At 43.2% G+C, this 54,313-nt stretch overlaps 3 protein-coding genes across 5 annotated transcripts; 2 read left to right on the top strand and 1 right to left on the bottom strand.

The window, feature by feature from the left end:
• Positions 1–553: 553 nt before the first annotated feature.
• Positions 554–12,804, bottom strand: C8H17orf67 (chromosome 8 C17orf67 homolog). Of its 2 annotated transcripts, none has more exons than XM_090061082.1 (4): positions 12,710–12,804; positions 9,534–9,634; positions 2,992–3,133; positions 554–1,092 (listed from the first exon to the last, which is right to left on the bottom strand). In XM_090061082.1, exons 1-3 carry the CDS (start codon positions 12,741–12,743, stop codon positions 3,017–3,019), a joined length of 252 nt encoding a protein of 83 aa, XP_089917208.1. In that variant the 5' UTR covers positions 12,744–12,804; the 3' UTR covers positions 554–1,092; positions 2,992–3,016. The 2 variants fall into 2 exon arrangements, with proteins under 2 accessions (XP_089917208.1, XP_089917207.1); XM_090061081.1 differs by lacking the exon at positions 12,710–12,804 and adding an exon at positions 10,367–11,733.
• A 1,585-nt stretch (positions 12,805–14,389) lies between these two features.
• DGKE (diacylglycerol kinase epsilon) lies at positions 14,390–40,485 on the top strand. 2 transcript variants are annotated; one of them, XR_016443836.1, is made up of 11 exons: positions 14,390–15,372; positions 20,813–20,972; positions 23,207–23,326; positions 25,654–25,797; positions 26,891–27,048; positions 27,368–27,419; positions 28,543–28,656; positions 30,396–30,467; positions 31,099–31,222; positions 31,526–31,637; positions 31,826–31,848. XR_016443836.1 is itself a non-coding variant. In XM_090060222.1 (11 exons), the coding sequence occupies exons 1-11, from the start codon at positions 14,912–14,914 to the stop codon at positions 32,015–32,017; spliced, it is 1,713 nt and encodes a 570-aa protein (XP_089916348.1). In that variant the 5' UTR covers positions 14,390–14,911; the 3' UTR covers positions 32,018–40,485. The 2 variants fall into 2 exon arrangements, 1 of the variants encoding a protein (XP_089916348.1); XM_090060222.1 differs by having other exon boundaries at positions 31,095–31,222; positions 31,826–40,485.
• A 3,640-nt stretch (positions 40,486–44,125) lies between these two features.
• On the top strand, positions 44,126–51,248 carry LOC149859027 (meteorin-like protein). Its single transcript, XM_090061597.1, has 4 exons — positions 44,126–44,214; positions 46,589–46,998; positions 48,410–48,469; positions 50,667–51,248. Exons 1-4 carry the CDS (start codon positions 44,126–44,128, stop codon positions 50,981–50,983), a joined length of 876 nt encoding a protein of 291 aa, XP_089917723.1. The 3' UTR covers positions 50,984–51,248.
• The last annotated feature ends 3,065 nt before the right edge of the window (positions 51,249–54,313 follow it).

A 54,313-nucleotide genomic window follows, 5' to 3' on the forward strand; every position in this document is an offset into this window, starting at 1 on the left:
GAGTAACACAAGTGCAAGGAGAGGAAGTAGTAGATCAATGCCAGTGACTTTGGGGAAGCACTTCCAAGTGGAGACAACTCCTAACTGGTTCACATTATTGTGCCTGAAAGGTTAGTAGCAGGGGTTCCCGTGTTCATTATATATGATCCCCAGCTCAACAGGCGGTAGTGCATTCTGTCCATTCAACACTAATGCTGACTCATTTATTGCAACTGGTCTTACCCTTCCCATTCACACAAGAGACCTATCCTTTTATTCTCCCTTTGAATTGCCAAATCCTACCTTCAGATATGTTTGAGATGCCCTACTGAAATCAGTGTAGCTGTATTTATAGAACTGAGGCCCCAGATGAATTCTTGTGGAACAAAAGTCCCAGAAGATGTCACTATACCTAGTCAACAACATCTACCGCTCTGCTCTTTTTTTCTACTGTGCTTTGCCTTCAGTGAATCATATGTACATTTTACACTATCAAAATATTGAGCCACATTTGAGTGATTGTCATCAACACACATCCTCTGATTTCAGTGCAACAAAATCAGGTGTAAGTGGATTTGATTCAAGCCTTTATTATGAAATGAGAGGTGAAATAGCTCAGAAGGCAATTAACATAAAAGATTAATGCTGCATACATGTTGAGCTTAAGTATAGCATTATTATTATTAAAACTGCAGAGATGCTATAATTATGGTTTCCTCCAAAGACCTTAAGAGTGGCAGCTTCGCCTTGCTTTCCCTTAAAGACTCTCTGTGCTTCAATGTAATTTAAAACAGTACCCAAAATACGTATGTTCTAGGACTAGCTGGTGGTTTATTTCAGCCCATTCTTTAAATCTTTGGGGGGAACCGTAGTGTCTTTTACTCATGCATTAGTTTTCCTATTGTTTGAAGATTCATAGTGATTTAGTTAATATAATGAAACAAAGATATTTTTAAAATGTATCATTGAAAAGGAAAGCTTTGCTCCATCCCTAGGATTGTACAATATTCCAGAGATGCTCAGCTCTACAGTTAGTATTTAGCAGATATTGAATGAGGCACTTTCTGTTAGCAGAATCACGCATCTTTTCCTCTCAAATGCATGTGGCGATCTCTGGAAAAAGAGGGGAGAGAGATTGTTAAAACAGAAAGACAGGTCGATAATACTAAATGCTAACATTGTGCTTCACACATTAGCTTTCACAACACTCCAGCAAACAATTCTCAGCTGTGCAATGACTGGCATGTCTTTTACAAACTCCCAACTTCTGTCCCGGTATCTAAACTTCTGTTGGGGTTTTTTCCTCATTTTGCTTTGGGTTATTGATGATTTTGGTGTTTGTTTTTAAGAGCTGAACATGAAGCTCCTTTAACTTGGTGTTGTTCTATCAAGTCTGGCTTAAAAGGCCAGATTTTCAATGGTGTTAGGCATCTAATGCAGATAGACACCTGCTGGGATTTTCAAAAGCTAGTTAGGTGTCTCACTCCCACTGCCATCATTGAGAGGTGCCTACACTGCCTAGGCTTTTTTGAAAATCCCACTAAGTACTTAACTGTATCTTTAGGCATCCAGATACCTCTATGGTCATGAAGTAAACCACAAGATTGGTTCCCACTTTGTTTACGACGTTATATCTTCCTGAGTCTGCTGACAGCCTGAATCAATAGCTCTGAAAGGCCTGAAGTGCTTCATTTAATCTCAATGGGGCATTCTATCAGGTGTCTAATGATGATGTTAAAAATGTCATTGCTGCTAATACTTCCATGTCTTTTTAAACTACATAAGAAAAAAGAAGGATGTTCATATTATAACATTTTGCACAATATGTGGGGAGTTGTTTCTCTCTTTGGTATCACAAGCAGGTGAGTTTCTGAAGAGTTTCAAAGACACTAGTGCTTATATTTTCCAAATTCTCCTCCTCCTGTCTGTAGGGACATAATGGTTTCAGTGTTCAACAATCAACAGATGTTGCTGCATGCAGGACACACCAAGAATCAGAAGGACAATATATAATAAGGAGTTGAACAACCTAATGTGACACATCGTTGTGGAGTTTCATGTTGGTAGAGAATGGTTTCTGGGGAGTGCCTGATTTCTGGGGCGAGCTTTGGAGAGTCTCTCTAATGGTATTTTCCTGTTCAAGCCTTCTACATGCAGCAGACTGAGATAGTGGGCCAAATTAGTTTCACTGATCTGGGAAGTCATACACTGAACACATGACTTATGCAAACAGTATGGAGATGCCCATGGTTAACAGCTATTCAGTATATCAGCTCTATTATGATTACTTTAACAAAAATCAGCTGCTACCATCTGCTACCAAAATATGGTTGCTGAGATAATATAGAATGAGCCCAGCTTTTTTCAAGACCTTGATGAAGTATCTCTGAGCCCATTGTTTAATCATTGTGGTTACAGACAACTGTAAGTTCAATATTGCTGCCTTTTCACAGACAACTATAAGCCAAGGTGCAGTGCACTGTGCAAATAAAGGCCAGCTGTAAACAGAAGGGCAGGGCAACCAATCAAGGGGGAAGAGCTGAAGCAACAGCAGTCATTTTGCTCCTGTGTCACCAAGTATTTTAATAGCCGAAGAGAATTGGGCAGGATCCCCACACTGTCTGCCTACCTTTGTTCCTTTTCTATTCTGTGTGCTTGCAAGTGAGGGAGCAGGTCCATGGTATGTGATGAGTGAGTAACCTCACGTAAACCCACATGCAGCCTTCACTGACATACCCCTGTCCAGCCCAGCACAGTCTGCTGCCCACCCCACTACACTAGTCTTGATATGATTAGGACCTGAGTGTAAACCAAAGCATGCCCAATTCTGGGGTGTAAATTAGTGAATGCTTGTGGTGGCCTGACTGTAGCTCACTGGTTTTCTTTTTAAATTGAACCCTGGATGCTATGTGAAATATTATCCACCAATGTGACATGGAACTGCCCCATGAACTTCAGTTACACTTTAATTTGAAAAAAAATAATGGTGCAGGTACAAAGTGCAACACGTACCATTGACAAGGAAAAATCAGAGCCTTTAGACTGGATAAACTAAGTCCCGGTTGCAATGTGGGAAGCAGTATGGATTTAACCAGTGTTCAAGGAATTGTTCTTCTGATCTCTGCTCCAAGCGCTGCAGGTAAAGCATGTGCTCCTGTTTGAAGAAAAGAGAACTGCATTTGAATAGCTGGTCACTGAATCCTGGCATCAGCCCTTTGAATGCAGGGACATTTCACTGCTTACAAAAAGGCTGAATTTAGCCCAGAGGGGGAAACGATGACACCTTGAAAGGGATCTGTAAATCTGCAAAAACCTCATCCCGTTAGCAGCCAGGCTGTTCATCATGGGCCAGGTTTTTATAGGCAGATTAACATTAATTTTCAGAATTAAAGACACCTGCATGAACATGAGTTGATTTGAATACACACACTCAAGTCTTTGCTGGCCCAATGGAGGGACCTGGGGTTTTGTAATTACATTTGTCTCAGTCTTCCTTGAACATTGAGCTCTACAGATTAAAAGCCATGGGACCTATAGCCGTGGACCACATGGCAGTGCTATGAGGAATGCCAGTAAGTATTACTCATTTACAGATCTTTATAAGGGGATTATAAAATGATATGGCTTTCCCAGGGAAGCAGCTAAAACTTAGAATCCATACACGTGACCTCCTTAAAACAGCTTCTGCTTCAGAACTGTAACATCCCAGTCAGGGATGGCAAACCTTATGTTCAGTGTGAACAGTTCTCCCTCCCAGTTTTTAAAACATTTGTAAACATTACCATCAGACCAACATATAATGTTGGGGGGCAGAGGGGGTTCTGACTGGACCTCTTTTACCAGATTCTATTAAAATCTCATCTAGTTGTGAGTCACTTGGCTAACAAGGCTTCTTTGGGTGGGTCCTTTTTGTGGTCTGATGTCTCAGAGCTCAAAAGAACTGCCATAATTCCCAGCTTTCCAGTGCTAACAACAGTAGTTACTATTCCTAATAGTCTGTGAGAATATCTATGAGAATATCATGCTCTGAGGTGTCCCTGGGATGTTTTCATCATCAGTAACAGAGCAATCTATTGTGTGTTGTGTTTTCACAAAGTTATCTGATTCCTCTCCTCCTCCTCCAGTTTAATGCATATAAACTCTACTCACTCTGAGATCCCAGCTTGTTTTCTAAATTACTTTACAGCATAGGTAGATACCGGTGTACTGTAACAATGACATACTTACGTTGTTATTGGGGAAAAAAACACCACGTCATCAATAGGTTAGAGTGTCTCCCCTGTGCTGGTGGGCAAGACGCCTCTAGAGGCATATGCTCCAGATGTTTGACTCAGAATTTGATGTTCCCTTTAAATACATTCTGATATGAGTTTATTATTTCTTCTGATGGGATTAGTCCTCTGCTTGAACTGAACATATACCTTAGATTCAGGGCACTGGATACAGGATAAAGAATAGGCTGGAATTTTTAAAGCTATTTGCAGTGATGCCAAAGCAATTAAACAGCTTGAAAAGCACAGCCATTCATGGTAGAAATGGAAAAGACAGGGTTGTGGATGTAAAAAATGAATGAGGTGTAATACAGGCTCTGAAGTCAATGGAAGTGTTCTTACTTACTTCAGTGGGTGCATGCCTAAATAAGAAAAGGCTCAGGAGAAATGGCTTGCATTTCTTAGTTATTGATTACTATTTTTTTTTGTCTGTTTGGGGAATTTTTTAAGAGAAATCTGTCAGATAAGTCGAATGTTAAGATGTCATTTAAATGGCACATTCAACGCCTGGCTGGAAGAAATGCAGTTTTACTAGAAAAGGCCAATGAGCCTTCCCTGTAGCATCCTAAGTAAAATGCAGTGCCAAAATCAACTCCCTCATAGAATGCAGCCTGCTTTGGGATGCAGAGAATAAGCAGCAGTTTATAAGGTACAAGGTCTTTATCGAAAAGTCTACCTTAAAAGGTAAAATATTTCCTATACAATTTGTATCAGGTCTGATCATCCCTCAGCATTTAAAAGGCATGTTGTGATCATTAATACATACTCTCTGGAAAGGGGTAGATTACATGCTCTTTAAAGTTTAGCATTAACTAAAATGACTATACACTGCTAAGTGAGGATACCCAGAGTCAAACAATCTTAACTCTAGCTTTAAAAATCACATAGTACAAGGCAGTAATGCATCGAGCCAGGTACATTTTATAGCCAGTGGAAAAAAACATATATTCTGCAAGGTTTCTTCTGATCGTACTAAGTGATTTATGTGACAGTTCCTTGACTGGCCAATACTTAGCTGCCTCATTTTGAAAAGAGACATTCTCTGTGTGAATGGATGCTGTCAGTACCAGTGCAATTTTTCAAACAGTCCCCGCCGCTGCTTCCAGCCAGGAGTCCTGACAACAGTCAGAGCTCTAGCATGAGCCCTTGACATCACCAGCATGCTCCAGGCCACGTCCTGTACTTAGTCAGGCCCCTGAAGGAGCATTACTGATTTGGGCTGACATTGCACACTTGGAGCCGCATCCTCAGTTGCTGTTCTTGCTTTTCAGCACTGCTCCCACTGCAAGGCTACCCTGAAAAGGTGCTGGGCATTACCCTGGAGTAAAGAAATTTCCACCAATTGTGTAGTGCTGGAGGTCTTTTTAGGTCTCTGTTTTACTCCTCTCCTTTTACTTCTCTCACTCCCTTAGGGACCCCGTAAAGAGGACTTAATGTCCATCCCTGCAAACTTTCCAGTGCTGTGCTCTCCTTCACTGGGAAGGGCCACAGGACAAGAACAGGAAGCACAGAGCATTCAGACTCTTGCTTCTTAAGGCTTCCCTTGAACATTGGCAGCTCCTCAAGCTCAGATGCCTGAGTGACACTATATGACAAGCACTTAAAGAAGAGCATGTGGTTGCAATGAAACTGTGCAACTGGCAAGCCAGATTCGTGTCACAATAAGATTAGAATATGTCAAGAGTGTTGCTGGCATTTTTATAAGATTGACTCACTTGCTGCCTTTAAATTAATAAGCTTTTAGATATAATCATAATTTTGTGGAGCAGTGCTATGAAGAACTGTAATTTAAAATAATTCCCTGGTTGAGAGTGCTCTGACCCAATGCTTGTAGCACTTGCTTGAAGCATATTAACAGAGGCAGCTTTAACAGGTGTAATCATCCCAGCATAAATTTCATCCTAGTACATAGGACCCATAAAAGGTTCATTTCCCACATGAGCCCTGAATTGGAGCTATGGAAAGGACCATGAGAGACCTGCAAGAGACTCTCTGCTCCCATTAGAGCAGAGAGAGAAATGCTTCACATAGGAAGGAGTGTAGAGCTGGTCCAAAAGCATTTCCTTTTTCCACAGCGAATCTTGATTATTTTTTTCATCCCAAACCCTCAATTTTTCAAACTTTGGAAGTATTTTTTGACAGAGTTAAATGTTCTGCATGTCAGAAAGCAAACTTTTTCTACAGAAAAAAACCCTGCTTAGTCCAAACCTGTTTTTTCATGCAAAACCAGTTGCAATAGAAAACTTGCAGGCAGTTCAGACTGTGTAGAAGGTAACACTGGACATAGGACAGGAACAGACCAGCAATGGCAAGTGTTCACACCCCAGGCAAATGAAGACAAGAGGCAGGAGACATTATTCTAGCTCAATACTAGGACCTCACATGCAGAATGACTGAATTGTATCTTCTAGTAACACAAGTTGTATGTAGTCTGCTGTCATGTAGAAATTGAACCAATCTATCTGCTTTTGTCTAAACTATTATGGTTTTATAGCCAGGCTAATACTCAGCCATTGGTGTTGGTGGCATTGTATTAGATAGGCCATGTGTGTACCTTGTACTTTCCAGCAAATTCATGAGCCTCACTTGCTTGTAGTTTGAAACCCAACCTAATCCTGGATGTTGTAGTCAGCTGTAGAGCTCCTGGCCAATGTCAGTAGTGCCATCATGTCATACAAGGTTCTTCATAAGTATGTTGGGCACCATGATATCGAAAAGTCATCATGTCAGCATTCATCTGCTCATGTCATCCTAGTGAATGAAGAGGAAAGTATGGAAGTGGAAGTAACTTAGCCATAACTGTTAAGGAATCAGGCTTTTTTAAAGTAGGAAGAAGCTGCCTCCTTGACTGAGGAGGATTTCTCTCCTACATGGCTGGAGTTTGTGTTGCATGATCCCATTCAAAGTGCTCCTTCAGTCAAGGCTGGCCCTAGCCTGGTGAAATGGGAAACTTCTTGTGCGGAGAGTTATCATACAGTCTTTCTGCAGGGTTGGTGAACCTCTCTTCTTGAGGTCAGTTGTTTCTTTATTGGTCCTGATTCTTCTGAGGCAGAGGGATGCTACCTCTGCCAGGGTCATCTCATCCCTTTGCCAGTCTCTCCATACACCAAGTGTGGCCCAGGCTTGGCATTAAATATAAGGAGCTGAGATACACAGAGCAGTCACCCAAGCTGCAAGGGTGTTGAACCTGTCCTCTTGAGGTAGCCGATTCTCTCATCTTGATCTGCATAGATGGCAGTAATTATAAGATCTCTTCCTCCTTGGATTGTCCACCAGTAATGCTATCCTGTAGTGTTGAGCAGAGGATCAGCTGCCCTACTGGGGTAGGCTGATGCCATCCAATCTAGTAGTCAAGATTTCCTGCGGGGTGTCAACTCTGAACCCTCTTGTTGATAACCCTTGAGCTAGTATACCCTGCCTCCCTCACTTGCCATTGCACGTGAATGCTGTGGACCCTCATAAAACAAAAGTGCTGCCAACCTGAATCCCTCTTCACATTTGAATAGATTATGGGTGAGTGCTTCAGGAGGAGCTATGCCAACTCTCTGAATACTCTGAGAAGTCTCAGGACCACTGACAGAGGGTTCAGAGAGCTGCCTGCTTAATATGCTTTAAGAGGCTGGTCCTGTATAAGCAGTGCCTTCCTCAGAGCAGTGCCTTTCACTGTCCCCAGTGAGGCCAGAGAAGTGTGTGGAAGAGGTCAGTCATCTGTGGCTGGAACTGGGAGGCCATAATGAACGTGAAGTGCCTGTCCCAAAGGTCTGACCTAGGGCAGGTTTGACTTGGACCATTTTTGTAGAAGGCTCAACAGATGCCTATTTCTCGAGTGAGTTACCAGAGCTGGATTCAGAAGGGCCAGATGTATCTGGGATTAGATGACAGGAAAGTAGTTCTTTTTCAGTCTTGGAGGCTAGGACACTCTTGAATTTTTGGACACTTTTGAACATCTGCTGAGAAGAGTTCCAGTGAAAAAGGTGTCATAAGCAACCATTATTTTCCACTTCTCTCTATTGGTAAATTTTACATTGAATTTCCCTTTGTGCCTATATCTCTTTCTACCCTTTTCCCATCTAAATGTATTAAAACATCTTACTCCTTTTCAACCCCTCTTTCTAGAGTTCTCAGAGTGATCACAATAATTCTGTACTTGCTTAGATTAACTAATGGCTGAATCAGCCACTGGGGACAAACAGACGCCAAATAACCTGAAAATGGATCTCTGGCGGGGTTAGAAAAATCAGCCTTCCATGATTGTCAGATGGGTAATTCCTCACTACTATACCAAAACATAAGAAAGACAGAACTACCAGTATTTTCTAGCCGCCTGCCCTGTATGCGTGAGGTTCAATCCTGCAAGGCACGTGACATTGCCGTGAGGTGCTGAACATCTCAGGGTTGCATTTATGTCAGAAGTACCCAGAGGGTTGCTGATCTATGCTCTTTACACTCATTAGAAATGCTTCCTCTATTGTCTACTTTCTGGCTTCTGTGGCTTTTAGCCTCTTCAGAACCATATAATTTTAACACAGTTTATTGACTTTGGAGAGAAATATGCAGTGATTTTTTTTTAAATGCTCTAAGTAACTTTTAAGAAGTCTGGCATTATACTGCACTCTGTCAGAAGCAAATAAAACAAATGGCTCCTTTCTTTTTTCCCTTTTGTTATAATGCTGTTAATTGGCAAATAATAGCAAATACTACATGAAAAAAATGTAGTTTGACTCTAACCATCAAAGACATGCATGTATCCCTAGCATTTGTAGAAAAAGTTAATACATGCAACGGATCTGAAAAGCAAGTTCAGAGCTACCTAAATCTCCACGCAGACCGCTGACACCTGCACCCCCTTGCCAACTTTGAGTGCAAAATGTAAAGCAAGCAATTTTCCTTTTCCTGATGTTGTGTTTCATTTTTCAGAACAAACGTAACGAGGTCCACATTCACACAGCGAGAAATCCATCTTTGGATCCGTAATTGAATCTACATATTAGAATAATGATTCCATAGATGATAAATGATTTGTACATTTTGCAAGTACATACATACAGTCCAGAGGTGCATTCGGTATTTTAGAATGCTTCCCTAAAACTAGTTTAAAGAATGCAGATGGCTTTACATACATTTTGCTGCTTTAAAGACTTTAAAAACACTGGCTCAGCTGTTAAAAAGAATGGAGTTTGCAGCTGACTACACTAATCATGTAGAATTCCATCCCACATTAAGCACCGAGTACAGTGAACTATGTTTAGTTTATTTCAATGAAAATTAAAAGTAGTAAATCACCCTCATTGGCTCATCCGGAAAACCAGCTTTTCTTGGTCTGTCTTCACGACGGGTCCTCAAAATCTGTTTGGCTTCTTTTTCAGTGAAAATCGGTGAAGCATCTAAAGTGAGAGCAGGGATTGAGGGTGAAGTTAACAAGTTAATATTTTATCTTTCAGGTCTGTAAGTGAAATGTTTTCAACCCTGATTTTTCTGAGCAGACAAAGTGTTCTTTCATCCCAGCACCTTCCCAAGGGATATTACATTCCAGAAGAGAGGAGTGGAATTTTAAATGCTTTTATAATATATTTGTGCTTCTTATAACCTAGTCCTGCTACTGAAAAGCAAAACCTACACAGAATACTATTTATTAATGTTCCTGTTCAAAATTATTTAAAAAAATTAATAGCATCTTCTTCTTAAGTGCATTTAATAATCCTTCCAGGTTTTTTTGTTAAATGCTGCATTACTTTCAGGATTGTTATTCAGACAAAGTGACTGATCAGACTTTCATTGGACTAAGTATTAAGCTAAAGAAACTGCATTAAATATTAAGTTAGCAGATCCCTGATAAACCAATGACATCAAAATGCCTTTTTAGGTTTTTTATGAATAAATGTAGCAATGCAGAGAGTAAACCGTGTTCTATAGCAGAATAATTGTAACTATCAGTTTTATTAATTTTATTGGTTTTATTGAAAGGCTGCAGTGTATCATGATATTTAAATGTTATTATACTATGAATGATTAACTGAAATATGAACATATTTATATATAAGGTTGAAACACTAATGTTATAATACAACCCTGCACATTTACAGTCCTAAGTAGATTTGTTTTATAAAATCTCTTACCTGCAAAAGTGGTAAGGAGGACCGAAACAAAGATAAACACAAGTAACTTCTTCATTTTGATTCTGCTTTCTCTCAGTCAGTCCCAAAATGAATAACATTGACTGAGGCATTAGCTACTCGAAGCGTGCTACGTCAGTCACAGATGTTTATGCTCGGATTAATTTGATTTATGGTATGATTTTTGAAGACATCTGATCCGAAGTTGTAACTATGGCTATTATCCACTGAAATGTTCTCAGTGTAACTCTGCTCTTGAAGAAAAGAAAAGGGAAAATCCTACTCTTACTCAGGTTTCAGAGTGACCTGGATAGTTTAACTTTGTGAAAATAAGATGTAGTAGAGTCAACATGGGGAGCTATGGTTTTAATGGTGTAAGAGAAATAATATTTTTGTTTGCTTGTTTTTAAAAGGCGCATGTCAGTCCTTGAGCCTTAATTTAGCAAGCAGCTGTTAATGGGACCTTTTCATAGATTTTTAGGGTCGGAAGAGACCTCAGTGGATCATCAAGTCTGACTCCCTGCCCTGGGCAGGGAAGAGCGCTGGGTTCAAATGACCCCGGCCAGGTGCTTGTCCAGCCTCCTTCTAAAGACCTCCAAGGTCAGGGAGAGCACCACCTCCCTTGGAAGCCGGTTCCAGACTCTGGTAACCCTCACCGTAAAGAAGTTCTTCCGGATGTCTAGTCGAAATCTGCTCTTGGTCAATTTGTGGCCATTGTTTCTAGTTACTCCAAGGGGCACCTTGATAAACAGAGTATCTCCTATACCTTGCTGCCCCCTCTGCCCCCTCAGTAAATTTGTAGACAGCCACCAGATCCCCTCTCAGCCTCTCTGGCAGAGGCTGAAGAGATTCAGGTCCCTCCGTCTCTGCTCATAGGGTTGTTCCTGCAGGCCCCTAACCATACAAGTGGCCCTCCTCTGGACCCTCTTGAAGTTATCTGCATCCCTCTTGAAGTGCAGCGCCCAAAACTGGACGCAGTACTCCAGCTCTGTCAAAAACTACTGTGGCTATAACCTTATAAGAGCACAGAATTACATCTTAATGCCTTGGGCTAACTTTTGCAAAGTTGAACTATCAGAGCTGAAAAATAAGATAAATGTTATCAAACGAATATAATAATGAAAATCAATACACATTTGAGGGTGTTGGTCTAAGGACATAGGCAGGCAAGTTTTTTTGGGTAGATGCAATATCTCTGATTAGACCAACTAATCAAAAACCAACTTTGATTAGACCCTGTTCCCCCAAACACCACCAGGAGTGACTAGAAATAATGGTCACAAGCTCACAGAGGGTAAATTCAGATTAGACATCAGGTGGCGCTACTTCATGGTCAGGGCGACTAGGATCTGGAACCAACTTCCAAGTGAAGTGGTGCTGGCTCCTATCTTGGGGGTCTTTAAGACAAAGCTAGACAATCACCTTGCTGGGGTTATTTGACCCCAGTACTCTTTCCTGCCATGGCAGGGGATCGGACTTGATGATCCGCTCAGGTCCCTTCCGACCCTACAAACTATGAAACTATGAAAGCAGTTGGAAAAAAGTTCTTTGCAAGCTTTCGGGCACCGGCACCCTTCTTCTGGCATAGGAAGTCTCTGCTGTTCTGAGATCTCCAAGGAATGAAAGAAGCTAAAAGTGTGACAGGATGTCAGTGAAAATGTAAATAGGTGGAAATTAGGAAAACAAAGGGTAGAGAAGGGAAGGGAGAGGGGAAAGGAAGGCAAAATAATGGCAAAGGTACGTAAGGGAAACTCTACTGTAGCTGAGTTCTAGGTAGAAAAGAGGCAGTCTGTGAAGAAGTAAATAGGTGGATATTAGGAAGGTAAATGGTAGAAAAGGAAGGGAGGAGAAGAAGGGAGGGGGGTAAAGAAAAGTGTAAATGGTAAGGTCAGGCAGATACTTGGTGAATCAGATGTCAGGCAGCTGTAATGTGTCATAAATCCAATGTCCATATCCAAAACATATTTAATTCTTCTATTGTAGGGAAAGCCAGTAGTGGCCAAGATTATAAATGTCCTGGTTAATGAGCATAATGTAAAGTGTCAAGTGAGGTAGTTGGTCATGTTAGTCTGAAGACAGGCAGCCAGGTTGACACCCTTATAAACTAACTCACTCAGAAAGAAATAATGGGAAGTGAAGAGGGTGAGTTCAATGGTTGTATACAGGACTATCCCATTTCCGACCAAATTTGCTTACAAGTTTCTGCGTTTTTAAAAACTGAATTGTATGCACTAGCTTCATATAAAGCAACATGTTTTAAGATGAGAAATGCCTTTTCTCTTCAGGAACAATAAGCAGGCAATCCAAAATCAACAGTTCAGTTCAGTTTACATTAGCATCCCCTACCCAAAGCAGGAGTGCCACTTCCTTGAATCACCATCACCACGCTATCAGTAAACTGGATTTCAGCTGGAAATCACCAAACCAAACCCTGACTGGGCCTTGTAGAGTTTAGCTTATGAAGTCCTATACAATCACCTGCTGAAGTAGTGCAGTTCCAAGTGGTCAAATCTTTACACTATTTTGGTTAGCCTACAAGGTGCAAATCTACTCTGCCTTCTCAGTCAGGGGAAAAAAGCAGCATAATCTAATGAACTAAGCACGGAACCGGAAACAAGGAACGCATATAGTCTTTGATCCAAACTCTTGTCATTGACTTGCTATGCAGCCCTGCTCAAAAACACTTTTAACATTTTCAAAAGTAGCCACCAATTCGTGTGACTTTGTTTTTCCACTGCACAGCAAGGGATGCCAACGTGTAGCTTCCAGTGAACGAAGCGTGTATAACATTGACTTATGAAATTGTTAATATTTTGTTTTCTAGTGTCTGGAAAGCAGCTCTTATTTCATTTTCAGACCTGCTTTAAACTCTACAGGAGGGAATCCTATGCATATTCATTCTCGTTTAGACTTCGCTTTTCTTCCAACCGGTTGCTGTTTTCCCAAGTTTAAATACAAATCATTTGGGTTGAACCTATCTGGAAATACATTTGCTTGGGTATGTATTGATCAAAGAAAATTATTGCAGACTGATATAACGATGTTTAACAGATCCAATCAACCGCTTAGATGACACGACGAAGAGAAAAGCAATTAGCAAACAGGGGTCTGGATTGGAAAACGTTTCTGACACCGAAGCACCTGAAAGAGTCTGTCAGGACTTTTCACATCAGCAGTGTTGCTCTTGAAGATCCCATCCTTTATGGATGAACTGACGTTGATATCTTAAGTTTGGTACTGATAAAAATGCACTCGACTGAATACAAAATGAGCTCAGCAACCAAAATCAAAGGAGTAGGAAACAGAAAGTGATCAAAGAGTGCAGGGTGCCATCGCACTTGCTCCGACAAGTCTCGTTTTGTTCACCCCGCGAGGAACGATGAAGCAAAACGTGCACGTTTCCACACGACGGAAAGCTGGCGGGAAGGCTTTTCCCCCAAAAAGAAGGGCAAGAATCAGATACAGAGGGGCCTGGTGAAAACAGAAACAGAAGGACATGTGCCGCAAGATGGAAACACGGCGGGGAAAGCAAGCATTTTGAATTCCTTCAGCAATGCGGCCCAGCAAGACAAGGACGTCGGGGACAGCCACCTAACACTGTCATAACCATCTCACCGGGCAGCAAGCGGAGCAGCGTTAATGCTGGAGCGCGCAGGCTGGAGGCATGTAAGGAACTGCTGAATTTGGGGGCAGTTTTAGTGAAAAAAAAATGCAAGGAAAATCCTCTGCCCCTGGAAAGGTTGGGCAGCGCCTGCGGGGAACCAGGGGCCGCGTCCAGGCCGCTCCTGCCAGGGGCGGCAGCGAAGGGACACACCGGCTTCGCCTCAGCTCCGCGCTGCGGTTTGTACCCCGGATCATTACCCCCAAAAAGGCGGATGCTGGAAAGAAAGCTCCCCCCGGCCTCCTGCAAACCCGAGCTGCAGGCTGCACAGCCTCCCCGCCGCCGGCCATGTCCTCCCGTCTCCTAGCAACCCGCAGCGCCCCCCCGCCCCCACCCGGCCCCGGCTGTTTCCGCTTCCGCTTTTGCAGCGGGCGGGTAGGGGAGGTAGGTGCAGCAGGGAGGGGGTCGTGGGCAAACCCTCTTGCATCGGGGCCTCCATACATCAGGACCCTCTGCATGAAGGGGAAGGGGTCGTGGGCAAGCCCCCTTGCATTGGGACCCCCTTGGAAGGGGGGAGGCCCTTGCATTGGGACCCCTGCATGAAAGGAAGGGGGTCGTGGTGAAGCCCCCCTGCATTAGGACCCTGTGCACCAAGGGGAGGGGGTTGTGGGCAAGCCCCCCCGCACTGGGGCAGGGGGCTCTAGGCCCAGGGAGGACGGATCGGAGCTTGCCGGCAGGGGTCCCACCGGGCCGACGTGAGGGGCTCGCGGCAGGTTCGTGGGCTTTGGCACTCGGAGCGTGGGACGAGATGTGAGGTCTCTTTGGGCTGGAGGGGGAAAGATGGTTGGTAAACCTGCCCGCAGGACCCCTGAGCTGTGGGGGGCAAGTCCCCACGTCCCCCTGCTCGCAGCTTGTTTGGTGTGAAGGGGGAAAGCGAGCTTGGAGGGATGGAGGGAGTGGGGAGCAGCCGCCCCTCCTCTTCCTCGGGAGCGTTCACAGACTGGAGCTTGGCTTTCTGGACTCTGTGCTCCGTCGTCCTGCCGGTGCTCATCACCTTGTGGTGCAGCTTCCAGCGATCCCGGAGGCAGGTGCTGAGGCAGGACATCTTCCGCAAGAGCAAGCACGACTGGCAGTACACGGACCTCTTTGGCCAGCCTACCTACTGCTGCGTGTGCGGCCAGCATATCCTCCAAGGGGCTTTTTGTGACTGCTGTGGCCTCCGCGTGGACGAAGGATGTCTGAAGAAGGCCGACCGGCGTTTCCTCTGCAAGGAGATCGCGCTGCAGAGCGAGAGCAGGCCAGGCAGCTGCATGCTGCACCACTGGATCCGAGGGAACGTCCCTCTCTGCAGCTATTGTCTCATGTGTAAGCAGCAGTGTGGCACCCAGCCCAAGCTCTGCGACTACAGGTATGGCTGGCCCACAGCAAACGTGCTCTGCCATGTCAGTACTGTGTTTGCTCCAGGGCTCCTTGATCACTTTACTGCTGTGTGAAATGCTAGGATAGTCCACCAGGGATCTCTGCCAGCTCCAAGAGCCTCATAGCAGCAAGTGTACTTGTGATTGAAGGTGGAGAGATGGGTTTATAAATTACAGCATAGCTTCCTGTGTCATTCGCTCCATTATTACTTCCGTTGGGGTAGAAGACGTACAGGCATAAGCAAAAGAGAGCCTCAGCCTCAGAGGGCTTGCTTCCTAGGCAAGGACTTGTACAATTGCTTAGCTTTGCACACCGTGTGACCCCACTCCCCTCCCTGACGCTACTCGCTACACATCACGTGTCAGGCAGGGGTCCAAGCCTTTGCAGAAGGGGGATCTAGATGAGCACCTCCTAGGAATGAAGTAGCTTGTTCATTTTTTAGAAAAACTCTAAGGAAGTTTAACAGAGAGTTCTTAAAAACTGCTGGCACACTGATGCTCCAGTGGTTATGCTATGGGCATTTCATGCTATATCATATTAAACCAGAAGTTGGTGTGGTACCCTTAGATGAGGATACACTGATCCCTGTGGGACTGCTGACAGAGTACAGTCCTAATCATAGTGGCAAATGTGGCAAAACTCGGCTACCAGAAGGGCCCTGAGCCATGTTCAGTTTTCGTTTATGCCACAGCAGCTACTTTTGATTTACATCACTACACAGTGAGATAAGGATTTGGTCTCTAGCTTTTATATCCCTCAAATCCACAGCTTAAATGTCTTTGGTGAACTGGGATCCCCACTGACGCAAGTGGTTTGCTACTAACCACAGCAGACCTAGGATTTTACTTTGGTGTCTTATGTGCAGCGCCTTCATTTTTTTCTTGGGCATGTTGGTAAATACCCCATTGAGGTTGTGGTCCATTTTGACTATTAGTTTTTTGCTGTGTTTATGCTGTTTTGTTTTTCTGTGGGTTTTGGGGGGGGGAGGGTCCCCCCAACAAGCAACAAGGTTATCTAGTGCTGTGTGGGGTAAGGCATCATTTTTCCTGACTCAGGTGCCTTTCAAGAGACAAGCTGAGTAGAATAGCCACCTTAGGGATCTTCCGCCTGGGTCTAAGGCTGAAGCATGAATGAATAGTCAATGAATATTTCCCCACGTTCATTCGACTTTGATTCGTTTAATAATTTTAACTGCTAGGGTTGTGTGATCATCTGTGGCATAGAGTTCTATATTACATCTATTTCCTATCTCTGTAGAGAGAAAGGGAACCCAACCTTGTACTCCAGGGGTTTTACAGGGCCTCTTGCATGTTGCTGTTGTGCAGACAGACAAGAGCAGCCTGGAGGGATTGAAAGGAAAGGTAGGAAGAATATACAGAAGAAGGAGGAAGCTAATTATGTTGCACAGCACACACTATGGTTTGTTTTTATACAGTTCAGCACGGTTGAGGAACAGAACAGAGGGCCATTCTGGAGGGATGATGGCAAAAAGATTATGGCAGTTTTCCTGTTTTCTTAGAGGCAGCAAGAGCCTTAAAATTCTGTTGACTCTCTCCTTTTTCATAGGACAAATGGTGGAGTGCTACTGTTGGGTGAAGTGTGTATACATACAGCTAGCACCCTCTAGTCTAAAATACTTCACTGTAGAACCGTGCAAATATTAAATAGATATCCTTGGAGCAGCTCCATTGTCTGACCAGCCTGTGTGTCCAGGTCGGTAATTCTAGGCCATGGCACCCTGGGGTGCTTGAGATCCTTTCAAGGGTGCTGCAGAGTGCTTCACAAGGCTAGCTGCTAGGTCTGCAAACATGAGTCACAAGATGAACTTGTTTTCACATGGGAATCCATAACATTCAAAACTTTCTGCCCTGCTGTGGTCTTTCTGAGCTCTGTGCAGCAGAAAAATTGCTCTTTCATTTTTCTGTAGTCGAAAAAGAGTGAAAACCTAAGAGCTGGCATCTTATGAAGATGCCTTGACTCTACAAAGGTTGAGACCCACTGATCTAGGCCTTTGAGTTACTTGGCCTGTTGTGGGCAGCTGCGTGAGCTGCATACCATGTCCAAAGGAGTTTGAAGATGCTGTACTCATAAATTAACTCCGCTAGTACAGCTGTTTTGTACTGCTTTTCTAGGAGTCCAATCTTGCAGATCCTAGGTTTACTGAAAAGATCCTCTGAAACCCAAGACTTCTTTCCATGTGTTCAGTTAGAGAACTGGGACATATAGGTATCAATAGCTGCATTTGAGATCAGAAATGGTGGCTAGAACGTTTCAAAGAAATGACTTATTTCCCAGAATATACTTGCTGTCTTTTTTTGCATCTCTCTTGCAGTACACTAGCAAATCGCTTTGTAAACCAGCAGTTCCAGAAAAATAAACAGTCAAAGCATCAGGAAAAGTCTCAAATGTGTGTGTTTTAGAGCAGGATCCTTGGCCAGCAGTTGCGGGTAGCAGGAAGGTCACACATTATGAATGTTAGTGTCTTTGGCCATATGGGATGTGACCTTGGTACTCTCAAGAGCCAGATTAATAGGGGGACTTCAAAAATAGCTTCCACAGCAGCTTAAATCAGGTTGTTGGATGTGGCAAACCAGGATTAGCATTCAGCAGAAGGTGGCAATAGGTATTATAGTATTTCCCTCTCCATGCTCTTGAGAGTGCGTTCTTTCCCAGGACAGCTGTAGGAATAGGTCAGAAACTTGAGCAAATATGTACTGTGGGATTTTGCTCTGCGGCTTTGCATAATGCTGTTACAGTCCGTGGAGTCTAGGACTGAATGGGATCCTGTCTGCTTTAAAACTGATGTTGTTTTCAAATGTCTTAATGTTGTTGCTAACACTTTAAATTTCTAAATCAGGCATTTGAACGTTTGGGTTTGTGTTTACTATTTAAGATGCTTCTTTGTCAGCGTCTGCCAATTCAGTCATTTATGCATTTGTTCATACTCACTTTCAGATTTTCAATACCACGGTGTTTGTTGTAAGCAATTCAGACGAATATTTATTTGCTTTTAGAAGCTGTTTCCCTTGGAATTAAGCAAATAATCATGTTAATGTTCCTTTTGGTCGTAAATTCTGCTAGAACTCATTATAACAGAACTTGAATATTTGGCCAGAGTTGATTTGACAGTTTAATTGTGGACTCAAAGCTAAAATGGTTTCCTGAAATGCGCAGTGATTCTGTTAGTTTTGAGTCATTAATCACTGTGGCATCATTATAGACAAAGTACTTTTTTCAGCAAACAAACCCAAAATATGAATACCTGGTTAAAGATGGTATTTCCATCTACTCCGTTTTTAGCTGGAAGTAAATATTGTTCCGCAGTGCTGTTGTTACTTTTGTCCAGCAGCCTGAAATGTTGCTGCCAGCTGTATTTTGATCTCTGCATATTTGAGCCGGTAGAGGTCCTTGGGGATAAACATTTTGATGTTGTACACACTCCATGCTGTTAGTGCTTATGCCTTCCAGCCAAGAATGGTGTGCTGTGTATAATTTTGCTATTGGCTTTCACTTGCTAAAGAAGTTAGATGCTAAGAAGAAAATGGTAAAGATGTTAATTAGTAGCAAGTTAATATTCTGTCACCTGTGTGTTCAAATTTGTTGACTTCATTACCAATTGTAAATGCTAGGTTGAAAAAAGAAACAACTATGTAAGTGCACTTTGGGCTTCTCATATCTCAACTGTTACAACAGGAAAATATGCAAGAACAGTCCAGATCTAGCTTCCTGTGTGTAAATGGATGCATCTACATGTGTATTTACACGCGCCTAAGCTTAATGTGCCGTTGCTTAAGGCACATTAAGGCAATTTAGGCTTGCGTCTACACATGGTGGATGCACTGATGAGCCTTAAGGTGCACTTAATTTAGGTGTGAATAGCTAAGTTGCATTAGCACATGTGCAGGTGCAGTATTGCTCATTAACATGGCATCTGTCCATTGACACTACTGCATTAATGTGCAGTAGTGTGTCTACATGTGTGCTAATGCAATGTAGCAATGTAATTTATTCACACCTAAATTTGATACCTACTTTATGCAGGTATCAAATTTAGGCTCACGTAGCCTTAAATTGCCATTTTTAAGGTGCATTGAGGGCACGCACATGTTAGACATGCACCCTTAACACGCCTTAAAATGGCAACTTTAGGCTAAGCTCGCTTAAAAGAGGCATGTGTAGCCCTGGTGTAGAGTCTAGAGCCTTTTCCTTTAGAAGCATTCTTCTAAATTGGCTTCTCCCGTTGTTTGAAGATCTGTCAAGGCAGTTGCTTGCCTTACCGAATCTCTTCTGAACCCTTTAATCCCCTACTCTCTTCCAGCTATAAGCCTTTTCAAAGTACAGCATCTTGTGTATTAAAAACAAAGTGCCACAATATGCTACAGACTGTTCGCTATAGCTCAGGTGACATTGGAAGCTTTGTTTAGGACTTTTGGGCTTTCATAAGGGTTTTGCTGGTGTATTTATAGTAGCGATATTAACCTTTTGCTTGGGCTTGATGATATCGGTACTCCTCTGACTGGCAAAGCTATATAGGTATAAATGCAACTACACTAGGTCTTTAAGCCATACCACTCTGACCACCTACCTGTTCAAGCACAAGCTTCTCACATCCTGCTTCATTGCTCAACTCCTCAGCAGTGTCCTGTACTCTACTCCTGGTCTCCATCACTTCTCCATGTGTCCTTTCTGCCTAAATTTGATCCTTGTACAGCTGACCCAGGTAAGGTTGGGAAGCACATGAGGCCTTTGGCTGTTGAATGCATGCTTGTACATGTTCTCTTGGGCAGCTGATTTCTATCCACCATTCCCCTCAGCTCTTCCCTTTGCTCCTTCTTATCAAATTCCTGTAATAGTAGCTGTGTAGGTGAGTGGGGTACAGTGTTAGAGCAGGCATCAAGGTTACTGTGACATGGATCAGAATTGGTTGCTATCAGGTAATGCCTTGTTTAAAATAAAAGCAACTAGATATCCCATTGCAACCTTAATAGTATTTTATGTAAATCTTTGGTAACTTTATCAATAAACACATTTTAAATCTTTTTAACATTTAACATATTTTGTATTGCAGCTCTTATTTTTTGTTACAGTTGTTTCAGTATATTGTTGTGGGGTTTAAAGACCAAAGGGAGAATCTGTCATTTCTTGAGGGCTCCTTCCATGTTCCAGAGCAAGCTGCTGTGCAGCCTCATTGCTCATCTCTTCCCCAGTAAGATCTGATACCCAGTCATTAGTGAGGAGTTTTAGCTCTTTTCTGTTGGTTCCCAGGTATGCATTCCTAGATCTTTCTCTTCACAGATTACTTTGTACTCTGTTTCATAGAGTGTTTTGGCATAGTTGTATGCAAAATTGGCAGACCACCTTTCAATTCACAGGCTGCTTTGAACATAAAATGATGCAACTGCTTGAGGCCTTTGTTTCTTCTTTTTCAGGTGCATTTGGTGCCAGCACACGGTACATGATGAATGCATGCAGAATTCCTTAAAGAGTGAGGAGTGTACATTCGGAGAATTCAGGAACTTAATTATTCCGCCATATTACTTATCCAACATTAGTAAGATACGTAAAGACAAAAAGCCTGATTGTGGGAAGGTAATTGCTTCTTGCTTCTGTTTTTTAGAATGAGTTTCCAAATACACACCAACATTTGAAATATTGACATGTTGGTTATACACAGAATCCTTGTTTGAATACATTATGTACAGAGCCCTCTGTGAAAGAATGAGTCATTATTAACATGACTTTAGCATTTAGTTATCCTAATTAATCCCATGCATTTATTCTAAAGTGATGCTGAGGCTTTAGTATCTTGCTTTTTTAAACATAGTAAATAAATCAATCCTCATTAATTCATAGTTCCAGATATCACTTGTTATCAATTACGTGTTAGAGGAATTGAATCACTAGCAAAATCAATACAAAAGAGACCTTTAAAGGAAAATATTCCCCATGTGCTAAACCAAATAAAAATCCTATAAAGCTTTTTTTTTAAATTAACACCTGTGAAGAGCAAGCCCGCTAAAGAATAAATGTTCATTGTAGCCAAAACTTAAATACAGTGAAAACCAACTGACCCTTCAAAAAGCTACAGCTTTCAAATGAAGTGATTTTTTTGGTTACTGAAATGTAGCATATTACATAAGGTAATGTCACAAGCAAGCGCAGTGTTATGACTGTCACACCTGAAGCATACCAGCTGGAAAAGCAGCGCCTCTGAAAAAGGATTTTAGGGATCATGACAAGCAATGTAGCATGAGTTGCCTAGCATGGGGCTGTGGCAAGAAGGGCCAGTGCAACTGTTGTTTTCAGATTATAAAGGATGGAGTAGTGAAAAGAAGCAGGCAGGTGACTCTCTCTGGGTACAGCATTGTGAGGTTGATGCTCAAATCGTGTCTTTGATTCTGGTATCACAGAAGTAGTGAATGCAGAATAGAACCGTGCAAGTAATTCAAGGACTGGAGGACATGCCTTGCAATGAGAGACTTTAACATCTGTTCAGTTTAGCAAACATAAATTGAATTGCGGCTTGATTGCAGCCAGTAAATACCTTTCCAGAGAGAGAATACATACCTAGTACTAAAGAGTTCTTTCACCCAGTGGAGAAAGGTATAATAACTAAGGGCCAGTGGCTGCCAGCTGAAGCCAGATTAATACAATTAGAAAATAGTGATATTTTCTTTTAATAGTTTTGTGGATGAAAGTGGTGGATTACCCACCATTCAGTAAGGTTCAGATCTAACATAGGTGCACTGTGGAAGAGATGCTGTAGTCAAACAAGTGGTTGCCCTGAACACAGAGGTATCTTGGTGAAATTTAAATGGCTTGTCAAATCTGGTTGTCTGTGTAGTTAGTTTAAGTTTGGACTTTAAATCCATCTGAAATCATTCTGAGATTTTAAGGAGGCTCTTGCTGTAAGAAGTTTTACTGAAGATCCCTGCACTTCTGCTTCTGTCCGGTAGAAGCCATTGGGCTGGTTTTGTTACAGGGAGCTGCTTGCAGTACTGGGGGAGGAGGGGAACAAAGGGCCTGCAGACCCACCTCCAGGCTGGGTAGTAGAAGCATCCAGCTCCCCAGCTTGGTTAAAGGAAAGGGGTATGGAAGATGAGTAAGCCTAGTGAGGATTAAGGTGTGCTGGAGTGCTCCGTGCTGTGGACCCAGGAGGCAGGGTGAGGAGTCAGGGCCTGCGGTTTTCTGGACCCAGATATTGTGCTCTTGGCACGACTGAAGTTATGAAGCTTTCTCCAAAAGGAACTTGCCCATTTGCACAGGTGTGGCATAGGGAAGATATTTATAGAAACCCTTGACTTCCCTGTTAACTTTCTCTCCCTTCCTCCTATTACAGAAAACATTTGTTTGAACAGAAACACTTTGTATCCAAAACCAGCTTTTTGATTCTATCATTGAAATGCAGTCTTGGCTTTGAAACGTCACTCTGTTGCTATGGAGATGATTGAGATATCTTGATATCTCTGCAAGAAAAGCATGCTATTTGAAAGCTCTTTGTTTAAAAAAAAACAACCAAGAACACTTGATTAGCATACAAGATATAATAAAGAAGCTATAAAAACAGAAAAGTAAATAATTTTAAGGTGCAGTGTTAGGAGTTCCAGAAAAACAGCATCGACTTGGAATGAGTTACTGCCTAACTGCAGTGGTAGCCTGTTTCTATCTTTATTTAAAAGAGGCATTTTGCTACTTTTTATTCAGAGTGAATGAGTAACCCTGTTTTCTGTGTGTGTATTAATATGGGATGAGGGTAGGGTTCAGAGCTCTTGTTTCTTCAGGTTTGTCGCATTCATGTACACGTGACCTTTGTCTTCCTGCAGCTAATGTCTTCCTGTGGGAAACACTGGATTCCAGTAATAATCCTGGCTAATACTCGTAGTGGAAACAACCTGGGCGAAAACTTGCTAGGAGAGTTCAAGATTATCCTAAACCCAGTGCAGGTAACTGCGGTGGATAGCCATTGCTGTTTAATAAACTATGGCCTCGGAGTCACCAGAGTGGTGTTTGTATGAGGACCACAAGACTTTAAGGAACTTGGTACAGGAACTTTTCAGGAATCATAGAATCACTGAGTCGGGAGGGACCTGGACAGATCATTGAGTCCGACCCCTGCCATGGGCAGGAAGGAGCACTGGGGGCGGGAGGGGTCATAAGACCCCAGCCAGGTGCCTGTCCAGTCTCCTGTTGAAGATCTCCAGGGAAGGTGAGAGCACCACCTCTCTGGGGAGCCTATTCCAGGCTCTGGCCACCCTTACAGTGAAGTCGTTCTTCCTAATATCCAGCCTAAACCTCTCCTCCCTCAGCTTGTGGCCATTGTTCCTGGTGACTCCAAGGGGGACCCTGGGGAACAGACTTTCCCGAGTCCCTGCTGCTGGCCCCTGATAAGGTTGTAGGCAGCCACAAGATCCCCCCTCAGTCTCCTCTTGCGGAGACTGAAGAGATTCAGGTCCCCCAGCCTCTCCTCATAGGGCTGGCCACGGAGGCCCCCAGCCATACGAGTGGCCTCCTCTGGACCCTCTCCAGGTTCTCCACGTCCCTCTTGAAGTGCGGCGCCCAGGACTGGACACAGGACTCCAGCTGCGGCCTGAGCAGCGCCGCATAGAGGGGCAGCAAGACCTCTCTGGACCTGGTAGTGATGCTCCTGTCGATGCAGGACAGGGTGTGGTTGGCTCTGCCTATTGCTTCGTCGCACTGGCGACTCATATTCATCCTGGAGTCAATCCTGACTCCAAGATCCCTCTCTGTCTCTGTGCTGCTGGGAGGGTCAGCCCCTAACCTATAACCATAATGCTGGTTCCCTCTCCCCAGGTGCAGCACCCCGCACTTGTCCTTGTTGAACCGCATCCTGTTCAGATCCACCCACTTTTCCAACCTATCCAGGGTCTGCCTGGATGCGGTCCCTGCCTGCCAGTGTATTCACTTTACCCCACAGCTTGGTGTCATCAGCAAACTTGAACTGGGTGCTCTCCACACCCTCATCCAGATTGCTGAAGAAGATGTTGAACACCACCAGCCCAAGGACCGAGCCCTGGGGGACTCCACTTCCCACACCCTCCCAGGTCCACATTGACCCGTCCACCACCACCCTCTGGGTGCACCCCTGGAGCCAGTTTGCCACCCGTGTGACTGTGCGTTTGTCAATGCCGCAGCCCCTCAGCTTGCCCGCCATTCTGGTGGGACACTGTGTCGAAGGCCTTCTGGAAGTCCAAGAAGATGACATTGACTTCCTCCTTCCCATCTAAGTTCTTTGTTACCTGGTCATAGAAAAAGACCAGGTTAGTCAGGCAGGATCAGCCTGGCACGAACCCATGCGGGTTACCCCTCAGCATCACTTCCCCTGCAGGGCTCTCACAAATGTGAGGAACTTGATCTTCAGCTAAGGAAAATTTCATGCAGCTCTTGTATGGAGAAAAGAGTCATCACCTTTCAAACATAGGAGCTGTAAATGTGAGAATATAAAGCATATTTTTTTTCATTAGTTTGGTAAGGTGTGATATGTCATTAATGCATATAGTATCTGCAGCAATCAGTACACTGCTTATTTTTGCCACTAGTCTCTCAATCTCATACCTTCTTGAATTAACAAGATGGAGCAGTTAGAATGAAAAAATACTTTTAATCGAACGAGTCATCCTCTAATTATTTTGAAATCTGTGTTATTAAGCCTAACTTCACTTGCGAAAATGACAGTACTTGCAGCTGCCAGTTCCCAAGTTGCTGTTTTCACCTTAAACTCAAATGGGATGGCACAGGATACTCTGACGTAACATCGTTTTTCTTGGATTTCCTGACCGAACCTTAATTCTCTTCCTCTGAAGGCTCAAAACACATTCTCGCAATGAACATAGCTGTCATAATTAAGGTCTCTGAAAAAAATTAACACCCAGACACGTTTCATAGAATACATTTGTTTTCACATCTCTGTTGTAATAAGACCTCACTTTATTTTTATTTTATTAAACTTGGCTTTTATAAATGTGAAAGATTGAAATGAGTGAATATAAGCACGCTTTACTTGGGACAGAGTTCCACTTGATTTTTAACGTGTGCGTTCCCACTGAAGTAACTGGACCTCTCACATGACTGTGACAAGTGGGATTTGGTGTCTGAAAGTCAAGACTGCCAGTGTTGTGCATTGGGCGTTGAGCTATTCCATTTCAATCCTGATAGGTTTCTTAAAGTGACATGATTTGATCTCTGAAGTAAATCCGGAGTCATGCTTCTTGAAATTTGTGGAACTTCCATTCTTATTTTTGTTCATCCATAGGTTTTTGACCTGAAGAAAATTGCACCTGCGAAAGCACTCCAGCTTTGTACCCTGCTGCCTTGCAATTCTGTTAGGGTCCTTGTCTGCGGTGGGGATGGCACAGTGGGCTGGGTCCTGGATGCAATTGATGAAATGAAGATCAAGGTATTTTGTTTAAAATGAACCTGCTATCTGTGGTGAGGATCTAACTTCTGTAGTTGAGCAAGTGTTCAACCCTAATCTCTTATCTAGATACAAGTTGTTCCTGTCTGAGAAAACCGATTGGGAAAGATTCACAGAATTACTTAAATGCCCTGAAAGAAGCTCTTCATCAAACTCATAAACGGCTGCAAATTGTGAACATTAATTCAGAAGCCCTTCTGCTTAGATGGCGTAGCATATTATATCCACTCCTCTTCCCCTTGTTGTCTAAAGAGAGATTTTATTTTGCTTCAAATCTCTTTATTAATATTGGACTGTGATTACTTATTTCTCACCAAACATTTTTGGACTTGAGACATTGTCATTACTTCCATAATCATCAAAAATGATAATGGTGCTAACCTCCATAGTCATCAAAAACAATAATAGTACTAATGCAGCATTGTGACTTCAATAATGCATCTGCTTCTGTTGTCTGGTGTCCCTTTCAAAAGTCTATTTTCACTCTAGTAGTGTTTGCTAATAAGGAATGAGAAAAACTCTGTACTGTGGTGTTTCATATTGTTTCTAAAGAGAGCACACACTCAGTTTAAAAGATTTTAGTAAGAATGTCCAAAAAGCCATCAAGAGAGTCTAATGTAGTTTTTGTATTTATATCTGGGATCCGCTTGCCTTTCTTTCTATTGCCAAAAGAAAATAAGGGCCAAGCTCTTGCAGCAGCTCAGTGGTACAGTGAAGAAAACAAAACAGAAGTTCTAGCTTCTCTGACTCCGCTTTAGCTTCTGGGTCATAACTGGGCTCGTAGGAAGAGGTCTGATTTGTATTTCTGATCCATGCATTACTATAGTGGATTGCTACTCTCAAGGGCAAGAGGAATTTTCCATATATTTCTTTCCTAGTTTAAAAATTCTTGCCTTCATGTTTTTCTATCACAAATGATGTCTGCCATGTTTCGGGTACTAGTTGGTCCACTGTAATAACCATGGAGCAACTTTCCAGTTAACAATACCTGTTTATTATTTAAAGTTTGGAGAATAAAGGAAAGAAGTGGATCCTAAAAAAAACCTCCTAAAATGTGACATTTGTCATCTCCCAGGGACAAGAACGGTATATTCCACAAGTTGCAATTTTACCTCTGGGAACAGGCAACGATCTATCTAATACTCTGGGCTGGGGAGCAGGTTACGCTGGAGAAATCCCAGTGGAACAAATCTTACGAAATGTCATGGAAGCAGATGGAATTAAACTAGACAGGTGAGCAACACCACATAGAGGTGACTCCCACAGCATTGTGATCAGTTTGGCCTTAGAAGGTAAGTGTTTGTATAAAGAAACGGCAAAAGGACAGCAGTGGGGGGCATGCCGATGTAATTGCTAGAACGGCCAGCTAGGGACTGATTGATGGAGGAGTTGCTTTTGAGCTGCCTCTGAATGATCAAGCATCTAGATGTTCTGACATACACCTGCCTTTTTGATTGCTGATTTTGTACACAATTGTTTCTTGACAGTAGTTTGATAGGTGAGAGCAGCTGAGCTTCTAGTTTGGGGCTAAATAAGAGCCTTTCTTTTTCAGGTGGAAGGTTCAGGTGACAAACAAAGGATACTACAATTTAAGAAAACCAAAGGTATGATTTGAAAACTTTAAATGAGGATCCCATAGGATGTCTTTTTAAACTGATTGTTTTATTTCCTAATGTGTATGATGTTTGTTTTTAATGAAAAACTCTCTGTGCTCGGTATCACAAAAGGCACCTTTTATTTTCTTCTGCTATGTTATGTTAGAAAATTGGAGCGAAGCTTTTGAGATAATGGTGCTGAAGCACTGAAAACAACAGGCAGCTGCAATAAACCAAACATAGGACTGAAGTTACTAGGTGATAATCTTAAAATAACAGGGATCATTATCAGAACCGAGGGAGGTTGAAAATGATGTGTTGTCCCTTCAAAACGTTTGAGGTGGGGAAAAACCCAACAATTTTGTGTGTGGAAAAGATGAGCAGAACTGTGTTAAAGTGAATACTTATTTGAGAGAGCAATTTGCTCTCATCTTCCTTAACACATTTGTGATTCACTTAGTAGTGTTCCTCCTGATTCCCACTTACTTTTGCAAGAAAAGAGCAGGGCCACCATCTTCTGAGTGTTAGTATATGATTTGAGTAAGATGAAATGCCTCTCATATAGTGTGCAATAGTGTATGAAACCTCTGAATTGTACATCTCTCAAAGGGTATAGTACCATCAGAAGGAAAGGGGTAGGATCCATTAAAGGTAACGCAGAATTTAGTTTCTTTGCTAGATGTTTGCCAGTCTAAGCAGCTTTGTTTTATTTTTTTAAATGCTAAGGGAGCATCATTAGTGCCAAGGGAAATATTTTCCAAAATAGAAGGCTTTGAAAATGACCTCTGGGATTTCCTGCTCTCTGAGGAAGTCAAAGCTGGAGGTTGCTCAGGAGTGTGTGCAAACTTCCTGGATCCAGCAATAATTTCAGTGGTAACTGTATTAAGTGCACAGAACCAGTGAAAACCTTTGGCTATTTTAATTTCATAGTACTCTGTTCTTTCTGTGGCAGGGATTCGCTTTCACCTGTCAGAGGCTTCCACTGAAGCACCTGTGTATCTGAGAACAGATGTCTCTTAATTATTTCTTAACCAACTGAAAATTATTATCTGCTCCTTCCATTTGCATGCTAGTTACTTCTTGAATTCCATATCACCAGGGTTTTATCTTAACCAGAACTCTTGTCCCACAGGTGTTCACGATGAACAACTATTTTTCTGTAGGACCTGATGCACTCATGGCATTAAACTTCCATGCACATCGTGAGAAGACTCCATCTCTGTTTTCCAGCAGAATTATTAATAAGGTGTGTTTAGTAAAATAACATTTCTGCTTTTCACCATGGATAACGCAAAAATTATTTCCATTTTCTTTGGCATCCTTTAATCCAGAGGCGAGCAAAATGTGGCCCGCCAGGCCATTCTATCTGGCCTGCGGGGCCCCTAAAGAATTTAGAAAATTAATATTTATCTGCCCCTCGTTGCCTATCATGCAGCCCTCAATGGCTTGCCAAAATTCAGTAAGCGGTCCTCTGCCCAAAATAATTGCCTGCCCCTACTTTAATCTCAAGGCTATTAAATCGCTTCCATTAATTTATGCAAGTGTGTAATTATCAACTGATTTATATAACTGTGCCAGATGAAACAGAATTTTAAAAAATACCTGAAAATTTTGTAACGTTGAACCACAAAAAAGATAAACATCTTGTTTCTGGATGGAAGTCTAACCATTTGCTGTAATATAGGGCCTCATATTCTTACAGTGTTGGCATTTTGTTACTAAATACCATGGCTGTGCCATCTAGCATGATGTCAGAACTTACAAGAAAGAGATCAGGCTAATGACTTGTTGTAGTCAATCAGAGACCTGAATCTGAGTTTCGTCTTCATTGTTCCACTGGGGCGTAGGGTCTGTACCTCTTGGGCAGGATGAAGGCAGGGTAAGATGGCACCTTATGCATCCCTGAAAGAGTTGATCTATGAGTTTTTGTAGGCTACAGCCTATTTCATCAGGATGTTCAGTCACTTAAGACAGTATGTGTCTTGAGGTCCTGATCAGTTATGCAGACCCGTTGTCTCCCCAGTTTCCCTCCCCATGCCAACACATTTTAGAAGAAGTCCACCCCATAGCTCTTGAGGAGCTGCTTTCAGGAGCAGCATATACTGGATCAGGCATATACTGAATCAGCCTTTTTAAACTTGCAGTACCCTTGGATAGACCCATTGCACCGCCAGAAGATTCCAGCTGTTCGTTTTCATTCCTCTTTTTTGACTACAGAAAAATACTAAAGCAGTTTTGCTGTCGCCGAGAACTCGGAAAGACTACGATTATGGATTCCTATTTGAAATCTCTGAGCATTTTTACATGCATTTCCAGACATGACACCAGGCACTTCAGTTAGCAAGCTGTGCTTATTAAAAGTGCCCACGTGCAAGAGCATCGCCGTGCATTCCTGAGTTGAATAAATGGCAGCAGGGTCCCTTGAGCTAAAGCTCATTGGACGAGTTTTAGTTCAAAGCGCGCCACCGCCATTTTGTCAATGTGGAGGCGCACGACAATGCTGACGCACGTGATGTGCAAGGCTGCCAGAGTGCATCTCAATTTCCATGCTCCGACGTGCTGGATTTGCAGTACATCGGAGCAGGCTGCCCGCATGTGTGTAGGAGCCCTCTGGGTTTATTTTACGAACTACGTTTGTACACCTAACTAGCATTGTGTGGTACCCCATGGCACCCATGAAAAGGTCTCAAGTCAGCCTGAGTGCTGTGGCACCCTTGTTGAGAATTACTGTTCTAACAGCTTTGGCTGCCAACTGTTTTTGAGTGCAGAGTCGTGACCCTTGTCCAGTTTTGTTTTAGAAGGAAAAAACCTCTTAATTGGTCATGGTGCAGTGTTCGTGTAGACCTCCTGTAAAGAAATCTTCAAAAGTAATATGCAAATATCTTGTGTTACATAATTTCAGAGAAAGCTCTTAACAAGTTTCATTAAACTACTGTCATCTCTCTCCTTGTCTTTAATTTTTTTTTTTCCTCCTCCTTTTTTTAGGCTGTATATTTTTTCTATGGAACCAAAGATTGCTTAGTACAGGAATGCAAAGATCTTAACAAAAGGGTTGAGGTAAGGTAGCTACTTCATCTTTTAATTGCATATCTTCCTCAAGGCAGAAGCACCTCAGATGGAAAAGACCTGGTAGCATTCTTATTTTTAAGAAAAAGTGTAGCCAAACTAGAAGTTTAGAATATGAGCTATAGAGATAGCTCTTCAAGTATACTTATATGTCACTTCTCTTTTGCCCTAATCGCAAAATTAACCTGTCACAGATGACCAAATTGTATCGGCCAAAGTGTTTCCAGTAGAGGTGGGAAGCTTTAATGCCAGTTGATAATGTATTTTGGACACCCAGGTACAAGAAAGTTGAATTAAACCTGGGGCAGAGACAAGATTATTAGTATGAGCAGGAGAATGGGAAAGCTATCTTACAAATAGAGAATGAAAAGAAACTTGGAATTGAAGAGGTAGGAGTCTGTGATGTTTGCCTAGGACGATAGGGTCTGGTTTCCATAACCCAGGATAACCCGCCCAATCTAGTGTACTTTTTGCTATTTAGACCTTACTGCACGTAATTCAGGGATAATAAGCAGCTGACCCCAAGCCTATTGAATATATGAATGATTTCATTGGCCCCTGGATGAGGCTTTTACTGCCCACAGTAATTTACTAACTGTCTGTTGTGTATCTTTAAAGCTAGAGTTGGATGGCGAGAGAATCAGTCTGCCAAATTTGGAAGGTATCATTGTCCTCAATATTGGATATTGGGGAGGAGGCTGCAGGCTCTGGGAAGGAATGGGTGATGAGCCTTACCCCCTAGCAAGGTACTTAATGCATCAATGATTCATGTATACATTCCAATACAATGTAAGGGCCCTGCCCAATTAATCTTATTTATTTTTGCCCCATGTAAATCTATTAATGGATTGCTCATAGACTTTAAGAGGAATAGTAAGTTTTTTATAATGTGTATTGAATTTTGTTCTTCAGGCAGGGAATGCAGAGCTTTAAGCGTATATATATTGCAGCATTCACCTTCTTCATACTTTTATCTCTTAATATGAGGACTACATGCAGTTCAGACAGATTGATTTTTTGAGAAGCATATGTGTCTTTCTGACTTACAGGCATGATGATGGCTTGCTGGAAGTTGTCGGAGTTCATGGTTCTTTCCACTGTGCACAGATCCAAGTGAAGCTGGCAAACCCTGTTCGTCTAGGACAGGCACATACTGTGAGGGTAGGTTGTATTTAAGATGGTCTTTTCCCTTGGTTATAGGTCCTCTATAGATGTGCATAGTCCATTATACACTAAAATAACACGAGACTGCAACCTTGCAGCATCACTACAGAGAAAGTTGTTGTGAATGTGTTTGTGGCTGCAGTGAACTGTTATGATTCTATATGTCCTCTTTTATTTGGCACTAGCTGATTTTGAAGAGTTCAAAGATGCCAATGCAGGTGGATGGAGAGCCGTGGGCTCAGGGGCCCTGCACTGTTACCATAACTCATAAGACACATGCACTGATGTTGTATCACTCAAGCGAACAATCAGATGATGATGCCTCCAGCGTGTCTGAGCAGGAGCACATGAGGGAACAGACGGATGAAGACATATAAGGACTGCAGAATTCAGTGTGTGTTACTAAAATCAATTTTAATGGAAATGCATAATTAGCATTAAATATTAAATATTCTATCTCAATAACAATACCTTTTCGATGCAGTAAGGTATATTCTTGTGACTGGCAAAGGGATAAAAAAAAGCCATGCTTTCACTTTATTCATGAAAACTGTACCTTGCTTTCGTGTATATTTCCCCATGATTTACACTGATGGTTCTTACAGCTAAATGTAGTTTAGTATGTCTCGAGAATATGATTTACCCTTTTTTTAAAATAAGCAGTGTGTGCTACTCCAACTTGAAAAAGACTTATTTGAGGAACACATGAAAGAAATAGCAAGGCAGGGCTTTGAATAATGGAGCTATCATTTTAACAGGATCATTTCTTTGGTGGTGATTGGCAACATTTTAAAAACATATATTTTTGGGGGTAATAGAATTTGCCTCAACGTTATCTGAAAGTAGCCAAGAGGGAAATCATTTTGTTTACCACCTTGGTAATGAATATGGAGGTCTAGGCCAAGGTGAGCAAATCAGGATCTATAACTTGTGTATATGTGAGTAGATTCAGGGAAAATGTAGTGATAGCTAAAACAACTCGAGAATCTTTATAAACCTTTGGCCAGATCCTTGCTCCAACCATTAGGTATCCAAATGACACTTATATACATATCTAAATGAAATCCTGTTCCACTCTGCTCGAGTCCCTGAAAAACCGTTAACACATTTACTTTTGTAACATGCTTATTTCTTAGCTTTTGCATTAACGCTTTTTCAAGAACCTGAGAAAGATTGCTTAGAATTACTCTCAAATGCCTTGGTATCATTTATATGCTTAATAGGTAGAATAAGTTCCAGCCCTTTGTTTCCTGATAATCATAAAAGGCAAAACATGATTTGCGTGATCACATATGGCCATTCCTGATGTACATATTCTGAATGTTTAATGGGACACATGAATGTTTTGTTTAGGTAGCCATCAAAGTTGTCTCAAAGCAAATACAGACATAATGGGAGCTTCTCAGGTTACGTAGTCATCCTGGTCAATAGAAGTCATTATCTGCTGTTTTGTTAGTGAGTACCGAAAGCTGACAAAAGCCAGGAGTTTCATGGTAAAACTATACCTGTGGAAGCCCGTTTATAAAAGACTCTGTCCTAAGAGCAAGTGATTTTATGTTGAATGTGCACTGTATAGTTAAGCACAGTGAGAAAAATTAACAGGTGAGTCTTAGTTTCAGCACTGAATTTTCTTGTTGCTTTTGTCAATTTTGAGCTGTGGTCTTGACACTGAATTTTCTTTCATTATTCGTAAGCCAGAGTCCCCCCAAGTGACTTTCCTTTTATTTCACTGATATTTCATTGAAGGGACACTGCCAAGTACACTAAGCTGTACGCTTAGGTTTTGTAAAATAAAATGGTTAGAAAAATCTAAAAAAACCCACTTTCAATAACATTAAGTAAACTATGAAAACTATTTATTTTTACTTTGCTTTAGCACTTTCCTACAGGTTGGGAAGTGAAGCACCACAACACTGTCTTGGTGCACGAGAACAGGAGGTAAAACTAACCTCTCGGGGTTTATTTTTCCATATTGCATGCAATGGAGAAACAAGTGTGGTATATGTGGTAAAAAATTGCTTTTATATACTCTTCCATTTTTATTCATAAATGGAATGGAGAAAAATATTTTTAACTTGATGGTGTCCCTTCTAAAAAGTTGACTGGATAGAGTCTAACTACTACTGACCTTCAGCAAGTGGATTGTATGTGTGATTAGAATATAATTAATTGTAAAGGTGTAAATGTCACATTCCATAGCTTTGTATGCCTAATTTCATTTGTACGTAAGCGCACTGAGAGTCATGGAAAATGTATAAAAAGTAGAAAAGAATTATAAAAATACCCAAAGCAACAAAACCATATTACAGATAAATCCGTTGTCGTCTTAGTTAAAAATAGGTTTACCTTGTACCTGTTAAATAACTTACAAGCTAAATAACTTCAAAGCAACAAATTTCCATTTTTATTTTTTTTATATTCAAGTAACTTATAATGATCTACACTTTTTTAACCTTTATTTAAGTGTTATGCTCTGAGCCTTTTGTATTTGTGTTTACAAACAGGTTGCGAACCTCTGGAAAAGCTTGGTGTATACTTTGAAAGAAGCTGTCTCAGTAAGACAGTTACGCTGATACTTGATCTAAACTTACATTGGGAAGAGGTGCTTAAAGCTGATCTCGAAATTGCCCCAAAACGTGGATACTCAAAGGTCACAAAATTGCTTACAGGGTCAGAAGCAAGAATCCTCCTCCTCCCCCCGCTTAATACAAAATCTATTACATGTTGCTTTGTGATCTAAAGGAAAGGCCAGATCACCGTCCTGTATTTTCTGGGGAGCCACACAGTCAGCAAGCAGGCTTTCTCTCTGCTTTTTGTTTTATTTCTTGGTTGGAAGAGCAGAAATGTCGCTTCTTTGGTAAAAGGCTGTTGGTCAGGGGTTATTTTACATCTCCTGTGGGCTGGCTCCTTCTTTTAACTTCACCTCCTCAAACAGTGCTCAGATTCTGGTCCTAACTGTGTGCAATGCTCTCTGGGCGGTGCAGATCCATGGATAGTTTTGTGTTTGCATAGAGAATGGGTACTGAAGGAAGATCTGACACCTGCTTGGCACTTCTGCAGAGCTGCTTATTGAGATTATGGAAGTGGCCCTGATCATCCCTTAGCTGAAGGGGAGAGTTGTGCTGCACACAGCAGTTCCTGATGGTGGAGAGTAAATTTTAGCTTTTACAGGCTTTGAAAGTGTTTCCCAAAGCTGTATGCGAGAGCTGGAGAAAGTCTGTTTGCCATTAGAAGAGTTTATCTCCAGTTCAGGCACACTTTGCTCCTTTTAACTTCAGTGGTCTCTCGTTGTCATCTGCCTGTCAGAGGATTTCTGAAAATGTAATTGTTAACACTAGAGTTTAAACAGGCCAAGTGACCACATGGACTTTGCTGACATTTCACCCCGTGGCATTTTAACTTTTCTTGTTCTTCCTTTTTTGTTTTAAATATTTTTTTCCAGGTCATCACAAATCCAGAACTAAATTCTGCTCTCAGTTACTGCCTGACATAGCACTCATTTTGGTCCGACTACAGGGAGTAAATGTCAGTGGTGTATAGCTCCCTGACTCTAATTTTTGTATAAATTATATTAAAACAAAAAGCAGCTGAACGCTTACTGGTAGATGCTCGTGTAGTGTTGTATATTCATTATACCTGAGACCTGCTAAAACGTACTTTTAAAGTAAATTTAGGACGTAGCACCTAAAACAATTATTTCTAGTCTACTGAAATTTCTGATTCTATTAAAAATTGGCATGGAGTTTTGGAAGCATACAAATAATGTAATATATTCGTTATCCAGAAGAGGGTGCCCTGCTGTTGAAATTCATATCTTCCCATAGCCTAAAGGATTCCCCCACCCTGGGACTGATATAACAGGAGAAGCAGCAGGATGTTTCAGGCTAACAAGTCATGACCACTTGTAATTTCTTCTATCTTATTAGTCATAATAGAAATGCATAGATAGACAAATACTAAAGTATCAGTGCAACAAGCATTGAAAAGAAACTCATTCCCAAAAATTCTTCTGCAGCTTTTCCTAGCATAACTAAAGGTTGTGGATAGTGTCTCTGTTACAAATTTGTCTTTTTCAGGGTTCGTAATGCACAAGTAAAAACATTTTTGATGGGCTGAAATTTGCCCACACAGCCCAGCTGAGGGGTGAACTTCTTTCTTTCCACTTTTACCTAATTTTATAAAAGTGACTTTGAGCAGTTCCTAAACCAGGGTGAAAAATTATTGGGCTCCAATGCACTTTTTTGCAGGACTGTTTAAATGTTTTTGAGCCCTTTTAAAGAAACGTTGCAAGTCTGCCGTTCTGGTTTTTTTTCCCCTTTGAAATAAAATAGCTGAGAGAGTGGCTGCCATTCACACTCATCCTCTTGTGCAAGGCTTTGATATTTGTAACCAAACGTGTACTATTGGTAGTGTGCATACGATATTCTTCAGAGGACTCCTGGAAATTGTCACGTGGTCCAGATTCTCCTTTTTAATGCACTGAGACTCCTCCTTAAATAGATCGATACTACTTAAAATCACCATTGGATTTGAATGTTATTGTAATCTGCTGCTCTCCTGGATTAAATTCAAGGTTTTTAATCCCCTTTTTAAATTTTAAGACTGTGCAAAACTAAACCGAAGATAGGCGTTTAGCAACATCTCATGTACAGTTACTTTCGCTGCTGTCCCGGCAAACCCAAGGTCATAGTCGTACTTTTCCCTGGCCTGAGTACCGGGAGCTTCAGTTGGAGCTGTAAGGGTGAATGCTTTGGAAATGCATGGAAAAATCACTAGAGGACTAAAGGATAGTTTACACAATAGTATTGGACCATGTTTGAACACACTGGAGAGAAATTGTTTCTGATGCTGCAATGCTGACAGGTTTGCAGTCAGGGTAAACCAGGACAGTTCTCGTGCAGCATCACATCCGTGTGCCAAGTTTGTCTTAGCCCAGTGAAATTTAATCGCATTTATTTGATGCTGTGCTGAAGAACCTTTGTTCTTTTTTTCATTAACCACAAAATCATGGTGGTCCAGTTGCTGTTATGTAGCTTGATTTTTTTTTTTTTTTTTTTTTTTTTTTTAACCATAGTATTGCTACATGATTAAGTTGTTCGGGGTCATCTCCTCAGAGTTTTCAAACAGCAACAGTGGAAAGAAAAACATGTTTCTTAATAATGAAGTATACTTGTAAAACCTCTACTTTGGCAGGGCTACTGGGAAACTTTTTTTTGAAATTCACTTTGTCTGAATTTGAAGCTTTTGGTGTCCTTCAAAGTCAGAGCCATTCTGAAGCCAACGGGCACTTTTGTGCTCGTACCTAATTTGTTTCAGTTCTGTTTCCTTATGGGCATAGATCTGCGGCCTGTGCTTTTCAGTTGTAGGCTGCCAGGTGGATTAATGGTAGATTAATGCTCCCTCTAGCAATCTAATGCACTTTTCCTAGAAGCTAGCTGTAGAAAGGTAGGGCCCAGAGGTCACCAGTCCTTCCACCTCGCTTTCTGTTTTGAGGATAGTTGCTGTTTGCCCTTCTCCAGTTCTGCGGGACCTTGACACACTCCTCACGGTCTCAGAGAGAATTACCAGTGGTTCAGAGAGTCCTTGGGCTAGCTCCATGTGTAGTCTAGGGAGAGCTTCATCTGCCTCTCACCTCCTCCTATACTTCAGAACAAATGCATTAATGTTTGATAACCGGCAAATCTTTTCTTGCCTGTCTTTTTTGAACGAGCTATATATTCTTCTGAGCCAGTGCTTCTGTCCATCGGTCTATTCCCCCAAGCCTCTGCAGTGCCAATTAAATTGCAGATTATGCGGTGAGCTAAAATTTTGCATTCTTCTTGCTCATTTCTCATACTCCCGCCATTTGGGTAGCAACGTCTCTGATGTTTGACAGGCTGCCCCGGTATTCTCCCTCTTGTCTTTTCTATTCCCACTTGCAGCTCTCTGACCAGTTTACCAGCCCCCTGTAAGCCTAGATTAAAACCTCCCTAAGCTAGTAAATCATCATCCTAAAATGCTCTCTCCCTTCTTTGTAAGGGGGACCCTTTCTCTTCCACACGTTCCTTAATGGACACTATTCAGTGGCCGAGGAAGCCCAAGGGTCAGTGCAGCCATGCCTTCTCTTCCACTGTATATATCCGGATCCTTGTTCCTTTCCAACGTGCAAGTTACTGTATTTATCTGGAACAAGTACTACCTAAATTGCTGTTCCAGAGCTTCACACAGCATAAAGCATGTTACAATAGATGCTTGCTTCTGTCTTAGACAAAACATTTGATTGTTAAAAGTAAATCTATAACTTAGATAATCTAGTTAGATAACTATAGCCTAGTTAATTAGATGAAAGAGTAAGACGTTCATGAAAACCTTGCCTCTATTTAATGGAACGGCACTCTTTTGACCCCATTTCATTATCTTGCATATCTGCAGCTTAAAAAAAAAGGAATAAACTAGAATGACTGTAGATTTAAATAGAGGTTCCTACAACCACGCTCTTACTATTTTTTGCCCCTACTGAAAGTGAGCTAGCCATGGGGCGCTATCACTGCATACCGCAGTTTGACTCTTAGCTGTGTACCAGCACTTACACATTCCATATTTCAGCCATTTGTTTAGGGCCCCGTCCTGAAAGCATTGTAGGTGCCACATCCCTGTTTAGTTCAAGGAGTACACAAAATATTCCACATATGAAGGACTTGGATCCTTTCAGCTGGGGTAAATCAACATTGCTTAAATGAACTCAGTGTTTTTACACTGACTTAACCCAGCTGTGGATGTGGTCATTAATGCTTTAAAACGGGGGTGTCAGTCTCACACGCGCCTCCAGACCAGATCCTGGGTCACATCTGGACCCCGCAGCAGTGCTGGGTGATGAGCAACATGGGGCTTAGCACAGCTGTCATTCCTTCCCTCCGTGCTTCCCCGCCAGTGCTGACATGCGCACCCATACGGGCCCTGCGGCTGGGACGGGAGCGGCACGCTCCACCCTTGCCGCTAGAACGAACTGGCCTCGCTGGGAGCTCTGCAGGCAGATGTAGCCTGCGGGTTGCAGCCAGTGTGACAGCCCGGCTTTAAAACCCTGAATACGCTCATGGTTTGAAAACTATCGCTGGCTTTTCTTTGACTTATTGCCATGTATGCGTGCCCTCATTCTTTACCACAATCTTTGTTTTCAAACTCAGTTGTTAAATTCTGAATCGAACAATGTGCATCTGACAGAAAACTGGTTATTGTACTGAATTCTCTCATCAGCGAAAACAGAAGCTAGCACTGTAAGTATTACGATCTGGGTCTTCAAAGTTTACATCCCTCGTTAGCCATGTGTCCACTACCAGGTCTTGTAACTCTTCGAGTACCTCGAGCCATCTACTCTTTATAGGATTTTTTTATAGTAAAACAGAATGATTTTTTTATTTTTGTAGTTTATACCTTCAATATGTATAGTAGTTATTTCTATTCAACCACTAATATTCTGAATATTGTAAAAATGTGACGCTCAAGAGCGGTAACAAAGTTAGTTGTAGTCGCTTAACTATTACTTATGAAAAAAAATACCAGCATGTCAGAGGTTTAAAAAAGTGTGGAAGTGTTTTGATGTTGTGATACGGTTTTTATCACCTGTGTGTATGCAGGGTCTGGAATTGCACTAAACAAGAAAAAATGGAGCTTTTTACAAATCTAAAGAGTGGGTCAAGCTGTGGACTTTATAGCATTTTAGGATTCTTTTCAACCAGAAAAAGATGATGGTTGTGGGTGTTCACTGGCTTCTCCCATAACAGGTTGATGCTGGGAGCATCAGTAACCTCCTACACTCCTGCCTTCTGTTGCATATTAAGACGACAGAGTTTTGAAGAGTGCTCACAAATGAACACGTGCTGTTTTCCTCGCCCCCAGCTCCCCTTCATCCTCCCCACCCCAAAAGAAGAGACTTAACTGCAGCTGTAAATGGCAGAGTCTTATTTGCAAAAGAATTAACTAGCCAGCTTGACATTGCTTCTCCAGAGTACCTTTTTAAAAAGGCATTAGGTGCATTTATATCACTTTGAGCTTCAAGAAATGCCATCTGACCCCAAATTAGAATGAATCGCTCCTCTGTTTCCAGAAGCATGGGTAAGCTGAAAGGGGGGCTGTTTACAGAAAGCGATTCACTGTAGAGCGGAGACTGTCCTGTACTCCCATTGTGCACACGGAGCAGTGTGATTTGAGCCATTTTACTTTTGCTGGCAAAACTTCCTGCTTTTTTACCTTCTCGTTGGACACGATCTTAATATACTCCTTAAGCAGGTGATGGCCCCACTGACTTGAATGGAGAAGTTTATTGCCTCGGGAGCACGTGTTTGGTCTCTGTGGTAGTCTAGCGACAAGATGAATAAATTATTATGTGTAACGGTTGTGTATTATTATCATGATGATGATTAAAAAAACCCAACTTGAGCCAGGTTCTGTCCTTAAATGTAACTTCAGTGAAGTCAACAGGACTCTGCTGGTTTCAGTGGACTCGCTGCAGATGGGCATCACTGTGACCGAGAGCTGAATTTGCCAGCAGTCAGGTTTGTCATCTCCCACTTTGTTTCATGACTTAGAGAAACGCAGAGGTAGGATAAGATGCCTCCCAAGAGGCTGTTTGCTTCATACGCCTCAAACCTTTGCAAATAAAAACTTCTCCCCTCCTTGACTCAGTTTTCTAAAGCAGCTTTCTGTTGTCTTGTTCTGTATTTGTTGTACTTTTCCATGTGAATGGACTGAAGAAAATGGGTGTGAATTTAAAGTATTTGAACCTGTTTCACTTGGTTTGTACATTGTTGGCTTCACCAAACTGAATATCAGCTTGCAAAATCTGTAATAAACTAGTGAAATTATTTGACAGCTGACTGTCAGTGTACTTTTTTTTTTTTTGAACTTATTTGGCAAATGCTTACAAAGCCTCGTTCTTCTTAACAAAACCCAAGGATGAGGTCCCAAGGAGTTCACCAGAAAGACACGTGCCTCCAAATTCAACTACACGGGCCGCATAGACATTTGGTAAAGGGCTGATCATAGGAAGACAGAAGAGCTCTCGATTTTTATAAACGTATATACGTTACAGCAGCTGCCTGAGCACAGACCTACTCTTTGACTTGCCCTCCCTCTACCAGTTTTTTGTAGAAATTCATGGCTTGCTTATCCTGTGTTCTTCTTGTTTAATTGAGCTTGCTGAAAAGCGGTGTTGGTTTTCCTGTAGTGTTTTTCTCCAGGTTAAGATGGTGATGCCTAAAACTGCAGAGACGAAAGAAGAAAGAGCCTGTGTTTTCCTTTGGGTATTTTTACATCCTTGAAGTGAAGAACGTTTGATCTACATATCTGGTAAGGTTAACGAACTACAGCTTGACTGCCCCCTATCCCCGTCCATAGGCGCACCCAACCAGTCTTCCTGCAGCCATCTAACTGAAATGTTTGTTCGTTGCACGGCAGGCCTAAACATAGCAGATCTGATCTCATTAAAATTGCCTCTGTAGCATCACCTGTTGCCCACCTCTCATTTAATGGGGGAACAGGGAATCACACGAGGGTGCAAAGGTCACACTTGCACCTACTGTCTCTCCCCCCCATCCACAAAAAAAATCCTCTTAGTTTTGCCAAATAGAGTTCAGAATCAGGTCCATCCTTTTCATTACGTCCTGCGCTTTAAGTCGCCTTTCATCAGAGGATCTATGAGCTCTTTGTGGAGTCGTGTTAATTCTTAGGTAATGCTGCTGAAGTTAATGATTTTTACTGGAAAGACAGGATCATTAAAGCACGTGGCACAGGGAGTTGGATTTACCCTATGGATGATCTTGGAAAAAAACAGAAGGTTGTCACTGGGGGTTCGCCATCCCCCAGAAAGCAATTTCTCAAAATCTCTGTGTTGGTTTTGGTTTTGGTTTTGGTTTTTGCACAACCAGACAGCCACAGACTTGGTTCCCCAGTCACAAAGTGAGTTGGTAGCAATCAGAGTGGGACCCAGACCTAGGTCTTGCTCCTAGGTAATTGCTCAGACAGTTGTAACTTATTTTACGAAGATTTAAAATACCATGGGAGGTCAAACGGCAAAGGCTGCAAGCGATCCCTTTTAGGCTAGCTTCGTTATGAACCATACTGGGTTTATGTGGCATTTCTCATAAAAGAATATTTTGTAAAGAGCTGATGGTTTTATGTGGTTTATTTAATAACCAAGAATAGAAAGAAATACTTGTTTTGCGCAACAGTTCAGAAAAGACTGGCTGTACAGTATTTTCTAAAGGGACAAAACTATATTTTTACTGCTTTTAAGAGGTCATTTCTTTTGGTATTTCACACAGGGGTAATGTTGGGTGTGTGGCTTTTTATAGGTTGCTTTTATTCAGAAAAACTCCAAGTTTTGAACAGTGGTAAAGCTAAAGTGACACTTGTAATCGCTGTTTTTAATATACCAATACACTGAGAGAATATGATAAGGGGAGCTAAATTATACCTTTTTTTTCAGTTAATGAAAGCCAGTTTCTCCTTAATTTCTTACCTTTAAGCAGAAACCTAAATACGCAATGTTTCTAGAGCGTGGAGGTTGCTTTCCAAAGAGTGATCTTTTCAAATGAAATTTTAAAGCAGCAGTAATGTAAAATGTCATTTCTTAAGGACACGTACTAATGAGGAAACATTTTTTGGATTGTTGTTCTTCACCTGTTCCTGAAGAGGTGAACGTCCTGTTGTCTGAGCCCCATGTCTGTAAATCCACCCGCCAGAACCTGATGCTCCCTTCATGAGCCAGTGTTAACAGACAGATCGGCGAAGTACGTAGAAGGCTGCCCACAGAAAGTGAAAGCGGTGGGATTGTGCTGAAGGGGTGCAGAGATCAAGTGGCTCAGTGCTTTCTCCTGATGGCAGCAGATGGGTTGCTTTGGGTATGGAGGCCTTTGGGACTCAGTACATGCTCCTATGGGGCCACTTCATCATGGTGTCACTCCTCTCCACATCTTTTCCTTTCTACTTCCCCAAGCCTCGCAAAAGAGGGAGAGAAGCTGCAGCATCTTAACTCCTATATTATGCCATGAACAAACCTCTTAAAAGACTGTGTGTTGCTGTTTATTCAGGAATTCACATTCGGCAGACCCTTTCCTTGGAAAGCTTGAAGCTGTTGTTTCACAGAACTGTGGGAACTATGGTTAGCATGGGATCTTGTACTAACATGCTGGCTTTTCTTAGCCTAACATTTTTAGGACCACTTCCATGCAGCCTAGTGCAGTGGACTGCAGTTCTCCCATCGGTAACCAGCCTAAAGATGCACCAGATTTTAGATCAAGCCTGTTGCATACATTGAGGATGACAGCTCTATGTAGATGGAAAATATTGCTAGGGCAGTCTTGGCAGGGTGGAAGCTAATGAATGGGCAAAATTAGGCTTTGGAAAAACGGTCAAAATGGGAATGCTGGGCTCTTGACAATCAGGCTGCTTGTTCCTGAGTCTAAATATGGATGTAGGAGCCGAACTTTTAGACGCCCGCTTGTAAAAATCTTAACCCAAGCTCTGAGCTTCTCCATGTGTTTTTAGCTGCAAAGGAGTCTGTTTTGCAATTTAAAATGGGCCAGCAGCAGAAACGTAAAGGCACAAGATATCTGCCCCCGTTTTCTCCTTGCAGCTGTGGACAATGTGAGAATGCTCTGTTAGCAGCAAGGTAACAGATGGTGTAAGAGTCCTGGTGACCATGGACCCTGTCTTATTGAGAAGGGGGAACAATACCGCGCAGATCTTAGCATGTGCCACCCAACAGAGTCCCCGCACATTGTTGCAGCCCCAGTGCAAAATCCTAATTCCACGCTTAGGAGCGGCAGAAAAGAGCCTCACTCTCTCAAACCTGCAAAAGAGCAGCTCCCCATGTCGCTCATTGAAAATATGGAAAGGGCAATGCATATAGAAATCTAATTATTGGCCGGCGCAGCCCTGCTTTTAGCATGGTAATCACAGGGCCCTCCAGCTTTCTTGTGCAGGGACCCCTGAAAGGTAATCATGAAAGCAAAAGTTAAAGCTATTGAATTCTCATCCATCATCCGATGTTTGCTTTGATTATGTTGACACGATTTTTTTTGTCGGCCCCCAAATTGCAGTGAGAAGCTGTTATTAATCACTTTAAAATGTTTTTTTAAGACAAAGGTGGATTGTCTCCCTCGTTAGCAGGAAGGGCTGAGAAAGGACACTTGGGCTGATCCGGGGGTGGCTGTAGATTTCCCCCCCTCCACAATCCCCTTTGATTTCCCATTGCAGCAAGGGGAAGGGCCGGCTGGCAAAGCTGGGAGGCAGCTGACTGCTTGGCTGTAGCCAGCAGCTACATGCCGTGCCTTGTGCTGGGTGCCCAGGCCAAGCGCTGGGCAGGGGGGCGAGCTTCCCTCCGAGGGGCTGGGACTCCCGTCCCTCCACCCCCGGAGAAGGGGGGTCTCCTCTCTTCTCCTCTCCTCCCTCGCATATAAAGCAGCAGCCCGGCAGCCCCTCTGCCCCAGGAGGCGGCACAGACCCCCATGGCCCACGGGCTGCTGGCCCTGCTGCTGCTGCTGCTGAAGCTGGAGCCTGAGCCCAGCGGCGCTGACTACTGCAGCTGGAAGGGCAGGTGAGAGCATCCCCGGAGCACCCCTTGCCTCAGGTCTCGAGTTTATTCAGCTCCAGCCCTCGCTTTTTGCTTTAATCCTTGGGCTGAGCTAGCAGGCAAAGGGGTGCAGGTAGGACCGTGGGAGCTAAGCACTCACACCCCCTTGGAGTCCTGCTCCGCCAACCCAGCTGGCAGCGGTCCTGTGCAGGGCATCGGCTGAAACCCGCCTGAGCCCTTCCGAACTTTTCCTTCCGCAGGTGTCAGTGAGCTCCTCTCCTTTCTTCCTAGTCTAGCCCAGTGTTTCCCAACCAGCACGCCATGGGTTTTTGCCAGGACAATGAGCTGCCGTAGGTGTCAGGATGGGGGAGTGCCTTCACAGGTAACATTTTTATTAATGGAAGGGTGCCTCGGGTTGGAAAAGGTTGGGAAGCGCTGGTCTAATCCAGGCAGCCTTTCTGCTGCAGCTGCTGGCTCTGCTCCCGGCTGTTTTGAACTCATTCCAGTAAACTTTTATTTGTTTTTGCTTCAGTCTGCAACCGAATAATACAGCCCCAACGTATTAGTAAAGCTTTGCGTTTCTTTTGACCTGGAGGAAAATGTGTGTCATTGTGCCATAGGTGATGGGGCACGTCGCTGTCTGCACCTCCTGTTTTCAAAATCCCAGATCCACCCGTGTTAGGAGCAGTCGTGTAACAGTGTTCACACTGGAAGGGGTTACCTAGCCGGGTGGTGGTACCTCCAGCACAGGTGGTGTTAAAAGGCAGGTGTGCTTAACACTTGTCTGGGACGGTGTGGGTAGAGATGATCCTGTCTAAAGCATAAGTTCCTCAGTCCCTTGCAGCATTATTTTTCCCTTACCGTCTGTGAATGTCAGAGAATAAACTTTGAAAATCTTGAAAATCTCCAATTTCATAGACATTAGGGCTGGGAGGGACCTTGGAAGATCTTCGAGTGCAGCCCCCTGAAACATTATATGTTTCAATATTTTTTGTTATCATTTTGACAGGAAAACCCAAGTTGCAATTTTCACAACTGTGTTTCTGTTCATGACCACCTCTAGTAATGCAGGTCCTGGTTTCCAGAAAGGAGTCTAATGAAAAGTAACTCCACTGGAGTTAATGAAGCTGTGCTGGTATAAAACTGGAAATCTTTGATAGGAAATAGCTCTTGACTATTAGCTTCAGGTACCGTTCTTAAATGTGCTTCAGTGACTTAAGTTTCATAGTCGCAGTGGCTTACAAGTGTAATGTTTCTCCCACTGACGTAGTGGGAGATTTGCCAGGTGGACTGGAGTTAGGGCAAAGCTGAGCACTTTCGACAACTCCACTGAAAGTCGCTATCGAAAGTGGAACTAAGGCCCTTTTTTTAATTTTACCTTGTCTTCTCCCACATAGGTTACAGCAAAGTGTCCTTTCCCTTAGCAGCTGGCACTTCTTTTGCGGTGGGGAGAATAAGTAAACGCAGCGATAATTGATAATGCAGTCAATGGTCACTGTAATAGCTGCTTTGCCCAGGTTTGCAAATTGCTGCAAACAGGACTAAATGCACTAGAAAACAGGCTACAAGGGGTCTCCAACCTTTTTAAGTAGATCACCTTTGGCATTTAAAAGCAACCCAAGATCTACTGCATGCTGCCGCCCTCCACCCCCCGCCCAGCAAAGTTGGAGGAGAGTGCAAGGGGGGGCAGATCTCAGCCAAAGGAGAAAAAGTTATTTGAGAGCGTGTCTCCCCAGCGGGTAAGTCCCACCTGCCCGGGGCCCGCTCAACTTACCCCTGCTCCTGCCTCTGCAGCGCTGTTCCTCACCGCAGGGGCCTGGATTTAGTCCCCACGGACTGACCTGCCGGGCTGGGGCACACAAGTGCGGGCATGCGGGCGCTCATCCCCCCCACCCCAGTCTCGGATCGACTCCAAGAGGCTTTGAGATCTACCGGTGGATCGAGATCCACTGGTTGGTGACCACTGGGCTACAGGGAGCAATCCCATGCTGGTTAGGAGGTCAAAAAGTAACAAGGGATGGACCATTCAGCCTGTCTCTAATTTCTGAGGCTTCTTGCCGTCCTATTTTACCGAGAAAAAAAATGCCAACATTTTGTTTGATGTTATTTGTGCAAAACGCTCAGACTCTCAGCTGAGCTGGGACCCCAGTGTCCAAAGCGCTGCAGATATTAGCACAGACGGAGACAGCCCTTGCTTGGAAAAACAGGCTAAATACGTAAGACAGACAAAGCCTAGGGAGGAAAACAAAGGTGAAATGGCCTAAAATCACGGTCAACCAGTGATGGAGCTGGCAGTCAATCCGGGTCTCCTGCCTCCCAGTTGAGTGCTGTCTCCATGAGCCCTGCCGCTGGTGTTTTGTGCATTGTAAGTTGTGTGTTTCCCACTGTGTTTTGGCAGCGGTTTGAGCTGGGAGCCCCGATCCCGCACAGTGGAGCAGGTCCACCTGCGCTGCACCGAGGGCTCGCTGGAATGGCTGTACCCGGCCCGTGCCCTGCGTGTCGTTCTGGAGCCCAACCTGTCGAGTGCCACGCACACCACCGTCTGCATCAAGCCAGCGAGCAACTTCCAGGGTGCCAACATCTACGTGGAGCGCGCGGGGCAGCTGCACCTGGTGGTGAGTGAGGCCGAGGAGACATGGCTGCGCCACGTGTCCTGCTTCAGCGCCCACCCCCCGCAGCGAGTCGCCCTCTTCCTACAAGCCAGCCCGCAGAGGGACATCAGCCGCAGGACAGCCAGCTTCCAGTACGAACTGCTGAGCAACCAGAGCACTGCCAGCCCCGACATCCAGAAGATGGCACTCGTGGAAGGTAAGGCTGGGACTTCACATATTGCCCCCATCCTCCAGACGGGTCTGGTGAGGCCTCTGCAGGAGAAAACCCCTAATGCCCGTCCCTCCCTCTGCTGCCTTGTTAAAGCAGCAATATTGACATGGGAGACGGATACAGTACTGCATGCTAGGGAGCAAGCTCTGCTTCATGCTCCAAGTACTGTGCAAGGGGAAACTCAGCGGACTGCTTATCACCTGATTCAAATCCTAGGCGTTTGAGCAAGAACTGTGAGAACCTAGGGAGCAGTATTTCCTCGAGCACCAAAGGGACTTTGCTGCCCCAGTCCTGCTTTCAGTCCTGGGTTCCCACATATAGATGCTGTTGGGAATTTGATGTTGCATCTGTTCCTACATCTGAAAAAGGCTCCCTTTCTGTTAATTACTGGGTGTCAGATCCACAGGCCACTCAGATCACCGGGGAATTGTCCCGGGTCTGTGCAGTCGGGACCCCAGCCCCCGTTGGGAGGGACAATGAGTGTGATCCAACCCACAGCATCCACTGGGCGCTGGCCAGGTCTCAGAGAGAGTGTTTGATCTACTGCAGAACAGCAAAAGGCTGAGGCTGAGTGTAGGTATATGGGGATAGGCAATTAAAGCAATCGCAGCACTTTTCAGCTGGTCTCTCCCCCTCGGCTGTTGCGCAGGGTCTCTGTTCTAAGGAGGAGGCTTAGTAGATCTTCGTTGCTGCTAGCGATTGGGATTTGGAGAATAATTGAAGATATCCTCTTATTTCAGGTCATGTTTGTAAATAGGTTACCCAGTGCCTGAGGAGGACACAGGGTTCAACGACTGAGATCATTCGTTTTATAAAGCACCTGAAAGCTTCCAAACCCTGATTTAAAATGTCAGTGTTTCCGTGTAATCCTTTCTGCCACTCTGTCCTATGAGAAGGATGCTGCAGCTTTCCAAGCGTTTGCCATAGCAGGAGGTGGGCAGAAGAGGTTACAGAACTGCTAAGGGTTATAACTGTAGCAACAAGCTCCTTTCAGCGCTGCATCCTAGCATTACACAAATCCCAGTAGCATTCATCTGGGAATGAATTAGGATTTGGGCTTAGCAAAAACAAGCAAAAAATTCCACTAAAATTATTAACATTTTCAAGCATCACAGTCGATGGAGGAGCAAAATACATGTTGCATGCTGATCTGTTCCACTGATCAGTTTAAGAAAGGGCTGTAAGATGCTGCGGTAGCAAAGGGTGGACCCAAGAAATCCATTCTAGTTCTATGTTTCTATTTCTTCAACTGTGTATGTATAGTAAAAAAAAATATTTTGGCCCTGACCCAAAGCCACTGAAATCAAGATATCAGGTCCACACCCCCTTGAATCCATCACTAGCCCCTTAGGAATAATCATTGTATTTATAAGTAACTGCGTCCCTTCTTCTTCAGCGATGTGCCGCCCTTGTGATGACATGGAGCTTCTCATGGCCATTTGCAGCAGTGACTTTGGTAAGCAGACCTTCATAATGTTGTCTCTTCCTTTGCTGCCACTTTGGATACTTCGTTCTTTCTGCTTCCCGGTGTCAGATCCTCACTGGCTTGTGTCAAAACAGTTTGATGGAGCGAAAAAAACGAAACATTAGAAAAGAAAAAGGTGGTTGGGGAAAGGGTGAAGGCAAGCAAAAAGGAGAGTAAGCACATTTCTCTCCACCCACACTACTTGCTCTATCACACTAGCCTAGAGAGGTTTGCTTGAATCATTTTATCAGCTGATTTCTTGCTCTTGTATTCTTTATGTACGTACGCACGCATTTTTTGCCTCCACCAATCTGATTCTGCAGATGAGCACAAGTTGGGTTTTTTTCCCCCTAACCTGCTGTCATTTTAAAACTGTTGTGAAGATATTAAAGTGATCCTTGTGAGGTCCGTTCCCTGCTAGGAACGGTTTGGCTCTAGCTCCAGAAGCAAATTCAATTTACGCAGATTTTATACGTAAAAACAAATTCTTGGGACCTGCCCTTGCGCTCACTGAAGTCAGTGGCAGCTAGCCGCCCTGTTCCCTCCCAGAAAGGTTCCTTAGCCCTGATAAGCTGAAGGGCTGATGCCTTGGAGCTGGACCCACATTTAAAACAGTACCCATTCTCCCACGGCAAAATCGCCTATAACTTTATAGTTGTCCTTTATATGTCCCCGTCCATCCTGATCCCTCTTTTCCTAACTGTTCTCTCAGTAGTTTAATGCATGCACACATGTACATCTGTGTAATGGGAACAGAAAGAGTCAATTGTTTCTGATTTAGTCCATTTGTATAAAATGATTTATAGTTGATTAATGGAGCACTCTTTCAGGCACATGCATTTGAAGAAAACAAAGCAGCTGTATGCTATAAAATGATAAATAAGGGAAAATGTTAACACGCTGCTGTAGCAAAGGCTTTCTTTAGCCCTTCTATTTATTTAATTTGGCAAGGTCAATATTGATCTGGTATTTCTCAATATTTTCTCTTGCTCCAAACTAAGATACAGTAATTCTATTGTACTGATTTTTTTCAGTACCCAGAATCTGTTACTTTAATTATACTGCTACAGCCAATGCCATGCAACCACCCACATGTGGACACAGCTATATGGTGATAAAAGAATCAAAAGGAATAAGTGATACTGGCACGCACAATCCTTATCCCAGAATAACTGCCTGCAATAGCGGTTATGCCGCTGTTTCCACCTCAGTAAAATAATTGCCTGCTGACATACTTATATGAGGACAGAGTATTTTCCACACTCTTAAAAGAGTTATTAAAAGAGGTCTTTGCAGATCATTTTTCTTTGTTATTTGAATTAATTGGTGCAATCTATCCCATTGTTTCTACTTGATGAAGTTATCAGTTCCCATGCAAACGGCTCTCCCTCCATGCAGCCTGGAACACCAGAGACTGACAGATGTGGAGGCCCAGGGCACACAATGGGGGGCATTTATACTTATAGCATCAACAGACCAGAAGGAATAGCCCTTTGAACTGACTCTATTTATGGCCTGACTTCCTTGCCCTAAGCTCACAAATCGCTATCATCAACTTCTTTGATTAGAGAAAATAGCTGCTAATGAAAGTGTAAATGACACCGGGCGTGAATAAGGGCTTTATAGTTATTCCTAAGGAGGAGGTCTTCAGTCACTAGGCCCTGAGCAGCACAGGAGCAAGTTTGAGCAAGAGGAACAAGTGCATTATAGCTTGTCAATAGACTTGGCTGCATCTGATTAAAGATGCTCACACAAAGCGGGAGATGAAGAGTAGAGCAGAGACATCTGTTAGGCTAAGCACAAGAAGCTCTTGGAAATGAAATTAGCTAAAGAAGGGCCTGGGATTTCCAGAAATCAGCACTTTGTGCCCATGATAGTAATGAGGAGATTGTCCCAAACAGGAGGAGTTAAATGCCAGATCCTTCACAGAGTCACAGCTAAATCTGTAACCTCGCATGTTGAACGGCTGCCAGCAGAACAGCTTCAGGTAAGGAAAGCAGACTGCGATTCCCAGGAGCTTCTAGCTCAGATCCAGCTGCAGGCCCCTGTTCCCTCCAGCAAGGTGTGGAAACATTAGGAATTGAGCACATGGCTCAGTGGTGCTGCATGCCCCCCGCCAGCTTCTGCAACCTGAAACATGATTTACCGGCTGTGCCATAACCAACTTGTCTATCTTCTTCACATCTAGTGGTGAGAGGGTCCATCCGCAACGTGTCCCATGACCCTGAGAACCACATGTCACAGGTTGAAGTCGGCGTCCAAAAGGTCTACCGGCAGAAAAACAGAGTCTTTCAGCAGGATGAAGCGACCGGTGAATGGAGGGGCCCCATAAAAACCCTGCTGCGGTGCAGGGTGAAGCAGGGGGCCGGAGACTTTCTTTTCACTGGCAGCGAACATTTTGGTGAAGCGTGGCTGGGCTGCGCCCCAAGGTTTAAAGACTTCAGTTCCATTTACCAGACCGCCAGAGAAAGGGGAACAAACCCGTGTGAGTTCCAGTTTAACTGAGACGTCTCCCCCAGGAGGAAGGAGCAAAGTGCCCTCCTTGTCAGTCCCGTGTCCGGGGGCTGAGCATGAGGTTGGGCAACGGCCGAAGAGTAAGATTTCGCTAGATCCGAGGCCGGGAGAGCCCCTTGGAGGTCGTGGTTCTGAAAGTGGTCAAACTAGGGCCGGGAATCCACGAGTGGTTTAGTTTCATGAACTTTCTCTCCCTAGTGACTCAAGTGCAGGTGGCTGTCCTGCCTTCAGGGGAGATGTACGTGTTTAAAAGCCATGCCTGAGACAGCTCCCTTGATTTGGGGGAGATTCCCCCAAGTGGGTGCCTTATCTGTACTGTGCTTTTTCATGGCCAGTTTCCCTCCTCGCTGCTCCTTCCATCTCTGTTTCAGTTTTTCACCCAGCTGATCCTCCCCACCGCCTCTCTGCCTGGCGCTGTCCTGCCCACAACACCCGCTGTGGACAATACGCACTTGTCGGCAGTTTGAGCTGAACAGCTAAGTGTCACGGTACAACCCAGAGTTTGTCCAGCCGACGTGTAGTCCCTCTATCTAGACCGCTCTACTGGGAAATGGAAGTGCATTTAAAACAGGGCGGCCAGGTGTTAGCACTCTCCAAGTGCCCTACGGCGATCCCCTACTCTGCTCTCTGCTCCCTGCCCTGCACTCCGCCCATTCGGCTGTTATTTTTTCTGCTCTTTGCCCTATATGCCACTGCACTGCCTGTGCCTGTCCAGTCCACTCCCCAGTCTGCCCTATGCCAGGCACACAGGCTTTCTGTGCCCCCTGTGGCACACAAGCCCGAGGCTGGCCATCCCTGTATTAAGACACGTGCTAATTAGCCCTCCCAGACAGAATCCCAGCTGGTTTAAATCCTTGGTACATCATTAACTTCAGGGCAGCTACACTGTTGTGCAGCAGAAGCTGCCTTTAATGTAGATAAGGACTGTCACGATTAACATCACGCTGGTTCCGGTTATCATCATCATCATCAGTCACGCAATCCCACTTCACACACAGTTTCTGGGAGAAATACTGGTAAGACTCCTGTTTTTCCAATGGGAGTCTTGCCTGCATGCAGAATGCAGGGTTGGTTCCTGATGCATTTGACTCTCGGTGGACTGGAGCCGGCAGTTGGAAAGCAGAAAGGGACAAAGTGGAGGGAAGTGATGAATGCCTAGTTTCAGAAACACATAACGATGTCCATTTTACTGAATTTTAAGGAGACAGATAAATGCTGTGATTTAAGATTTTTTTCACTGAGTGAAGTTGCTTGCTTAGAGGTTTTTGCACTGTGAACTTTTCCGGGACAAATGCACAGAAGTTTGGAGTTTGGTTGGTTTCACTATAAAGTTTCAAAGAAAGCCGCATCCACCCCACAGTCGGTAGCTGCTCTGATATGCTGAAGTACATCTCCACCGAGCATCCTTTATATGCCTTTTAGATTTTACAGATGAATGGGTTAGTCTAAAGGTCAGTGTTTGTTTTGCAAGGTGAGGAAGGATGAGTGCAGTCCGAATTTCCATGTGGTACTTTGCACTTTCAAGCATTGTGTTTGCTGTTAGATTAGAAACAGGTGTATTGTATTCTGCCTGTTTGTATATTTGGGATCAAAGCTGTAAAGGTTGATTTTGTGAATTATTGTGTATTTGTTTTGCCTTTTCTTACAAAGGCCCTTTGCTACAGGGCAGTAGTACAATTAATCTTTGTTTTCAGAATCACTTTGAAAGACGAAGCTACTAGAAAAACTTGTCATAATATAAAAGTGATGTAGTGAGTGTTAGAGTTTTATTAAATAAAACTTTCCCAGTATGAAACTCAATGCTGTACAGGATATTTGCCTATATAGGCATGTGATTTTGATATTTAATATGCAATTCATATTTTAATATTAATATGATATTGAATATGTCTTTCAGTTAGCAGCATGAACCCCTTGCCGCGGACATGAGATCACACACCTGTTGGTTGGATTCATATTGTAGTTGCTCTAGACTCTGTCTTCCCCCTTCTTTGCATAGAGTTGAGATCCCTAAATTAAGACACTGTCCTAAGTAACCAATAGAGCTGGCTGACCATTTTTAAGTGGGGGAAAAATGGTCTTTCTTAGAAATGTTCATCTTCTAGCTTTTCCAACAACAAAAAAACCCCCTGTAAAAATCTTGTTTCCCCACTTTTCCTTCCCAACCAGTTTTTCCCTGTGGCAAAACAGAAAAAAGAAAGGAAGGAGGGGAATAAACATACTGCAACCCCCCCAAACAAGACATGAAACCTGGAGAATGAATGAGACTTCGCAACGCTCACAAGTTCTTTATGAAAACATAAAGAAAACATTTTTGAGCCGGCTGCGGTTACAGACCCAGGTTCTAACACAGATGCTTGGAAATAATAAAGACTTCAGAAGAATGTCATTTCCCATATATTTGCTAACCCCTCTAGGTGATCGTTTGTACAATGTAGCTAGTACAGATCTAGCCCCCAACCTTGAGTTATGCTGGTATGGGTACAACTTCCCATGCTTACCACATGTTGTTTCCACAGCAAGGTCAAGGGTAACTAGATTTAGACTAGGCTACTAGAGTAGCAGATGGACAAACCACCCTAAATATTTCACTTCAGATAATATGGCAGGCTAGGACCACTGAACAAGCAACAAAGGAGCTAAAGAGTAGCATAAATTCAGGTCACACAACGTTCAGTCTCCCTAACTTTACTGGCACTACGAGGTAGATGGCTGCTAGTTAAGTTAATGCATTCAGTGGTTCTGGCTAAATCAAGATCTTTTCAATTTGCTTCCTCACTTTTTTTTTTTTTTAATGATCTGATTTGGGAAACCTGCAAGGACAGTTGAAGGTTTCCTAAGAACTTTTTTTCTATTTAAAGTACCACAGATACTGTTTCTTCCCCTAGCTTCATACCGCACACAGTTTCATACTTAATCATAGTCTGTTCTCTACCCATGTAGAATAAAAGGTAAGGGGAAGACTTTTCCTTGCATTATCTGGATTAGCCTCTGTATAATAGGAGCCAATGATTGCATTCATGTGCTCGTTATAGTCTTTCTGGACAATAAGGGGTTATACAGACCTAGACAAAGCAAATTATGCAAGCGGTTTGTAATGCGCACAACTTCATTATGTTTGGCACTGAATGTATCTTAGGTTCACCCATGTCCCATTCACTTGCCCTCTTTGCAAAAGAATAGGCAGAGACTAATTGTGTGTCAAAGGCATGAAGCACTCGAAAGGAAAAGGCAATAAAAAATGGAGCTAATTTACAGAGACAGAAAGGTAGGTCGAGCATAAGAGCTACATAGCATCAGAGGTAGAGAGTGCACAGGAGT

Source organism: Crocodylus siamensis, chromosome 8 (assembly GCF_052110815.1).
Source record: "Crocodylus siamensis isolate JL-2025a chromosome 8, ASM5211081v1, whole genome shotgun sequence".
In the NCBI taxonomy this organism is placed as follows: domain Eukaryota; kingdom Metazoa; phylum Chordata; order Crocodylia; family Crocodylidae; genus Crocodylus; species Crocodylus siamensis.

Bases quoted from the DNA above. Each gene is read 5' to 3' on its own strand.
- C8H17orf67 (XM_090061081.1), bottom strand. From the start codon at position 10,421: ATGAAGAAGTTACTTGTGTTTATCTTTGTTTCGGTCCTCCTTACCACT. The intron at 9,635-10,366 runs GTAAGAGATTTT...CTCTCACTTTAG, and splicing joins CCTCCTTACCACTTTTGCAG to ATGCTTCACCGATTTTCACT. The intron at 3,134-9,533 runs GTGATTTACTAC...TTCTTCAAACAG, and splicing joins TTCCGGATGAGCCAATGAGG to GAGCACATGCTTTACCTGCA.
- DGKE (XM_090060222.1), top strand. From the start codon at position 14,912: ATGGAGGGAGTGGGGAGCAGCCGCCCCTCCTCTTCCTCGGGAGCGTTC. The intron at 23,327-25,653 runs GTAACTGCGGTG...GTTCATCCATAG, and splicing joins TTATCCTAAACCCAGTGCAG to GTTTTTGACCTGAAGAAAAT. The intron at 31,223-31,525 runs GTACTTAATGCA...TCTGACTTACAG, and splicing joins GAGCCTTACCCCCTAGCAAG to GCATGATGATGGCTTGCTGG.
- LOC149859027 (XM_090061597.1), top strand. From the start codon at position 44,126: ATGGCCCACGGGCTGCTGGCCCTGCTGCTGCTGCTGCTGAAGCTGGAG. The intron at 44,215-46,588 runs GTGAGAGCATCC...GTGTTTTGGCAG, and splicing joins TACTGCAGCTGGAAGGGCAG to CGGTTTGAGCTGGGAGCCCC. The intron at 48,470-50,666 runs GTAAGCAGACCT...CTTCACATCTAG, and splicing joins CATTTGCAGCAGTGACTTTG to TGGTGAGAGGGTCCATCCGC.